The sequence below is a fragment of the Echeneis naucrates genome, chromosome 9, assembly GCF_900963305.1.
Source record: "Echeneis naucrates chromosome 9, fEcheNa1.1, whole genome shotgun sequence".
In the NCBI taxonomy this organism is placed as follows: Eukaryota; Metazoa; Chordata; class Actinopteri; order Carangiformes; family Echeneidae; genus Echeneis; species Echeneis naucrates.
The window spans coordinates 2,408,127-2,471,770 of record NC_042519.1 but is presented as its reverse complement, the minus strand read 5'-3'; the positions used below and the strand labels follow the sequence as shown (position 1 = coordinate 2,471,770).

General features: G+C 40.0%; 4 protein-coding genes across 5 annotated transcripts; all 4 read left to right on the top strand.

The window, feature by feature from the left end:
* Positions 1 to 8,045: 8,045 nt before the first annotated feature.
* On the top strand, positions 8,046 to 12,533 carry fgf17 (fibroblast growth factor 17). 2 transcript variants are annotated; one of them, XM_029510880.1, is made up of 5 exons: positions 8,046 to 8,164; positions 8,253 to 8,289; positions 8,609 to 8,753; positions 10,059 to 10,165; positions 11,787 to 12,533. In XM_029510880.1, exons 1-5 carry the CDS (start codon positions 8,133 to 8,135, stop codon positions 12,075 to 12,077), a joined length of 612 nt encoding a protein of 203 aa, XP_029366740.1. In that variant the 5' UTR covers positions 8,046 to 8,132; the 3' UTR covers positions 12,078 to 12,533. The 2 variants fall into 2 exon arrangements, with proteins under 2 accessions (XP_029366740.1, XP_029366739.1); XM_029510879.1 differs by having other exon boundaries at positions 8,576 to 8,753.
* A 1,938-nt stretch (positions 12,534 to 14,471) lies between these two features.
* On the top strand, positions 14,472 to 35,229 carry fkbp15b (FKBP prolyl isomerase family member 15b). Its single transcript, XM_029511324.1, has 29 exons — positions 14,472 to 14,637; positions 16,782 to 16,885; positions 16,980 to 17,055; positions 17,266 to 17,335; positions 17,423 to 17,497; positions 19,639 to 19,737; positions 19,961 to 20,110; positions 20,533 to 20,601; positions 21,492 to 21,635; positions 21,823 to 21,977; positions 22,066 to 22,114; positions 22,205 to 22,321; positions 23,007 to 23,088; positions 23,717 to 23,805; positions 23,893 to 23,980; positions 24,229 to 24,338; positions 24,470 to 24,568; positions 24,719 to 24,813; positions 25,426 to 25,528; positions 27,500 to 27,671; positions 28,339 to 28,475; positions 29,009 to 29,164; positions 29,335 to 29,487; positions 30,046 to 30,138; positions 30,280 to 30,393; positions 31,118 to 31,225; positions 32,633 to 33,234; positions 34,209 to 34,317; positions 34,500 to 35,229. The coding sequence occupies exons 1-29, from the start codon at positions 14,588 to 14,590 to the stop codon at positions 34,575 to 34,577; spliced, it is 3,546 nt and encodes a 1,181-aa protein (XP_029367184.1). The 5' UTR covers positions 14,472 to 14,587; the 3' UTR covers positions 34,578 to 35,229.
* A 9,274-nt stretch (positions 35,230 to 44,503) lies between these two features.
* ccn1l2 (cellular communication network factor 1, like 2) lies at positions 44,504 to 49,579 on the top strand. The gene is made up of 5 exons (XM_029510612.1): positions 44,504 to 44,782; positions 44,952 to 45,168; positions 45,943 to 46,299; positions 47,484 to 47,689; positions 47,932 to 49,579. Exons 1-5 carry the CDS (start codon positions 44,714 to 44,716, stop codon positions 48,232 to 48,234), a joined length of 1,152 nt encoding a protein of 383 aa, XP_029366472.1. The 5' UTR covers positions 44,504 to 44,713; the 3' UTR covers positions 48,235 to 49,579.
* A 6,309-nt stretch (positions 49,580 to 55,888) lies between these two features.
* Positions 55,889 to 59,532, top strand: LOC115048785 (LIM domain transcription factor LMO4). Its single transcript, XM_029510537.1, has 5 exons — positions 55,889 to 56,243; positions 57,000 to 57,242; positions 57,357 to 57,453; positions 57,728 to 57,886; positions 58,721 to 59,532. The coding sequence occupies exons 2-5, from the start codon at positions 57,016 to 57,018 to the stop codon at positions 58,727 to 58,729; spliced, it is 492 nt and encodes a 163-aa protein (XP_029366397.1). The 5' UTR covers positions 55,889 to 56,243; positions 57,000 to 57,015; the 3' UTR covers positions 58,730 to 59,532.
* Positions 59,533 to 63,644: the final 4,112 nt, after the last annotated feature.

Sequence of the window (63,644 nt, the reverse complement as noted above, 5' to 3'; positions counted from 1 at the left end):
GCTGGCTTGTGTTAAGATACAAGGTGGATGGGCCAAATAGGAAAAAGGTAATGAAAGTACATACAACAAGTAACTGGACCTGGTGGAACACTGTGAGCTTTGCATGATGCTCTCTCCTCAAATAATTAACATGCTGTTCATCATTAAAGCTGCTAAATGGATAAAATACATACATAAATACATGAAAACCAGCGAGAGGGAGAGAAACCAGACTGTATTTAAGTCTACGTGAAGATGTCTCTACTTCTCACTTGATTTATTACCTCTCTAAATATTTTCCTAGTGAATTTATGGTCTCCACCTATAGCAAGTCTTATTCAACAAAGCATGATATAAATGTTTCAATTATGGTAAAAAATGGAAAATAGGCCACAAAACAGGGTATATATTACCTATTGGGGAGGACACTTAAGCTATTGTCATGGTAATGACACCACTTTTAGATGACTTTCCCTTTGTAACATGAAATACTGTCCTGCAGGAAGTAGCGATCAGAAGATAAAATAATGCACATCAATGTTTTTGGTCTTAGCTGACAGGAGTGGAGCCTGATGTGGTCGTCTACCATTACAGCTCATTCCTATTGTTGTGCACATTGAAGGCTTTCTGCTCACCAGAAAGTTTGAGAGACAGGATAAGGGGGTAATCTGAGTTATGAGTTACACAAACCGTTTTGTCAGTGGTTTTTCCACATTCCTCATTGGGTGGCTTTTGTTTCTTGTTTCATTCTGAGAAAAACTCCAGAGACTACTGTGTGCGAGAATCCGGGATCTTAAATCAAAGTAACTAAGATCATATTTCTCCTCATTCTGATGTAGAACTTAAGTTAATAATACATTTAATACATCACACTGCTACCATGTCATGCTTGGATAAATAATAAAAATTTGGGATTATTACAAATCCAAAATATCAATTATTAAAATTAATTCAACCTTCCGTAAATGCTCCTGCTTCACAATCTTCAATTAATAGTGTTTCATACATTTGAAAATGTTGCATAGGTTGTTAGTCTAGTCCCAGATGATTATCATTATTGTTGTGCTGTTGACACAGACTTTGCTCCAGGCTGTAGTGGGAGACATTTATTTTGAAAGGATTCCTCTGAGGAATTCTTTGGGGGGTCTGAGACATGTTTTGACTGCGAGGCCCAGCGACATCAGTGACATATGTCTATAGTTTTGTTGTCACCTGATGACAGAATAAATCTTCAAAATGGTTATCACTGAGTCCTTGAAATCCCAAACCAGTCAAATATAATGGTCTGATGTGTCCTTTGGGACCAGGGGGTCACATGTTTCTCCATCCATAACTAATTTCAAATAAATGGCCAGCTCCCAACACCAGTTTTCAGAGGTCAAATTGTTTGCATGCTTTTTATTCTCTGGTCACAGCTTCTCGGAGTAAGCAGCTAATATGTCATAATCAGCACAGTAAAAACAAGTCCTTTGATATCGATAGCCAGTGTGCAGTGTGGTAATTCCTGCCCAAATAAATTCTGTAATAGTAGCAGTCAAATGAAGTGGAAATTCATTAAAAAGTACCGTCTTATCATTGAAAAGGGGCTGTTTTAAGTTCATTTAAAAAGCACATGGGGGACTCTCTGGTACGAATGGAGACATTCAAGAGTCATCTAGATCTGCTGAATGTGTGTACTCATCTAACCTTAAACCATGAAGCCTTAGATAATAGATTAACTCAAATAAAATATGTGACTAAAACTGACATCATCATCTTGTCAGGGAATCATGTCTGTAAACCTGACAGTGTAATCTCATCTGCTGTAGGCTAAAATAGTTCTGTGACTAACTGGCTCCATCTTCTATAATCAAGTAACACCAATATTAGTCAGACACTACACTAATTCACAGGTGTACTGTTAATCCATCCATTTACAAAAGCAAGTTTTGAAATGCTAAAGTTTCTTTTTTTTTTTTTTTTTTTTTACTCTTTGGCAACAACTTTTGTGAAGTAAATGTTTCCATACACTGAGCAGAGCAGATCCTAACTGTACACAATATGCTTTATGCTTTTACGGTGAGGATTTGTTGAATGACACTCAGGAATGTGGGGAAGCTAACATCACAGAAGAGAAAGGTTTGGGATAAAAATGAGGCTGACTCAACTGCACTCCTGGAGCCAATCCACCAATCTGCAGTTTAAAACCCTGATCATGTCAGAAATCCTCTTCCTACTCAGTATGTAAATGGTCATACATGGAAGGAACAAATGGATGTATAAATAAATATAAATGTAATAAAAATTGAATGATGGCAGCATAGTGGTTAGCGCTGTTGCCTCAAAACAAGAAGGTCGCAGGTTCGGTTTACAGTTTGCATGTTCTCCCCGTGCCTGCATTTCCTCCGGGTACTCCGGTTTCCTCCCACCATCCAAAGACAATATGTTTGGGTTAATTGGTGACTCTAAATTTTCCATATGTGTGAGTGGTTGTTGGGCTCTCTCTCTGTGTGTTGGCTCTGCGATGGACTGGCGACCTGTTCAGGGTGCACCCTGCCCTCACCCAGTGTGAGCTGGGATCGGATCCAAAAGACCCCTGTAACCCAGAAACCGATAAGCAGACGAAGATGAGTAAATAAAATGAATGAATGAATGAATTAAATTAATATAAAAGTGATCATATACCTCACCTCTTTGATGACTCATGGGATATATCAAGTGAGGTTTTTGCCGTCCTATCCTCTTCTCCATTGCCAAATATGGCATCAGGGAATATCCTCCAGTAGCGTTTATAGTCTTGGAGAATGGAGGACCAGGAGTAGTAAAGCTGCTCTGGTGGCATGATGGAGACCTGTTTTTCACGGTCTGTTTGTAGAGAGTAAAGTGGTAGGAATAAATATGTGAACTATTGGTTGGCTATTTCCATCATAAATTGATTTGTTCTTGATGTAAGCTAAGTATTGTTAAACAGATGTGCTTAAGCTAATACCACACAAACAAAGTGTTTAAATTATTCACCCCCATTAGACTTTCACAGCGGAGGTGGAGAATGTCAATAAACTTTGGACTGAATAGCTGAGCCTCCATCAGCTGCAATGTCCTCACACAAGCTCTTCTAGTGGATGCTGACCAGAGCCGAACAATGTTCGGTGGATTTTAGATTTTTTTCTGGTTTAAAGAACTACTTCAGCTCAGACATATCCTTTATATGCCTGGTGTTGACAGCACTTGTGAGTATGGGTTATGGTCTCGGCATTCATTACCCTAGATTGGTTAGCTGTCCAGGCCTTGAGGCAGCAAAGCAGCCCAACTCACGATGCTTCATCAACTGTGCTTCAGTTTATGTTTTCATTGTGGTATATGGCAACCATTTTACTCCATATGTACTGCTGTTTAAACAACAGCTGATTATCCACAAGTATACAAGCACACTCAATTAAAACCTGAGAATGATTTTTTCTTAATTGATGACTTCAGCGCATCAGCATCTGTGTCATGACCATTTACCAAAGTAGCTGTCCTTAGATGGGATCTGACTTTGGCTTCACCTTGAATATAACCCCTGTTAGATATGCGCCTTGAGCATGTTCATTGCTCAGTGACATTTTGCTCCTTAAAAATAACACAGATGCTGGGCCATGTCTGACTCTGTAGTCTCCGTGTAACTGGACAGTGTCCGGCTATTTTCATTACCGCCACCTCTTGTAACCCCCTCCACCCCCACGCCCAACCCTTTCAGTGTCCGCGCCCCTCAGAAGGGCAGTGAGTCACTTTATTAGTTTTAAAGTCTGACATGTTCCCACCTTCTTGGCCTGTATATGAAGCGGTCACAGCCTGTCTGCAACTGGGGAGTGTTAATCATGGATCAGCAACTTGGGTTTCACCTGTTGGACATCCCAGTGCTCAGGGACTCTAGGGATTTACACAGTCTGGTCACCCTGATAATGATGTCTGTCCTCTGTTTGTCTGTCATCAACAATATTACATTTTCAGTCACTGTTACACATTTCAACATTTATACAGATTACTATTTGCAGATCACTCATGACATTTTATTATATATTAAAACTTTATCCCATACTTATCACATTCAGATTTCTGTATGTGTGTATGAGTGTGTTTGTATCTGTGTGTTCAAAGGCTTTGCAGGCCGACAGTCATTATGGATAAAGGGGGTGGGGAACTAGTTCAAATTTATTGCCTGTGTCAGCTGTGTCAAATTTGGCAAGCTCAAATGGTCAGCTTGCAAATGGCAGGGCGATACCTTAGGGTCAACTGCCTTTGTAATAAGCACAGGGTTGTACATTTTCACATCTTCACATATAACAATGTTTGTCAACCCAAAAAAAGTGACAGCAACACATTTTGAGTGCGCATTCTAAGGAGTCAAATCAGAGCAGAGATTGTGGACATAAAAGAAATAAAGACCTGCCAATGCTACAGTGCTTCTCATCCACATCAATCCCACATCCGTTTTTACTTTTTTCTTTTACTTTTCTCGTCTTTTGATCATTCATAAATGGGACCACCCACTTTTTGAACCCTTGTTGCTATTTTCGCAGGGTCAGAAAGAGTGGCCAGTTGCTCTTTATGGTGGAGATTTTTACGATGTGGTCAGAGCTGTTTGGAGACCACCAGTTCTCCTTTCACTTGTCACTGGAAAAACAGTAGCTGCATGGAAAACCCGAGCTGTGTTGGACATGGAGTTACTGTTTTGAAGTCTTTGAAAATTTGGCATCTGCTCAAATGTCTATTTCATCCTTGTATTTGGAAGATGACAACATTTCCTTTTTTTGTATGATTCATGGAAATGAATTTTATTAACAGACATAATTATTGTAATTGTTTGAAATATATGATTATTTCAGATCACAAGGAATTGTGACCCAAACAATGCACAATTTGAACACATCCCATCCATAATGTTCTCTTTGAAAAAAGTTGCTATAGAAAAATTTTTGGTATATCTGTCACATACCACATCCTGCAAATGAGAGTGGACTACAGTTCATACAAAAAAGAAGGAGAAGTTTGTCCATTTTACGTTGGGTACATCATGGCCGATAGTATGAACAGCTGTTTACTTCCCAGTCATAAAAAAGAGCTTTAGCCATTGTGGCATCATCAGTGTAAGAGATTATAATTCTTAGAGCAGACTCTACATTACTGTTGAGATTTTCTGGTTTGGCCGGAGCTATCTAGCAAGCATTCTGACATCAGTCTAAGAAAAATGGATAGAAATGATGCCAAAATACAGGACTTGCTCTCCTCTTCCAGAGACAACTCTTGGCAAATGATGAGATGAAATTTAATGGTGAACACAAAATGCCTCATCCATACAGGTTGAAAAGTAATTTGGTTTATGGGGATTTAGTCACAGAACACATTCTTTGAAAAATTTATAAATTTTGATTTGACAGACTCACCAGGGATTAAACAAAGCTTTACAAAATGTTTCCTGATGGATGGAACCTGTGTAGATGTTGAATGGGTGAAAAAAAAACAAACATCTGAACTAAATTCATGACATAAGTACATCTGATAATTATCACTGAAACCATCAATTGCCAAGTTCCTGAGGACTAAAGGCAGACTAATACCAATGCCAGTAGGATTCATCACCATAATTATTGGCATCAAAACTCAGTCTGACGGGTGTATAAATAGCTGAGGTTAAGTGAAAATGGTGGGCCGACCAGGAGAAAGACAATACCTTCCCTTAAGTTGTGTTGCTAGCAATGCCAAAAACCTCACCTGTTCTGCGTGCATTTCTGTCATTATATCAGTCTTCTATTCCAGCCTGAGTGGCTGCCACAGAGACACACATAAATATGATCAGGTTACATGTCTCTGTATCCCTTCACTGACGTCCATGAGAGTCATTCTGTACTGCACCCAATTTTCCCTTAAGCCACATCCCATTTCTAAATCTGTCTGCTTTGTCAGTACACAAACAAAAATCATTTACTGTACATCTGTAACGATTCTGTGGATGAAGAATGTGGAACCTGGAACTGACTCATCATTGTGTGCAGTCAGATGGATATGATATTGACCTATCTAGTGAAGAAAGAGCTGAGCCTGAAGTCACTAGATCTATCATCATAGAAAAGACATGTAAAGTAGTGGCTGTCATGACACCATACAATGCAACGAGGAAGCATTGATATAAACCCAGGAAGAATACAAAAACTGTGCTGTGACTTGAGATACTTGTAATATAATTGCTCAGGGAGCGCATCAGCTGCTGTGAGGTCAGCATAGAGAGAAATGTCCAATACCGACCACTTCTGATGAAAGTGATGAAAGTTTTTCCTAACAGTTGCTATAGTTATACAAAACTGAGATTTTTTTTAAGTAAGTGAGTGAGCATCATTACTAATTATACAGTTTAATCACTCACATGGCATTAGGCTGATCAATCTTGTAACACAGTCAAGGCAGGGAGGTTAATCAGATGTGTCTTGTTTGCACTGTACCGTTCAATTGTCCTGAGAACAGCAGCACCCCCAAACTCCCAGGCATCATTTATGCAGGCTTGAGAATGACACACATTACTACGACACACACAACCTTTTTCCTTTACGAATTGTGCTGATACAAAAAACATTCGAAAAGTGGCAAAAGTAACTTAACTGTTGTGCAATCTGGGTATGTGCTATAGGCTAACTCGGACAGTTAGAATTCGACCTTTGTAAATGGAATTGGTATGCTTTTCAAAGTACATTCATTCATATGTTACATACTAATGACAAAAAACAGCAATGGTGAAAAGATTTACAACATTAAATCCATTTCCAAACATGAGCATTTGTTTCTGTACACTACATTAATTATAATTTATCTTAACAAAAAGTCTTGATTTAAAGTTGACTGATCATCATTAAATTGGCAGACAAATGTCATGACTTACTTATAACATGCTTGGCATCTTTTCTTTGGTCATCTTAAAACTAAGAATCTGCTGGTGGAACTTTGTAAACTAACATCCAGCTGTGTGGATGTCTTTATGATGCAGATAAGATTCCACACAAAACTCTCTTTAGGTTTTCTGACAGCAATGGAACTGACTGTGGCAAAATGTGAGGAGCTGGAGCTGATGAGACTGATGGAGCCTTACAGTATGAAGCGATACCAAGTGGAAACAAACTGCTGCTGCCTCCTGTCAGCCAGAGTCAGACAAATCTCACTGCTGCATTTTACCACTTTAGTGGCCTAGACAGGGGCGATGGGGGTCAAGAGAACGTGAGAAGGGCAAGATGTGGAGGCTGAGGCACTTGAAGTTTCATGTTACATTGTTGTCCACACAAAAAAAAAAAAACTGTGACTCAAAATATATGCTACAGCACACACAATAATACTATCAAGCACTAATTAATTAGCTGTACATTAACTCTGAGTGAGCTGATGGGCAGCCTCTAATCCTTGATGTTGATTGCTCACTATGTGACGATGAAACTGGCTTTTTGTTTAAATGATTTGTTTCGGCTCCTTTTACATGGGCTGGTAAAATTGGGGAGGCAATGCTTTTCTTGAACACCTAATTGCCACACCCATAAGGTACGATTAGTCGAGTCACTTTTAAATACAATGCTACAGCAATGATCTAAATTATAGGCATTCAGGAATCGTGAACACAACTTGGAGCTAAAATCGGTTTTGTTTTGACTGGAAGTTACAATGTAAAGAACGTGGATAATCTCTTCTCCCTGCGCATCTGTGGTCCTCTATTAAAGCATCTCAGGGGGGTCCTGTAGATGTGCCCACCCACAGCAGGAAAACTCAGGGAGGGACTTTGCCTTTCAACATTTAACCAGTGACCAGTCTGATCCCAGTGAGACAGAGGGCTTTTCAAAATCTGGAATTAACCGAAGCACACCTCCACAGACCCGGGATCCGTCCCATGTAACCTTTAGTGATGTCAAGTTTCGAAAACGACAATGGATGTATTTGGGCTTGATGCGCGGCGCGGATCTGTTGAAGACCTCCACACGCTTCAGGCTGCTTCATCGGGGTTTTGAAAACCTAACTGCTCCGGGAATAACTGCTCGGCATTTCTTTTAATCAGACACTCAGTCGGTGTGGATGGACAGGTCAAAGAAGCACATTCAACACTGTGGAAGCACCGTTGGATTGATTAACCGCCTCCAGAGTCTGATGAGATAAACAGGAGAATGTATGGAATCAACCAGCGCTGTATTTACATGTAAGACGACGGTTTGGATCGTAATTTACGATCACAAATTTCCACCCAGTGACCTGTTATGATAACAGCTCTTCTTTTCTTTTTGCAGATCATTTCATTTCTTCGTGTTGTGGTGCCATGCTCAGGTAAAGACACACTGGAAGCTGTTTTCAGACATAGTAAATTATGTTTTATAGCCTTGGTAGACCAAACTGTTTTATTATTATTATTATTCACCTTTCAATATCACAATCACACGTGGGAATATTGGATTCTATGAACTACTTGGCCTAAGGTTCCGGTACCAAGGGTCCAGTAGTTGTAAGGGAAAATTTCGACCTGTTGTGGTGATTGTAAAATTGGCTACACCTTTCTTCATCACAGACTAGAAAGAAAAAATTACGTATTTTATTTTTCCCTTTGCATAAAAAGGGGGAGAATCACCCGTCTCCTAATTTTAACCAGTATGTGAGGACGCAGGGCGCAGTGACGGACCAGCTCAGCCGCAGACAGATCAGAGTGTACCAGCTCTACAGCCGCACCAGCGGGAAGCACGTCCAGATTCAGGGCAAAAGAGTCACCGCCACCGCCGAGGATGGAAATGTGTACGGTAAGAAGTGACCCTAGGCCTGGTGTTCAACATGTGGCAGGGCTTTGTGTCGACAAAGTTCCCCTACTAACTTGTATTAGGTGCATAGACTGATGCAAAGTTTACCGCCAGAGGTTCGCACTAACCAAAATCCTCTGAATGAAAACTGGATGTTTTATTATTACCCATGACGTTTCTGCCACACAGCCAAGTTAACATTTTCTTAAAATAAAATAACCCCTCAAGGTGTTTTAGAACGTTTGGTGTTGAATTCATTTCCACAATCATCAAAAAACTCTGTAATTAACCAAGTTTTTCCAATTAAATTCTCACCTCCTCATTTCCATCTCTGACTTTTACCTGGATTATAATATATATATATTTACCCTTCAACCTGTTTTAGTTGTGATCATAATTAGTTTAACAGTGTTGCTCATATTAGTTGAGATTTTGCCCACACATCAGCTCTTGGTGAACACAGCAACAAAATGTTTCTGGAGATTCTCAAGAAACAATCAAATTACACTTTTTTTTTTTTTTTTTTTTGGGGGGGGGGTGTCTCACTGATGGCTCAAAACACTCCATAGGTGATTGATGTCCTAAAGCACAACCTGTTTCTACTCCAACTGCTTGCCCCTCTGTGAGGTGTCTTAGGCCTATATGTAAATTCAGCCTCCCTGCTGTATTCCATGAATCTATCGTCTGGCAAATTAGTGGCTGATTAGGGCAAGTCTTTTGTCTGTGTAGCCCTAATACACAAGGCTGTTGTAATGCCCAATGACCATAATTAACTGCAGGATAAATTCAGCTGTGGATGTTTATTCTGCTTTGGATACAGCTCTTCAATGCTTGGCCTTTCAGAGACATTTATTTAATCACTTAGAGATAGAGATGATTTCCAGAGGTTTACCTGTGCCCCAGGCCCCTTTCTGGCTGAGCAGCTGATTGGTATAATAGAATTTAATGGTCTAACTGTCTTAATAGTCTAATGAAAAAATAAACATCCACATGTAACAATTTCTTCAAAACAAATGACTACATTAACAGTAACACAACAAACTGCATTATCTACTGACATATGGAAAGCTTCTTTTCTGCTTATGTCTGACACATCTGTGCAGCAAAATAGATATTGCACTTCCTTGTATTTGTGCATCAACAACACAACAAGAGTGTAAATTACTATTATTTGCTAATTGTAATTTTTGGTGATATTTTTTGTATTGGATATTATTCCAGTACTTAAAAAAACATATAAAAACTAAAGACAACATGTGTCTGTGGTTTCTGCGGGAACTGACTTTCTCCTCTGCTTTCCCACGGCAGCTCGCCTGTTTGTTGAGACAGATACCTTTGGCAGTCGAGTCAGGATAAGAGGAGCAGAAAGCGGGCGCTACCTCTGTATGAACCGGAAGGGTAAACTTGTTGGAAAGGTACGATATACATCCATTTTAATATCTTACACCTGGTTACAGGTATTTCAACATTTTAGTTTGGAAAATATTTGAATTGAAACTATGACCAAATGAGATAACAAAAACAAAAAACAGACGTTTCTGTTAAAAGGGTACTCAAGTGCTGTAGCTCCTGTACCATAGCTTAAGTCCTTTGACAATGTCAGTAACCCCAGGACATGATGTGCTGGAAAAAAGAAATCCTCAGAGGACTGATGGACATCGCTCAGTCTTACCAGCCACAGCTGACAGTGCTGAGGATGTACCGTCCCATCATGCACTGCCTGTGTGTTTGGTCATAAGTCAACTGTCCACTTCCTTCATGGAAATGGAAAAGACACATATCTGGCTGACATAACAAGCCACTAATCTATTTCTCATCATGGTTTAGAAGTGTTGAAGGTGTGGCTGCTCTAAAATCTTTTATAGACACTTAGGGAAACGCTCATGCTGCAAAATTTACACAAAACATTCCAGAAAAACAATAACATAAGCACTGATGAGCATTTATTTTGACGGTCACAACTTCAAATGACTGAAATATGCAGCTGTCAGGCTCTTTGCGCTTCAAATATTTTTAATTTAGACGTAGGCTGCTAGTGTGTAATTAACAATCATTCACCTCTGTGCTGGACGCTTCAGTGGGTGATTATGCTGGGCTGCATGATGTTGAGCAGGTGGCAGATGTGTTTTCACTGTGCATTGTCATGCCACAGCATGGAAGATGGGTGAAAACTAATCATCTGGGATGTTTACCTGACTGCTAATTGAAGAAGGACTCAGTAAATGACTGTGACTGCAGAGTTTTTTTTGACCAAGGTGTGATGTCAGTGGCTCTTTTGGCCAGTGTCATAATATATCTGTTTTCATTACATGACATGCCTTACCTGACATCAGAAATGATTATTATTTTAGAGGGGAAAATACACTAAATTACTTTCTGGCCAAAGGTTAGATTAGAGGACTGACACCAGCGTCTTTTACACAGACTGTTCAGCAATGCTTGAATTTTATTCTGTCTTGCTAAGGTACGATCATGGAGTGGCAGAACATAGTTGCTCTGCCCCTGTTGTGTTACATATCACACCTCTGGTACCAGCTTAGTTTGGTTCAATATAAGTAAACAAAGTTGATTTAGGGGTTATCTCAACACCAGTAAAACAGGATCGCTTCAGTGGTTTGTGGTAATGATGAAGCTATAGCCAACTGCAAATGAAGTATTGTCTGTTGTATTGCTTATGCTGCATTTAAAAACTTGAAACAAAGAAAATGTTAACTGAAAATTTAAACCATGTGACCTTGTAAAAACAGTGCTTCATGGTAACTGCTAAATATCCATTATAATATATAATATTATAATATCGAGTTTGCTACCACTAGCCAACATTTGCCAACATAACCTACCAGTCAAATGATGCCAAGTAATCCTTTAAAAGGATTTTGATTTAAAGAATTTTTAATTTGTCATTTGTTAATTTGTTAATTTGATAATATGGCCGTTTACCTTTCAGATCCAGTCATCAATTTTTCAACTATGAAAATTTAACATGCAATTTGACACTGTGTTAACATGAGAAACCTGTTTTGTCTCCTCACGCAGCCCAATGGCCGGAGCAGGGATTGTATCTTCACAGAGATAGTGTTGGAGAACAATTACACAGCTTTCCAGAATGCCAAGTATGAGGGCTGGTATGTGGCTTTCACCAGGAAAGGGAGGCCCATCAAAGCTTCCAGGACAAGGGAGAATCAGAGAGAGGTCCATTTCATCAAGAGGCTACACACAGGTCCGCCTCCCTTCCCCAACACAGACCAAAGCAAACACTTTGAGTTCATTCAATTTCCGTCCACACGTCGAGCAAAGCGGAACAGGAAATCGCGCACCTCTTCCTAAAACCCAGCAAAAGGAATAGACTGATCCCGGCTGTAAAACAGGAAGAAACAGATGCAATTTTATTTTTGTATAATTTTGATAGGTAAACAATGATTAAATGCCATAAATCTAAAGTAATATTGCTGTAAAATGATCATGTGTAAATACTGAAGAGAGTAAAGCAGATGGATTATATTTAATTGTCCTATGTGCATGTGTTGACTGGTGGGGAGCTGTGAAGCATGAAGGGACATGACGACTTAAGTGGTTCATAACTGCAGTTGAACTCATAATAAGATCAGGTTGTTTCTGTCATGTGGGGATAATATATTCTGAAGGTTAAACAACTGCAGCAGGGATTAATCCTCCTGTAAACTGTAAGCCTGGCATTCAGTATGAAAACTGAACCACATTAATGGACAAAACTGTTGTGTTTTACAACAGTTTGACATCATATTTTGTCTTCTGCTATGCAGATTTTAAGTAAAAAGCACCTATCATTCACATTGTTTCATGCAGGAAAAAATAAAATAAGAATCATATGGAAACATCTGAAGTGGCTGAGCAGTTAAATATTTGCATGTAGTAGCTGATAATATATTGGATAATATGTTTTTAGCTATAACCTCAAATCTGTCACCCAAGTGACGTTGAATGAAAAAAAAAGCCTGACAGAAGTGAGATCGCCTGAGCTTGACTTGCAAGAGGACCAACAACCAAAGATCAGCAATCAATCTGACATCAAACCTGAACTGACAACGAAGAGCAGTTGTCACACACACATTATCATTTCAATGATGATGTCATTACAATGGTCAGCTTAAAATAAGATGATACTCACTTCACCAATTAACCAAAGCGAAATTAAACTTTATAGGGTCTTGTCTGTTATAGAAAAGATGCCTGAGATAACGTATAGTCGTATTCAGAATGAACTATAATGATATTGCTTGAGAAAACATGAGAACAAATAGAATGCAGGATTAATGGTAAAGTCAGAATACAATCAGTTGGTGTTGTACTTTGACAACATGTGCAGTAGTTATGGAGTTCATTCACAAATTGCACCCAATTCTGCTGGATCAATGTGCTGCCAGGACTGTTATGACAGATCAAAATGCTATTTGGACATCTGCCATAAAATCGAAGTGTTTTAATAAACTTGGCAAAGTGCCTTGGTATGAGCCTTGGATTGAATTGGCACTGATTGCAGAAATCTGGCTGTGAATGTAATGAGATCTATTTTTAACATAACCCAAGAAAAACATTTGATAAGAGGTTGGTGGGAGCCCTGACTATCTTGTTCTATCTCACAACACGAGGCAAATATTTAATATGCGATTTTAAGTATACACCCTACAAAAACATAGCAAGTCAACAGGTAAGTACTTGTGAAATATATTATACACATTTAGTACCGTAGCAAAAAAAAAAAAAAAAGGACTCACTAAAAAGCTAATAAATATTACAAACAAATAAAGTGTACTGAAATGTGATGATAATTTTATTCCAAATAAAATGAAATAGAAAATAAATCTCATTCTATAAACATTGTAAGAAATTAGCTCCTCCTCGAAACCCTTCTGTGAGGTCAAAGGTCAGAAGACTCTGACAGTCACTGAACACTACATCAGCGGTCACCAAACTTTTTTGCGCCACGGACCTGTTTAATGTCAGACAAGATTTCCACGGGCCGGCCTTTCAGGTGTGGCGGATAAATGCAACAAAATAAAATGATACGATCGGCATAAAAACTGCTATTTTCTACATTTCATAATAAACGTGAATCCACTGTGCACTCGTACGGAACGTTATTAGCAACGTCCTCATAACATCGCGCCAACAACATAACATGAGTGACATCCTCTGTGCCCCCTAACCCCGAACCTAAATGCAGCTTTCTTTTTCATGGAAGTCGCAGGCTCTTCTGTCTCCTCACTGGGCCTTTTCCCCTTCACAAAGAATCTGTCCTTTTTTTCCGCTAGAATTTCGCTAGTTTGTGGGTTTAATTTTAGCGGTGACGTATCACGTGACCGAGACAAGCGTTTTGATCTGCGTCAAGAGTGAGTCATAGACGGATGTAACGGAGAGAATCCGGTCATGTTTCAAAATAAAACGTAGTTCAGATTCAGATAACAAATAAAACATAAATAATGTAAGTTATTTATTCTTTCTGTGCGACCCGGTTCAAAAGACCCACGGACCGGTACCAGTCCGCGGCCCTGGGGTTGGGGACCGCTACACTTTCAACTCATGATGACCTTGTGCTGTCTCCTCCCTCAGGGCTTAATCTTCTGCTCCTCTGCTTGGAGCTGAACGATAACATCCCGTAATAGTCTTTGTCGCTCTCCAGTGGTTGACAAGCGGTAGCTAATGCTGGATCAGGTGGAAAGTCAGCTGACTCCACAACAAACAGGAAGGGGAAGTCACTGTGCAAGAAGCTAGTCATGTAAAAGCAAGGAAAAGAAAAGGAAAGAAACGCTGCTGTCCGTTTGTTTTATTTAAGAAGAAGAAGGCTTCAGACTCTGAAGATGTTTGGCGGAGACGACGAGGACGGAGATTTCCTGTCTCCTTCAGGAGGGTGAGTTTGTTTTGTGTACCGGGCTAACTCTCTTAGCTTGTGAGCTAACAGGGTCACTTGCCTCTTCTGGGGGCCAGCTTTATCAGCTTCTCTTTAAATCTTGCAAATTACTGCGTTTTTTGTTATAATGACACCCCCTTTGGAGGAAAACTGTATCAATGACGCTGGAGTTCTCTTAGATGTTTCGGCATGAAGAAGATGTTTCATTTAATCGATAGATTTTTTTTATCGTGTCTACAACTATTTCCCACCAAAATATGAAAGAAAACACTGTGAACTTCTGCTGAAAGATGAGTTTTTGCACTAGTAAAGGTTAATATTGACAGAGGTCCTGCTTATTGCTGCTTAGAAGTTAACCCTCATTCAGCAGCTGGATGTATGACAAGAACAGGGGCCAGCTCTAAATTGCCTGATCCCATGACAGTTATCACCGCGTGTCCGAGTCTCCTGGTCTGTTTGGGATCTGCAACAAAACCAGGAAGTGGATCAGTTCGCTGAACCATGTTGGCCCTTATAGCAGATTAATTTGCTTTGACATCACAGCCGCCAGAGCTCTGCTCTGGTCCTTTTGCTGGTCTGAAGAACTGTCACATGACTCCATAAATCTGTTCTCTGCCAAGAAGTTTTCAGAGTGAGTCTTGTCACACTGTCTGATGCGACTGAGTCTGCTATCAAAAATAGATTTTGATACACATAGGCTATATTTCCAAAAGTATTCACTCACCTGCCTTGACTCGCATATGAACTTGTTGGACAAGAAGGCCTGGCTCTCAGTCTCAGCTTTAATTCATCCCAAAGGTGTTCTATCGGGTTGAGGTCTGGACTCTGTGTAGGCCAGTCAAGTTCCTCCACACCAAACTCTCAATTCATCATCAATCCATGTCTTCATGGACTTTGCTGTTGGAACAGGAAGGGGCCATCCCCGAACTGTTCTAACATCGTTGGATGCATGGAATTGTCCAAAATGACTTGATATTCCACCATACCATATATCATATGGTAAAAAAACAGGTTTGCTCCTACTTGTGCGGTATTCATATGCAGCGCTGTTTTACTTTCTGGTATTCCACAAGTGTGTATGAGTTGGTGGACTAAGCTGTCTGTGCAGGGCTTTGGCTGGGGAGGGGAGTGGTCTCTCAGTTAATTCTTCTCACATGCTACATGTGGGAAGAGTAAGGTGAAGGCTTCTGCCACAGCCCATCTTTGTTCAGTGGATACCAAGTACTAAGTCGGAGCGCCGCGCTTTCCTTTGCTATGCTGTTGAATCTACCATGGTGGTGTGACTGTGCTGGAAGGACAAGAGATTAGGGTCACATATGCAAACAGGAAGCCACTCCTCACCCCAGTTCCTTACCACTGGTGATGAAGGTCTCAAGGCGTTCAACATGTCCATTCTGGGAGACACCAGTGATTACCTGTGGAAGGAGTTTCAGGGGTCAGTACCAGGTTGCTGTGCAGTTCTCATCTTGTTTATAAGCCACAAATTTTTCAGAAGTGTTGGTCTAGTCTTTGTGTGTTTGATCCTAGCTGTTGGAAATAATGAGTCTGGTGCCTATGACTGAGGTAGTAGCTGTGATGATGTTCGAGCATATAACGGGGTTGTCGTATGACAACATTTGTTACATATTTGTTGCTTGTCGCAATTTTATATCAGTAATATAAATAATGAGTTTGGAATTAGAGGTTTAACTACGTTATGTGTGGACAATTAGAGTTAACTTTGGAGCATCCAACTCCCATATTCACTGTTTCTCTTCAGTAGATATCATTCCTCATTTGCTGAAAGAATCTAATGAAAAAAATGAGATCATAAAAGTTTAGCATCTTTTGTTCAGAGAAAAGTAGTAATGTGAACAATGTAGAATTAGTTTCTGAAATTTTATAGACTGAATGATTTTTTGGCCATTAATCAACATATTAAATTAAAAATGGAAATAATTGTTAGCTCAAGTTACAGTTGTTTGTTCTGACATTTTGCTCAGTGCACATCGAAAGTGCTTTTAGTGGCTGCTAAAGCGCTGTGGGCAGCTAGAGTAACTAACTGGAGTAAAAACTTATTTTTATTATATTTTTTATCTAATTGCTCACAAATTCCAAGGGCAACACAAACATATCTTAATGATCTTACTTTTTTCCCTTTGAAGGGCCAAACTGGCCTCCCTGTTTGGCCTTGACCAGGAAGCCAGTCAGGGGAATGAATCATTTCAATACACAGCCCCCAAACAGCCCAGGAAGAGCTCCAATCCAGGTAAAAGCACCCCAGCAGAGACAAAAATGAATGAAGCTTTATATACAACAATGATGAATGAATATGTCTGAATATGTCTTTTGTCTCTTCACAGCACCACCCAACCAGAAAGCTCAACCACCTGGAGCTCCAGCAGTGTTATATGCCACAGCAGTCCAAGCCTTCAGATAGTGAGGACCATGTTTTTACTAAATTAAAGACTTTTTATTGTATAGATTAAACTTTTCACATTTTCTAAATGTTATAAATCAGTGGGTTGCAAAATGTTTTCTGCAAAGCTGAAAAACATGAAGCAAATTTGTATGACTCAAGTCACAAATCCACCAAATCATCTTATAGTCAAGTCAAATGAAAAGCTGCACTGCTTTTGTCTCACACAGTATTAACGGCCAGTATGTGAAGCAGGGAAAGCTGGGAGCAGCCGCGCTTGGCAATCACGCATCAAAAGAGGTTGGAACTTTGTGAGCTGGTCACTTGTTTGAGATTACTTGTTTGACTTTTTATTTTGATGAATAACGCACTTCTTGTCCTCTGCAGTACAAAATACTTCTGTACTTGAGCCAACAGAAACAAGTGACAGCTGCAAGGATTCATACAGGCTTTGTTTTCACAGTGAGTAGAGATGTTAAGAACAATGAATACAGATGGATAATTGTCAGCCAAATGGTCTTTTATATACAATGGATACAGAAAGTTTTCAGATTCCCTTCAATTTCTCATTCTTTGTTACATTGCAGCCATTTGCTGAAATAATTTAAATTTAAGTTGATTTTTTTTCCCCTTGTTGTGCACACAGCACGCCATTTTGACAGTGGCTCACCTTGTTAAAATGTGTAATTGCAATAGTAGTGGAACATGCAGTTACAAAATAGAGCATGTGAAAAAGCTTTTCTCAATTAAGAAGCACATTCAGACCTGGAAATTGGGGAAAAAGTGCTTCTATACCTTGTTAAATTTCTCAATCGCAGTGGGTACCGAAAGTATTCAGACCCCCTTAAATTTTCCACTCTTTATTACATTGCAACCATTTGCTAAAATCATTTGTTGATTTTTTTTTTCGCCCCTCAATATATACACAGTACCCTATTTTGACAGAAAAACACAGACATTTCAACATTTTTGCAAATTTACTAAAGAACAAAAACTGAAATATCACATGGCCATAAGTATCCATACCCTTTTCTGTGACATTTGTATATTTAAATCATGTGCTGTCCATTTCTTCTGAGATGGTTCTACGGCTTCATTGGTGTCCAGCTGTGCTTAATTAAATTGATTGGCCTTGATTAGGAAAGCCACACACCTGTCTATAAGACCTTACAACTCACAGTCATTATGAGGTCAAAGGAAGTGCACGAAGAGCTCAGAGACAGAATTGTGGTAAGGCACAGATCTGGTCAAGGTTACAAAAGAATTTCTCCTGCACTTAAGGTTCCTAAGAGGAGAGTGGTCTGGGACGACCAGAGCTCTTCCTAGAGCTGGCCGTCTGGCCAAACTGAGCAATTGGGGGAGAAGAGCCCAGAGATGCAGTGGGGAGATGGAAGAAAGTTCTAAAAAGTCAAACATCATTCCACCAATCAGGGCTTTCTCTATGAGAAATAAGATTCTCTGGTCTGATGAGACCAAGATAGAACTCTTTGGCCCTACTTCTAAGCAATACGTGTGGTGAAAACCTGGCACTGTCATCACCTGCCCAATCCAAACAGTGAAGTGTGGTGGCAGCATCATGCTGTGGGGGGGGGATTTCAGCTGCAGGGGCGGAATGACTGGTTGGGAAAGGAAAGATGAATGTGGTCAGGTACAGAGGTATCGTGGACAAAAACCTTTTCCAGTGCGCTCAGGACCTCAGGCTGGGCTGAAGGTTCACCTTCCAACAAGACAATGACCCTAAGCCCACAGTAAAAATATCAGCATGCCTTCGGAACATCTCTGACTGTTCTTAAGTTCTTGACTTAAGCCCAACTGAGCATCTCTGGAGAGAAATGAAAATTTCTCACTTTCTCACTTTCTGGTGTGGTCCATTAAGAGTCCAGATATGAATACAGTAGAAATGCTGTGAATTCAGTAGGTAACATCTGAACTGAAGCAGCTCCCTGAGAAGTATGGTGTAGACTTCCTTCTAAAGAGTGAGAATGTCTGAGCAGCAGCGACTGAAGAGCTGGCTTCAGGTCGTTTGAGTTAAAGGAGCTTCTACTAGTTGTTGAACTCGAGGGTTCCCTTCCTTTCTCTTCTAGCTGTCTGAGTATTTAATGGTTGTTTTAAATAGAAAGAGATCAAATTACATAATTAGCAGTTAATGAAGAAAGCCAGGCCATTTTTAACTTCCCTACATTCTTCTTATCACTGCTAAAGATCTATCTGTCAGTAAACAAAGGAGGGATCTTAGTCATGTCCATACTATTGCGTGCACCATGTTGTATTTTGTACATAAAGAAAAAGGCAAGAAAACCTTCTCAAACTTCATCATTGTAAAGGTTATGGAAGTTTTCTTCCAGTCTCTTAAAGTCTCTTTCATTGACTGTGAATATATCTGGTCAAATAAATGTGCACACACTACACTCAGAACACCTCATGTTCCTCTGTTCCATTTGTTGTGAACACTACAGCAGGAACAATATCTCAAAGGTTTTGATGGCAAAGAGACAAAAACCTGTAGATTTTAGAGTAAGTTTCCATGAATTTTAGCAGTCCACTGAGTAGAAATGACTGACCACGAGTCATTGAGTCTGTGCTCCTGACTGTCTCTACTGCAGGTCCAACCAAACAACTACTGCACTTTTTATGATGACCAGAGGCAGAATTGGTCCCTGATGTTTGAATCAGAAAAAGCTTCTTCAGACTTCTGCAAAGAGGTGAGTGAAACCAACAGCTGAGACATTTGATTGTCGTGTGGCCACTTGAGCAAGGTGCTAAGCAAACAGGCTTTGTACTCTTAAGCGCAAAGTCCACAAGTGTCAGAATTTATTGCCAAAAACCTCTCAATCAGTCTGACCTACAGTGGATTTAAGGTTTCATTAGATATGGTGAATTTTGCTGCTCATCAGATGACAATTTCTTTCCTTTTGTGTGCATCAGGTGTCTTTGGCAAAAGCAAACAGCGCAACCTGCTTAGACACTGTGGTGGTTCAGGATTTGAGTCTTGGTGAGGGCCAGGGGGTAGAGAACGGAGACTCCCTGGAGGTGTTGTACACAGGCTGGCTCCTGCAGAACCACACCATTGGACAGGTCACTCCCATACAGAGTTTATTAATTTTATCATTATGTGTAACCTGGAAACCAGATTAATCAGCAAGTTATGTTCATGTGCTCTAGTCAGGTTTCTCTCCCTGTCAAACAGGTGTTCATTTTGCTTACAGCTTCCTCTCGTGATGAATTTATAATAAATCAGACTTGTCTTTTGACAACAGAGAACTGTTTTATTGGAAACATATTTCACCATGATCTTCATAAATATTACAGCATTTCTATTATTTAGTATGTAACCTTATTTATTAAATAAGCTGGCAAAAGTTATATCAATCACCAATTACTCACTAAAAAATGTGCATTGGTCTGGTGACTGGACTACATGTTGTGTCCAGCTCCTGTGATAATTTTTTTAATACATGTTTGGCACACAAGTCATTGAATCTCAACTATCCTTTCAGATGTTTGACTCCAACCACAACAAAGAAAAGCTGCTGCGACTGAAAATTGGGGCTGGAAAAGTTATCAAAGTGAGTTTTACTTTTTATTTCTGGTACTAATTTTTTTCCTTATTGCATCTTTGCCATTTATATCAAATTCTATATATAGTTCAATAGAGCTCAATAGCACCACACACAACATCTTCCAAAATGTTCGTAAAGGTTATCAGTTAAAAAAATAAGAATTTATCGCTTAAAGGTTTCTGCTCCACATCAGAAGATGATTTTTTTTTTTTTTTTTTAATCTTAGGTACTTGTGGCATGTAGGTGGGTAGGTTAACTAAAATAAGTTAGAAAAATCACTTATGTTGATTTGATGATTGGCAGTTTTTGAGTAAACTCTAAACATCACTTCAACTGCATTGAATAACAATATGATGAGAATCCCACTTGATACTCTAATGTTGGGAAATTAATTTTACATTAATCTGCCATTAGTAGCTGCCTAGTTTTTCTTTAGCTGGCTCACACTGAACTGGATAGATCACCTTGGTAACCAGTGCTGCATGGCTAACCTGCTCTGATGAAAAGTCAGCTTCACAGGAACTAATCAGATCAGCACTTTAAAGTAGGGCTGAACCAATGATTGGTTAAAATTAAGGTTAAAACCCAGTCACAGGAAATGATTTGATGATAAAGATGAAGTATATCACATCAGATGAATTGTTGTGATTGTACAGAGGGGTTTCAGCATAGCAATGATATTTTCCAAATAGAAGTAAGTTAAATAGTTTGGTACAAAATTCACAAACGGGATATCCCATCTCAAATTCTAACTTGAATGGAAAATTTCCAGCCACTATATAAAATGTGACTTATTTTGCACATAGTTTGGTTTTACTCTAATGTAATATGTCAGTCGTCATCGTATTATCATGTTTTTTAGCTTGCTGTCACCGTGTTTTTCTCTGTGTAAGCAGGGTTGGGAGGAAGGGATGCTGGGAATGAAGAAAGCTGGCCGCCGTCTCATTATCATCCCACCCAATCTTGGTTATGGATCCAAGGGAGTCCCCGGCTGTATCCCATCGAATAGCACCCTTATTTTCGAAACTGAGCTTCGGCGTGTAAGTATCGCCGTTCTTCACCTTCCCATATATACTTCGGCTCCTCTAACACAACAGGTCATTCCAATGTGACATAATTACGGCTTAATTTACATATTTATGTGAGATACTGCACACTCTTTTCTTTCTTTGCTGGAGTGTTGTGAAGGTGTGAACTGAAGGTCATTCTGCTGGTTTTGTAATTCAGGTAAAGTTTTCCAAGGACAGCAGCTCTGATCGGGCCAGTGCCAGCTCCAGAGATTCCGCTGCTCCCTCTCCTGCTCCTTCCTCAGTCCCCAGTGTGGATAATGTGACCCCAGAGCCGCCAGTGCAGTTGGCCACCCCAGGCCCTAGCAGACCAGGGTAAGGTTTAACAACTAGGAAATATTCATTAGATTTTTTTCTCAAGTTTTTTTGTCACTTAACCTGAGTTTTCTCTTACCTTATTTAGGGATCCACCACTCCATGCAAAGTCAAACTCTATCAGTGAACAGCTGGCAGTAAGGCCCCTACCTGCTTCTTTTCTTCTTAATGAAGCATTTTCTGAATAATTTTATCACACATAATCTTGTTCACATGTTCACCCTCAGAATCCAGATGCCAGCAAAGCCAAGCTGATTTCCCGCATGGCAAAGATGGGCCAGCCCATGTTGCCCTTCCTGACAGGCATGACATCCCAGCCTGAGTCTAGTGACTCTGAGCTTGAGGTGGGACCCTTGTGAAAAAGTTTTCTAACTGTAGATTATAGAGCGAAAAGGAATTCCTTTTGGCAACAAATATCATGAGAGGGTCTGAAGCTCTAGAATCACAACAAAGTTTATCCTAATCCTTTCTTGACTTCTCCTTCTTCACCTTAACCATTTTCAAACAGGAGCATGTTTGCCTTAGTGACAAAACCCTGATGTTACAAATCACGTAGTAAGCATGATAGACCTTGTACATTCAAAAGAATCACACAGCTGTATCCTAAGACTCTTGGCTCACCATCAATTTAACCACAATCACGCCTGAAACTGAATATGAAACTCTTTACACAAGTACTTTGGCTGATTCTGTGAAAGAACATGATTGTGTGGCATTGACAGTGAAATAGGCCTATCTTGTTTTTTGTAAAGAAAATTACTTAAATCTACTCATGATGGTTCTATTCTATGTTTAATAGAGCATAATTATGAGTTTGTACATATTTTGTTTATTTTATAGGTATTTTAATAGCCAATTCAACAAAAACAAGTGAAACCTCTGAAATAGTGTTCTAATAACTTTGGGCACGAGTTATGTATTATGTTTCACAATATGCTAAATAGCTTCAACCAATGCGTCTTCTTTATCCACGCTTTATCCGCCACTTCTGTCATTACTGAGTTTCTGCTTCTATGGATTGATCTTCAGGACACTAGTAGCAGTAAAGTGAAGGATCGGCCTGTAGCTTCATCTCCAGTGCAGATCTCCACTGCTGCTCCAGCTGCACAGAGTGAGCTTCTTCTACCCTTTCACATATCCTGAAGAAAAATATTTTGGATTTTCTTGAAATAAAAGATATAAGATTTTTTTCCAAACACACCTCTTAAATTCTGTTCACAAATGTGTTTAAATCTTTGTCAGTTTTCAGCCATCAACGTGACAGCTGGTGCATATCCAGATGTTGATTGTTGGTCACAGTAAATAGTCACTTAAAATTGTTTTGAAAAAGCCTCTATGGGCAACTGAGTTATAATTTTCCAGGATTAGAGTTCAGCTCCATGAATTCCTCACAAAGATGTTTCCTTTTTCAAAACACATTTTAAAGTATCATTTCAGTGCGATCAGCCTGCAGCAGAACTGCAATAATCATGCTGTGTAATCAGCATGTATCAGGTGGATGAATGACATTGGCAAATTTTCACTAACACAGACTGAAACACATTCATGTACTGGATTTGGGAGAAAAACACTTTAAGTGTGCTTTGAAGTCTTATATATTTTAACTTTGAAGAAAAAACAAAAATGCCGCATTTACTTTGTAGCATATGTGTCCTGCAGCTCAGGATTGCCAGCAACTTTGTTCTGATAATGTATCATATGGTTGTACTTGATTGACCTATTCAGTCCTGTGCTTGCAGTACATCCTCATCCTCATGCTGCACCTTCTGCCTTACTACCTGTTATGAGTGCTGTTGCCCCACAGCCTGACAGCAGCCGCTCCTTTCAGGTGACATTTTGCTCCAGTCTTTATTAAGGTATCATTTATGAGCATAACACCAGAAAGGAAATCACCTGATATCATATTGCTTTCTAGCCTTACCCCTATGCACAGACTTCTATGGTGCAATCTCAACTTCAGTCTATTGGCCAAGTCTGCGCTACACAAACTGTCCCATACATGGGTAAGAGCATTTACTGTTGCTATTCACTTCATAAAAAGCTTTTAGTATCAAACTAGAGGGTCGTTTTGAGCTGTTTGCAATTGTAGCTTGAGAACACAGCTGGTGGCTGACATGTGTTGAGGGTCAATTTTATCATTTTTTGATCGTTCAATTGTTCATAATATTAAACAGCTGAAAGAGTATTTTTTGTCTTCAACCACTATAACTGTTGCAACTTGATGTAGTAGTGATTTTGCTGTTTTCCTCAGGCTCCAGTGATCTGACAGCCTTCCTGATGACTGAGGCGCGCCAATACAACACAGAGGTCCGGTTAGCTGTTGGAAAAGTAGCTGATAAAGTGGATCAACTGACCGCCAAGGTAAAAAAACAAAACAACAAAAAAAAAATTTTAACAACATTTAAAAAATACTTTGTTTAAAATGTTCATAAAGCAATTTTAGCAGGAAAGACAAACAAACTGGTGGTTCTTGTTTTATTTCACTCTAACAGATGGATGACCTTCAAAGGCAAGGGAACCTGTCCATGGCTGTGTCTAGTATGTCGATGGAGACCTCAATGATTATGCACAACATCCAAAGAATTGTGCAGGTTGCAAAACATACAATGTCTCCAATGTACAATACAATGTTTGTGCTTCTTTCTTTACCTGTTTTAGAAAAAACATATTTATAGCTTTATTGAGTCTTGCAGTGTTGTAGGACTTTTCAGGCATCAAACTGGGTTCTTTATTGTTTTAAGGAAAATGAATGCTTAAAGAAAGAAGTGTTTGAGAAAAGCTCTCGCATTGAGGAGCAGAACTGTAAGATCGGGGAGCTCATCAACCAGAACCAGAGGTGAGTCAGTAACATTGTGTCCTATCACTGTTGGCGAAGTGTGTATGAGCTCTATCTTGTGACAATGTAGAGCTGTTTTTTCTTGTTGTTATTGTTGTGGTTACTATGGTTTAAGGGTGATGGCTTACCTGGCAGAGTGCATATCATTAAGGTTTAGTCCTGACTACAGTGGGCCCAGGTTTAATCCATTCCCCTTGCTTCCTGATCTTCTTGTTCTTTTCTCTGTATCCAAAAAGGACAGAAATGGCAAAAAAATATATAAGGTTATGAAATAAATGTCTTAATACAAAATGTGTTCTATCTGTACAATGTTTTCCTCAGTTTCCTTTGAAAAACTTTTATATCCTGCAAGAGCGTGAAATTGAAATTAGTGGACCAAGACTGGTGTTAAGTAAAAACTAATTAGTCATCTTTATTTACTCTCTGTACCTAGAGTTTTTGAGCAGGCCACAACGTAATGTAACACATCACTGTAACACATAATATAGCACAGTGTGAATATGTCAGATTCTGTTTTGATCTCAACAGACTAAACAGACTGAAACAAAAAAGCATGAGGGACGTATTCAGTCTAAATGTGTTTATGGTAGCTGTAATATTCTCATACTGTAGGTACATGGAACAGAGCCACCTGCTGTTGGAACAAAGGAACGACTCCCTCAAATCATCCAGTGAGCAGAACCAGGCCCGGCTCCTGCAGGCTGAGAAGGACAAGGTGAGGGTTTGGCTTTAGTGGACACATGTAAACTGCACATTCATGCTGACAATTTACCACATTATAAAAGATACATACTGGATACAGGTTTGGAGACTGAAGCATTCCGTGTCATAATGAAATCACAAGGCACAAAGGGATAGGTCTATAATTGTTAACCAGTCACTCTGTCATGGGCAATTTTGACTTCTTATCCATTTGCAGTAGGCATGATTGGTAGCAGTGAGGGATGAAAAGAAGAGAATAAAGCAGGAGAGTGAAAGGAATATCTGTCCATGCCAGTGTTGCAGATGTTCGCACAAACTTGGAATTCAGGATGAAACAATCAAAGTGATATATCGATGTGACCTCACAAAATATCTTGTCAGGCATAGTGCCAGAATTCATGTTACTAAAGACACAAGTTAAACGTAGACAATTTAAAAAAAAAAAAAAAAAACAACAACAAAAAAAAACAAAACAAGTAGACTTGCACTCTGCATCTGTAAAGTGTAGGCAATGCTATCTAAAGCCTATGTAATGACCATTAGGGGCCAGCTCCACTGGTAGCAAAAAGAAGTCACACAAAGTCAATAAAACATGATGCAATTTTATTTATTTATTTATTTTTACGTTGGTCATGTTAATAGGAAAATAGACTGGACTGCATTAGTATGAGGCTACCATGACAGATTGTACCACACATGGTAATATCCCTGACAATCAGCACAGTGCCAAGCTCCAATATGGTTTCTTCTGGTAAAAAAAAACAAAAAAACAAAAGCAAAATCAAACAAACAAACAAAAAAAACAAGATGGTGATGGTCAAATTTAAAAACTGGAGGCATCAAAGGTAATATAATAGTAGTTATAATAATATATAATAAGTAGTTTTGTTTTTATTCAAACCATCTAAATTTCACATGAAATTTTTGCAACACGCTCTGATGCACCTTTATTTATTTCCTGCTGACACTGGAGACTGGTTTTGTATTTTGCTCAGAATGTACTGTTTCTAGTTGTTAATTGCTGCTAATACTGAATGCTCCACTCTTTGCCCATTGGTCTCTCACTGGTTGTCTGTGCTGCTCTGAAGAAAATCTAGCATTTACTGCTCTCTCCTCTCAGCATGCTCTTCCTCAGGACCTGTGCTCTGGCCAGGTGAGCTTGCATTTTCTGTGTACTGCTGTGAACTACCATATTGGGGTCAAAAAGAATCTGCAAAATAAGAAAAGAATTTAAAAAGACAAATTGTATAAGCTCTCTTAGCAGCAGATTCTGTTTTGAGCAACAAGAAAAAAACAAAACTCATGAACCCTCTTTATCTGCCTAAAATTGTTGTAACAACAATAAATAGTATAATTTGTCTATAAAATTGTTATTAGTACACCTCTGCATAACATTGTGTTCTTAGCACCATTAAAGAAAACAAAGAAAAAAAAAAGAAAGAAATATAGATCAACTTACAACAAAGAATAACTTTATAAACATTGTCCTTTAGTCTGTAACAGTTAATAGAAACCCTACTTACACTCCCTGCACACACTCTTTCATAAATGCTAGTGCTAATATTTCTTTTATCTCTTAACATAATGCAAAGTGAACGAACAGAAGTTCATAAGTCAAAGGACACAGTTTAAACACTCTTTGCAAATTATTTTGAATTAACTTTGCAATTCTGGTAATAAGTGGCTGAAAAAATCATGTGAAACTGCAATTTGACCCAGATTTACCTGCTTTTACTGGAATAACTACACTTCACTGATATTTAACTAACCCTTCTCTCTTCATTTTCATGTCTGTCTCCTTTTCCATCAATCATCATTCCCTTTTGTTTTTTCCACAGGGTCACACTGCCCACACCACTCATCACCAGTAGCTACTCATCTGGGCTGTCACTCTGTTATACTGTCTGTGGCCTGGGCTTTAATGAAATATGCATAGTCTGCAGAACGTCTCCTCCTCTGACCCATCCCTCTGTCCTTTCATCAGGTCCGTCTAACAGAGGATCTCGCTTCGTCCACAGCTCGGCTGTCTCAGCTGCAGCTTGAAGTTACATCTCAGCAGCAGAAGGCTGTGGAGCTGCAGAGTAAACTGAGCTCAGTGCTGCAGGACAGTGAGAACCACTGCCAATGCATTGCTGCCCTGGAAACACAACAGAAAGGTTTGTTTCAATGAAGATTTTAACTTCACCAAATCTGAATTGAAATGCTGAAACCATCAGACCATATGGCAGATTTATATTGTAATGAATTCACCCATCCATATGCATGTCTCTTAGTAAAGCATAATATCAATAGCATATAAAGCCTCCTAAGTGAACATTAAATTAAATTACTGTAACTTCTGTCCAAAAATGTTTTGTTAACAAATTAACAAAATCAGTAAACTGGAAGTTAGGATTATTTGGTTATACTGCTGCTGTAGTCATCCTCCTCTTCATATGTGGTTTGTCTTGATAACTAAACGCAAAAAATACACACCTGGGCAAATAACATAACAAAGAAAAGGACTACTTACTGTAAATGAAGTGTGTCTGTCTCTCTGTCTGTCTGGTAGTTGTCAGTCATTTTGGTTGAAATAAAGTGGACAAAAGTCAAAACGCTGATTAGCACTCATTTTCACATTATTTTATTTTAGTGTCACTGAATCGGGATGAAGTGTAGGGCTTACCTTGAAATTTGATCTACATGTTTTTTAATGACTTGAACATGGTGCTTTAATAGCAGGACCGCATTATCAACAATCATATCAAGGTAAACCTGTAACCAACTGAACTGCTGAAAGTAAACAAACATAAGAGAAACATTGGTGTAACAAATTTGTTCCAGAGCTGAAGGAAACAGCAGAGAGGGCTCAGGCCCAGTACCGCTCAGAGAAGCAACTACGCAAAGACCTGGAGCTGAGAGTAAACAACTTGGAGGAGGAAGTGCAGGACCTGAGGACTGATAAAGAAAGTCTAGAAAGAGTAAGTGCATGTGATGTTTCTGTTCCTCTCTCAGGAGCAGTTCTTCACTGACTTTGTTGCACTTTGTATTTATTTTATTTGTTTGTTTTTGTTTTATTTATTTAATTTTATATATGTGAGCAGAGTCCGCCCATGGCAAACTGAGTTGAAAGTTGTGTGTAATTTAGATGGATGCACTGTGTCCATCCTGCATGTTAGGGCATTAGGGCCAATCTTTCTTGGGGCAGAAAGATTGACCGCGGCAGAAGAAAGAAAAAAAGGTCCCTAGTGATCCAGAAATAAACCTCACAGAACATCTGTGAAGGAGCCTGATGTTGGTTCACAGACAATTCAAATCTGATCCAAAATCTGATGAGTCAGGGAGAATGAGATCATCTGGCCAATTTCAGATTGCAATGCAATAGAGAAGTCTTACTGGAGTATAAATGGGCTTCCACAAAGCACTGAATAAAAGGTTTGGATACTGTGAAGTGGATATTTTTGTAAATGAGTAAATTCTTGATTTTTAATTTTCTGTAAATCCTTCCATTAAGGCGCTGGTGGACAGAAAGAAGAAGTGGCAGGCAGAGCGCCAACGGCGGGAGGAGGAGGTAGAGGAGCTCCGCAAGAGCAACCAGCAAGAATTCGACAACCTCCGAGCTCAACTTCGAAAGGCCAGGACCAGCACTGACAGTGCTGTTTCTGAGCAGGTTGTATCCAATAAGTGGGCTGAATTTGAATGATATTAATCATGTACAATTAGTCACCTTTTTGAAGTCTCTGCTATATCTTCTAGATCAGTTAATGAAACACATTTGGGGAGGTTGGGAGTGTGATTGCTTTCATTCCATTGGCCCTCTAACAGCCTCTTTTGTTTCAGTTGTCTCAGTTGCAGACAGAGCTTGATGAAGACTGGAAGCGCAAGTGTGAGCAGATGTTGGCCTCTGCTAAAGACCAGCATAGTACAGAATTGGCTGATGTGACAGAGCAGAGGGACGCTCTGCAGGACAAGTTAACCCAGCTGGAGGAAAAGGTAAGATACAGCCCCCATAACGTCCACAATAGTCATCACATTTGTCAACATGGGCCCCTGAAAATGCTAGACACCCACCCATCCCACGCCTCTGCAATGTGCTTTGTAGTGTGTCACAGGAAGCCCTTACCTGGTGAATTTGTTTTCATATTTTCTTTAACGCCTCTCATTACAAAACGCAATGTTGAACTCCTGTGGGCAGCCTCAGTCCCGCCTTTTTTTTTATTTTGGATCACCTGCTGTGCTCTATCTTACTAGTAATACATGATACATTTAATACATTTAATACATAATACATTTCCTTGTAACCTTAGTCTGTTTTTTTAAGAAGTAATTTTCTTTCTGATCTCTCATGAGGTTTTTCTCTTATATGGGGCCATTTTGTCAGCATTGAATGAAAGTGAATTTTCTTTGTTAAACACAAGCCTTAATTTGCACGAAAATTTTACTATATATGATCCCATGCAATATATATTTATGAAGGGACATGGAGGTTCTTCTTTAGAAATCTGTTGGGGTGTAACATGTATGAAACATGTTGCTCCTTGGCCTCTACAGTTTATGCTTCTGAAGCAGTCAAGAGATTCAGAGGAGCAGCGGTTTCAACAGCAGCATGGACAGACTGAAGAGCTGCAGGCCCTGCAGGAGAAAGTAAGAAGAATGATGAGTCATTATCAGGTCATATGTGTAATTTGTATCAATGATCGTCATTGTCAGGGAATGTCACAGAAGAATTCTAAACGTGTGTCAAATAACATTTTATCCCAGTCGCCATGTGTGATTGTGTTTCAGTATGCAGCCTTGGATAAACAAGGAGTAGCTGTGAAAGAGAAACTTGAAAGAAGAATAACTGAACTGAAGGAGAAACTGGCAGAGCAGCAAAGTTCAGGAAATACTGTGGCAGAGGTGAGGTGTCTCACTTACACATACACACACGCATAAACAAGCCTGGCACTCACAGAAGGAGCACATGAGGGGGCTTATTCCTGGAAGTCGCAAAATATTATGGAGCACACAGTATCAGAGATGCAGAGTAATACTCACCAATTCATGAATCCACAATCATAAAGTCCCATGGAATTATTATAACCACAGTCCCTTTTGCGTGTCTCCTCACGTTGGCTGTTGGGTGAGTTGTCAAGATACCAAACAGATGGAGCCGAAGAGATAACTTCAGTGTGCTGCAGCAATTCACCAATTCGCCACAGTTCACTGGCTTTCACAGTGTTTACTTCCCAGCTTGCATTTCACTCACCACAAACAGGAAACAATATGCGTGAATCCTAATCCAACTCAGCAAAATGCAGTAAAACCTAAACTTGGGCTTGAATGTGTTCATTTATAGCTGTGCTGTTGGATTTTGAGTCAACTCATTTGTCATTTACATGGCTGTAGTTTGCAGTACTATTTAGATTTTTTTTTTTTTTCAGTGTTGTCCTTGTATTGATGTTATAATATAAACTTAGATGTCTCTTCCAGTGGAAGATGCAAGACACATATTGAGTCAAAGATAAGAGCCTTTTCATGCCATGAAGCCAAACACCTTCATGTATTTGCAGAAGATCATCTGTGTATCAGTGAATATATTCATGTGAGCAATGAAGGTGAGGCCAGCTGTCTGTACTTGCAGGTGAAGCGAGTGATGAATGGAGTGTTTCATTCTCTGCGGGGGGAGTTTGACCTGAGTGAATCCTACACTGGTCAAGCTGTGCTGGCAGTGATTGTCACCACTATTAAAGTAAGTTCAGCATCAACAGCCTCTGGCTAACTAGAAGAGAAACTCTACCAGATTAATTACATGTTTGTTTGTTTTTTTTTTTGGATGAAATTATAGAGATCCATCATACCATTCACGGAGAACTAATGAGATATTTGCAGACAGTGCTGGTCAGTCCTGCCACTTTTAGTGCTGACAGTGTTTCCCAAACATAGATTTTTGGTGGCAGAATATTAACACTGATCACCACATATTGATTTTCTATTTAGTTTCAGTGTTTGTTCAGAGCCTCTCTCCTTCTGTGACCCTGTTCATACCCGGTATTAACATCCATAATAAACTGTACATGCATCCAGGACTCATTTGAAATATGATCACCCAGACCTCATTTTGAGATCTTCACCATATTCTTGTAACGGTATGAACATGGATCCATCTGGAGCCACATACCTCTGCTACATCTAATTGCACCCCAACATGAACTGAAAATAGTTTTGTATTTTATCCATCTGTCCATTGTCTAATGCTTATCAATGTGGGGGTCTTGAGTCAATCCCTTCTACCACTGTTTAAGGGCAGGGTACATTCTGGGCAGGTTGCCAGTAAAAAGACAAATAAGCAAAAGACAACCACTCACACTCATTCCTACGATAGAAGTATTTAGAGACACCGCTTAACTTAATGTGCATGTCTTTGGACTGTGGCAGGAAACTGCAGTTCCCAAAGACAACCTACATATGTACAAGGAGAGTGATGCTAAATGACACAGAAAGCGGTGTCCAACCACTGTAGCACCTTGTCATCCAGTTAATTATTTCAAAATGAGTGTAGTGCAGCTTATTAACACTGCATATTAACTGCTCAACCCCACCAAACCACTCTCTGCCTCACTCTTACACTCACACATTTACACATGCACACAAACATGTTAACAGACCCATCTGCTGCAATGGTTAAAAGCAACACAATATACCTGTGTATTTGCATATAAAGCAAGGTAGTGAGATCTGATCACATGCTGTTAGTGAGACACATGCAGCAAAGCATTTTTTTTTAAAAAGTGTTAAGAACATGTGCCTCTTATACACTTTTGTAACACTTTCTTATGCTACACTTGTTTAATAGCTGTCACTCTGCTGCACTAAAACTTTGTTGACGTTCCACCTTGCAAGTCACTTTAGATAAAATAATGTGCAAAATAAGTAAAATGTAATGAATCACAAAGGAGGCACATTAATGCAAGGTCTGAATTGGGCTCTTGTTCCATAAATGCACTAAAACCATACCAGCCACATCACCTGACCTCATTTAGTGAGGGGTCAGGCAGACACAAATAAAGTCCAGTTTGACACCAAGTGAAACTAAATATTGTTGTCTACTATTTGATTTTATACAACGAAACACCCAATCTTTAATTTTTTTTCCAAGAATGTAACTCTACAACTACTCAGTGGCACAGGCAGCCAACCCACTGTCCATATGAAGAAAGAGGAAGCAGAAGAACATGAGGACGAAGAAAGTGATGATGTAGCACAAAGAGAGGAAAAAGTTCATCAGAATGAATATGTGAATGGAGAGAGACATGTCAAAGAGGAAGAAAAGGAGGAAGAACATGTGGCTGAGTTGAGTTCTCAGGAACTCTGTGAGATCCGGATGAACCAGGAAGTAGCAGCAGAGAAGGAGGTGGAGACAGCAGAGTCAAAGATACAAAGCCAGACAAAAGATTTACAGGACACTGATCTGCATCCAGTTCCATCCACTGAGGCGAGACATCATGAGTCTGAAGTACAACAGGAACCAAGAGAAATCCCAACAGAGGAAAAAAGTTCCCAGTTTGCAGACCCAGATAACAAACTTGATGAGAGTTCACCGCATGAGGATGGACAGAGACCTGTGCTAGACAAAAATGACGCTGATGTACCCAATGAGGTGGACAATGTAGAGCACGTAGGAGGGAAAGCTTTTGGACCTCCAGCCAACCCACCCCCACCACCAAAAGCCCAGCAGGACAGCACAGGGGAGGAAACATGGTGAGTTGTCACAGTGATGTGGAATGAAGGTGATGTTATAGCCCAATGATGTCCAACAGGGAAGAAAGTCAATGTCTCAACTTTTTTATGTTAGATTAATTAGTTAACGCACAATGTGACAAAAAAATAAAAGGCACAGCTCCCCACAGACACTTAAACAGAAATACTAATCCATACATATATGGAGGACATCAGTCTGGCCACCAACATAAAAGTATAAAATAAACAAAAGCATTAAATAAAAGACAAACTGCAATGATGAGCCTGGAAAAAGGACCAATGAAAATGGCTTCAAATGGGAAATGGAACTGCAAAAATAAACAGTAGCTTTCATGTCTAAGAAAACATCAGCTGACAGGTGATGAACCTCATGCTGAAGACCGTTTCAAACTCTTTTCTCTGTTACTTGGTTTGCTGGGAACAGATAATAGAATAACCCAACGTGCAACAGCACGAAGGGGCTTGGGCTTTTTGATCATTACCAAACATTTTATGTTCTCCAGATTAATTTTGCATCAATATGAACCTCATGATGTTCGTATGAGCAATTCATTTGATTTCATTGCTGATTTATGATGAAAACATTCCCTTTCATTTAGTTTGATATTAAGCTTTGGCTTATTAAAATCAGAGCAGCTGATACAAGATCATTCACACTGTTTACTGTGAGACCCCCAGTACCTATTTGTTTAATGTGATCAGATGATAAATTGTATCTCTTGTCAGAAAGCATTCTGACAAGCAGATGTGGTCACGGTCAATGTCGCTTCATGTCTGTTAACTAGATGTATTTTAATATGAACATGACAGCCCGCCTCTACTGACATAAACACGTATTCCTGCAAACTAACTATCTAAACTGTGTCTCACTTGCTTCATTCCCATTTCTCTTTTGTCTTTTGTCTTCATTGTGTTTGTTTGTACCCCCCATCCCATCCCATCCCATCCCAACTCGCTTTCTGCTATCATCTCAGTATGACCGGGGTCATTGGTGAGAAAAATGGAAGGGAGCCATTTTCCCAGGTCACAAATCCTACCAATTTCCCAACAGCCAACAGCGAGGAGGACGAGGAGGATGAGATGGTGAGGAAGGATCTGCAGAGTTCAATCAAAGCTCTCAGATTTGATTTAATGTTTACCTCACACTGACAACGCCCCCCCCAGTGTTTTTGTAGATTATATTCTCTTCTGTATGTTAACTGAATCCATAAACACAATGCTAGTTGGACAGTTTTCATTTCTTCATATGTCTTGCTTGTGTTCAGAGCCTGAAGGGGCATCCACCGCCTGCCCCTCTGTTTGGTGATGATGAAGATGAAAATGATCTGGACTGGCTGAACTAATATGGAATAAGAATATAGTAATTCTGCCCCAACATTTTAAATACAAAAAACGGCAAGGTGCTCCTCTGCTGTTTCCACGTCTTGGATCCATGAGGATGATGACAGAAGATTCTGCTGATAAGAATTTGTGGACAGAGCTGCTGACTCCTGCCACCACAGCATCCTGGACAACAAACCCACAATTTGAAGCTCTGAGTCTGGTTGAGACAACAGGTCTGTAATTCACAGAAGAGGTCAAACAAATGCAACAATAATTATGTGATATCTGTTGGTGATGTCATTTCATACCAAATTTTTACGTGGCTCTGTAGCAGATTAACTTGTTGAATTAGCAATGATTGTGTTGGTTATTAATTATTAGCTTGCTGCTTTATCAACAGGACTTTTACACAGTTTTGCTAACTTGAAATTCTATTCAGAAAATAAATGAGATAGAAAAATTGACCTTCATCTTGTCATTGTCATGTTGTTGTGGCTGGGATCAGTTGAAGCAGCTGCTTATTCACTGAATCTCAGACATTACAGGTACTTTTTAAATGAACAAGTTCAAAATTGTCTTTTAATACTGTATGTTGAATTGTATATCTGTTTTTTGACTGTTAACAAGTTTTATTCACCAATAAACCATAGTGTCTTGATGTGGGGGCATCAGGGCGACATAGTGGTTAGTGCTGTTGCTCCAAAAGAAGGTCCTGGGATCGGTTCCCGGGCCTGGGGCCTTTCTGTGCAGAGTTGCTCTCCCAGTGCTTTTGTGGGTTTCCTCCTACCATCCAAAGACATCATGTTAGAGTTAACTGGTGATGACATTGTCTGAGTGTTAGTGGTTGTCTCTGTATGTTGGCCCTGTAATGGACTGGGGACCTGTCCAGGGTGACCCCGCCCTTACTCAGTGTGAGCTGGGATTGGCTCCAGCACCTCCCCACAACCCAGAAATGGATAAGCAATATAGTAGAAGATGAATGATATTGATGTGGGAATGTCCTCCAGGCACCAGCAGGGGATGCAAGGACAGTTAGACTTACTCAGCAACAGGAGTTTTAAATGTGACAAATTTAGCTAACCAGAACAGCACTCAAACATTTCCTGTCTCATAATCCTGAGGGAGGTGTCAGGTGAAACACACCTTCATAATCTTTATACTACCAGTACCAGCAGCTACCCTTGTTCACTTTGTCACGTCCCGTCTGGCCTTTGTTCCCCCCTGGATTCACTGTAGTGTAGCACTTCCCTCCTTACTCACAAAGGTTATTTCACTCAAAGATCAACACGCTAGTTTCCAAAGAAGAATAGTGATAACAGACAAACTGAAACAATAAAATGTTTAGCTTCAAGATGAAAAGTGCATCAATCACATGCAAAGTCAACGCTCTTTGCAGACAAAGAAACGGTGACTGTGCTGGCCTAAACCGCACCTGGATTCCATTCTCTATCTAGAGGGTCCAATTTTCCTGTTTGGGTGTTTCAAATTTATTTGTGGGATTAGATGAGTTGGTTGTAATCCTGATACTGTACCTCTCCTCCTTCACCCTTCCTCCTGGAGTCTCCTGCTCTTTGATTTGCAACTCATCCATGGTGACATCATCACCAAGAGACTAGTTTACGTCACACAACAGCATTAATGTTTGTATGCTGATTTTGAGAATCCCTGTTGCTAATGCATGATACACATTTCTTGTGGATATTTTATGTCATTTGGGGAAAGAAAGTGGTAGAACATTATAGTGGTGTGCTGCAGCACTTTTACACCTATAGTATAAAGGTGTAAAATGATCTGTTCCTTTCAGTTTTTACGTCTTTGTCTTTTTTAATTTGGCTTTTCAGCAATAAATGAGCTGCTGCTTTGAGGCCTCCTGATGGAGGAAAAGAGAAGACCTCAGTCTCCTCTCTCTCTGGAGTTCACCCTTTAGGATGGAAGGTCACCAACTTGCGCCTCATCCTCGATTTAACCAACTATGATGCTCACTTGCTTTTCCACATTTTGTTCTATGCGCTTCAAAATGCTGCTCCTGCCTTCCTGCATTGTGTTCTCGACAAATTTCCACATACTGCTTGGTAGGCTTCCTCGCCTGCTGTTCCTGATGCTGCTTCTGGTTTGTCAGATGAGGAATCTGACATTCATGTTGTTGGTCTGGTCTTGCCACTGTGTTTTCCTCAACTTCTGGTCTTGGCTCTTCCTAAAGTCTTGAAGAAGTCGAGGTGTTCAAAGAGCAACTCGGCTTCAGACCCTACTGGACTTGCATATGATGTGGAAATATATAGTGTCACTAAATCCTCTTCAACTTTTCCAGACCACAGCTATCTAAGACTCGACTGCATGAACACATCAGTAGAGACAAAGGAAGTCAGGCTACCCCTTTAGGGCGTGTTGACATCCCAGATAGCATCTTGGTTATTGGGCATCTGTTCAACTCTTTTTAATCCTGAGGGCTTGCCTATATGTCTGACCGTGCAAGCAAACCTACATGTAGCAGTATGTAAGTAAGTAAGTAGTATTTTTGGCCCTGGGCTTTTTTGTCTGTTTATTTGAACTTTTAGACATTTTGGGTTGATCACCCTTTTTTTCCTCTTTGGGGCTGGCAATGCTCTCTATGCCCCAGGATGCCATTGTATCTTGCACAGTAACATTTGCTTTGTCATATATTTCCAATTTCACAGTAAAAATGACAATTTTCCTTTTCACAGCAACAGTGAATCCAACAGGGAGGGTTGTAGTCCACCACCCATGTACTCAAAGTAAAGCATATCTACGATGCAAGGAAATAATTGAGTCATGGAGGGAGCATATGGCTTTCTGCACTCCTCCCCAGTTCAATGCTAAAGCACCAAACTGCGCTGCAGAGAAAATAAAATCACAAGGACACTTTACTGTCTCAGCACTTCCAGGTGTCAAAACCTACAGATACTTTCATCTGAAGGATAGAAAGTGCTAACTTGCATTAAATGTTCTTAATTTTATAGATTTTAGTGCGAGGAATAGCTGTGAAAGTAGATTATCTACAGATGTCTCCAAGAAGGAGCTTGGCAGAACAGAATTGTTCCAGCCTTGAATCTGCATTCTATCCAATGACCATTAGGGGGCATCACTAAATGTAAAAAGAAATGATTGTATTAGTGTGGATGTAGAAAAGGTTTCCTATTAGGTTTGTGGTCTCACACTTGTTTCAGGTCTCTTTCATTCCAGTAAATTTCATTTTTAAAGTTCATTTTTTAAATGTTGGTCCCATTTAGAGGTGAGTTGATCAGAAAGCAGGGTTTGCATGAGTGCAGTAGTCCACAAACCAGTGGGTGACGTAATGGTGGGTTGACACTTGTGACTTGTTAATACAAATCCACTATTTAAGATGAGCTAAAAGAACACTACTATCCATAGTGTTAAAGGTGTTCAATTTAGATGGCATTTTAACCAATAAAACGACAATGTGCTGTGCATGCCATGAAGATAGATGAAGATTATTGTTCTTCAGGATTCAACTTGGAGATTTAAACCTTTATGGCAAGACAAGGTTGTTTCCTCTATGTTACAATTAATATCTATAGCACTGTTATCATTTATTGCATTTAGTAAATTTTCATGGTTGAACTTTCAGCTTGTCAACTTTGATATCAAACCCTGTTGGTACAGCATTGCATGGCTGTAACATCACAGGACGTTGTAATACAACACAACAAGGGAATGACATATTGCAACAACATGATGCCATGCAACTCAATCTATATAGAATAAATACATTAAATAGCATTAAATTCTACATAATGTAACTTGGTATAACTGTGACTCTTGCTGTCTCACGTTACAGTTAAATCAGAGTTAAGACAGAGGATCAGGCTTAAGGGACTTAGAGATAACATTGGGTTGGGTTGTTATGTTTGTAGAGCAGTAGGTGTCACCACAGACTCACTGGACTCATGAGAATTCTATTAGGAACTGACAATCTCAGTACTAAGGGCCTACTGTCCTCCATACTAAATATATAAACAGCATTATAAAATCTTTAAAAAATGTGAGTGTAAAACGTATTATTCATTCAAACTCAGCATTATGAAAAAAGTTAAAATGTTGTATATTAAATCGGAGCTTGGAGCTTTTGGTGGTTTGGTTGTGAAATAGGCTTTCTTTTACTGTCGAAATTTGTGTGAAGGACCCACAGCAAAAATCTAAAGGACTGTGGATGGAAAACTTGGAAGTCTAGAAGACCAAAACTGCAAATATAATTGCATGTGATTCAATAGTGTTGTAGAGTTGTATATCACTTCTCAGTATGGGCTTGTAGCCATCAGTCACCATAAAACACTGTGTTCAAGATGAGGGCTCCAGCAACAGGGGCAGGCATCATATATTTCTGCATCCCTTTTCTGTGAGGGAATTCGTGTCAGCTGCTGCTATAGGTAGCGTTTTCCAGGCTGCTTAAACTAACAGGAAGAATTTTTTCACTCCAAATCTTGAAGAGGTTTCAAAGAGCCCTTTGAATAAATGACCTCAATTCATCCAAATATCAGCACAAACACTCTCGTCTAATTTTAGATGCCAATAACACTGAATGTTTGTCATCGAGGTATTAGTGCATGCTGCTAGCTGCTGAGCAAACAAATGATCTCGCAGGTTTGCCTAAAGAAACGTCAAATGAAGGAAAAAGGCCGGCTTTTGCCAGGCCTGTTTTTATTCACAGATACAATACCTCGTGCTGACACATCCAGATCAAAAACAAGTTCATTTCCATTTACTGTATCCTGGTTTTCCATCAACCTCAGACACAGTGAGCTTTATGTGTTTGTGTCCCAGTTCCCTTGGGGGAGCCCTGGAACGTTTTCTGTTTACGGCTTTACTGTGATAACATTTTCCCTTCTGAATCACAGGCAGCTCTGTGTAGCAGTGCCACCTTTCCCCTGCCCACTAACAGGACACTCTCTGTCAGTTGGCTACACCACCAGCTCCCACACTAAAGGCCCTTTGAAATACCAGTTTGTTTATTCTAGTCTGCTAAATGTGTAGTGTGCAGTTTAAGACGCCTCAGATTCACTTGAGGGAAAGGCAGCATCTGAATTGATGGCTCTGGCCTCTGTCATTTTTCGTGAAGTCCAGCTTTTTCTTAGTCTGTGCTGAGTCTGTGTTTTCATAGTGTCAGTAGAGGGTCACTCGACCTTGTGTTTTACTTGTCTACCTGCCTTTCGGTATCTTTATTTTAAGTCTGGAGGTGCGAGTTGGTTCTTAAAATTGTAAGGATTGAATTGGCTCCTTTTACACTACCAGCAGTTTGCAAATGCACACACACAGACCCTACACACGCGGATGCAGGAGAAAAACAATGAGCTGCGAGCTGTTGTGCTAAGCTCCCATCCCTGGCTTGGTCATGTCAGAATCTGAGTGAAATGTTTCGATCTGTTATTGTGGTTTTGTTGTTTTTTTTTATAATCTTATTAAAAGCAGTCTCCAGCTCAGTCTTGCTGTGGCGTTCCCAGCGTAACAGCACTGAGAGACAGATTGTTTACAGTGCAGAGGAATTTACACAGCAAAGGGATTTACATATTCACCTGGATCTTGTGTTCACGTCAGTGCTGATCAGACCTGTGGCTGATAAATACCCAAGACTACTGCAGTATGAGTTGTAGCCCTTTCCATTGCTGACAGCAGCGTGTTGGAAATGTTTGTTGGAATTTACATGTTTTTTTGAGGGAATTCCTCAACATAAAACATGTCACGTTCAAATGTTAAAATAAAGGCAGAGTTACTGATTTAAAAGCACTTTGTTAGAGACCCCACCTCTCTGTGGAAGGGTGTCAGTCAGCACCTGCAGCACACCTGCTCATGCCAGACACACAATGGCCAGGTTATTGCTAGCATTGCTGGTACTATGGCCAGTTATTGCTACTCTGTGCTCCCTGCTGTCATCACTCCTATTAGATGCTGTGGAGGAATGTTCAGGCCAAGCTTCCCTCTGCCCCGCTGCCTGCAGCTGCCAGCTCAAGCCATGGCTGCCGGACAGCCACACCTGCAGCCACTACATGCAACATGAGCACACATTTTCATTAACTTTTACTTTAAGAGTTTGTGGAACTTCCATCCACCTGCTAATGAAAACCCGTCGACCCAACCCCTTGTTAAAAGAAGCGAATAGAACATCTGAACCGATTCAGCTGAATGAGTGCTTTTTATTTTCTCTTATGTTCTTGTTTCTTTTAAAGGACGTTTTTCCTTGCCACTGTCGCCAAGTGCTTGCTCATGGAGGGATCTGTTGGGTCTCTTTCAATCATTTTATAAAGAGTTTGGTCTAGACCTGCTCTATAAGTGCCTTGATGTAGCTTTGTTATGATTTGGTGCTATACAAATAAATCAGATTTGATTTGATCTTTTCTCTTTTTCGCACACTGCGCTTTTAGTTGCAGTACATTAAGTAAAGTCAGCCCCCAACTTCTAGACTGATCAGCTGGATTAATTAGCTTCCAGGTATTTCTTGTTATGCATAGAGTCCAAGATATAGAAAAATATTGCTCCTATTATACCCTTATATCATGTAGAAAACCGGACAAATGGCTGTCAGTTAGATTTAGATGTTTTATGGCACCTTTAATAACTATACCATTCTAAGTGTTTTTATATTTTATATTTATTTTATAATTCAATTAGGGTTTAAATATGGCCACTTCAACAACACCATTAGTAAACAACAAACAAAAACTAACTTTTAGAGGTTCCTCATATTTGGCGCATGTTCATAGCGTAAATCCCTATTTCAGTAAAACCTTCACATCAAAAGACATAAACAGAATTCAACTAAATTGATGCAATCATACTCTGTTCCCAAACGTTTCATGTTTAATGTTGAGTACCAACATGTTGGGAAGTAATGAATGTATAGAATATGAGGATGACCTTTTTTCCTGTAGACACCAGAGAGCTGAGTGCGAATGCCTGCTTCCAGCCCCAACATGGGCATCAATTCACTATAACCCATTGCATAATATACTCACACTCATCTATGAAATCTAATACTCAGCTGATGATCAGCACTGACTTCTCCATATCGGAGTGACAGCATGGAAAGTATGTGTTTGGAGGAAAATTTATGGGAACAATGGGATGAGTTATGAGCTACTGGGAGCTTTTTATGGAGACTAGTATGAGGAATGCAGCAGGCATGTAACCGGTAGAGGCAGTGTTGTGAGTCAGGCTTGGGTGCAGCACTCACATACATGCTGTACTGTATACAATAATTATGCATTTATTGCTGATGTATGTGCAACGTGTTCAGGTGATTTTGTATTTGTTCACCTAACGTGCCGGATGATACAGACAAAAAACCGACTTTCTTGCCACTAGTGGTGAAATAAAAATGTAAAGCAGTTCATCATTTCTGACCCAGCAAAGGTAATGACAATCTGTCTATCAGACTGTCTAAATATCTGCTGAGTCTGATCCATTTTCAAGCTATCATTGCAGTTATTTTCCTGCACTTCGGGAGTTAACTGTTGTTCCAAAGGCTTTTCCTTTTGAAGGCAAATAAAGTGGTGAAAATAGTTCAAATGAAGCTGATTATTGCTGATATTTTTTCACGTGAGGATTTTTAAAGTAGCTGAAATGTGTTTTACCTATCCACAACAGCTCGTCACTCAGCACCTGCGTTAGTCCTTCTTCTATAAACTGATGCCTTGAAGTAATAAACTAACTACAATAACTCACACAACTACGCGTCAAGCATGAACTATCACTTTAATATAAAACAAAATCTAAATTAATTTTGCATATTCATCATATGAAGTTGTCACGGTTGATTTCAGGCCATCTGTGGTTACTGTGGTAACAGCAACTGCAGATCAATACTACAAGTCCCAGAATTCATAGTAGTCGCGTAGCTGTTTACGGAATAGCCAAACAGTTTGGCCTGTGGGTTTTTCAGACGTTTTGGTCCTTTTTTGACGGCAGATGACAACTAACAGTCTCACTGAGCGCGTGTGTGGAAACGGTATGATAAAACACGGAAAGGATGTCTATAAGAGTTGGTTTGCAAAAGCTGGTTTCTAAATGTTTTCAATGAACGTTCATTAGAACTCCTCAAGAAAGATTTGGAGCGCAGCAGACTCTTGACCCCCATGTATTTGGAAATGTTTGCTTGGCTGACAAACAATGGTTGGCTCATAGCCAGACAGGAGGCTACCAACTGCCCCCCCCACCCCACCAGTGTCTTACGCAGTGTGGCCAGTACACACATCCTGCCATTGTGAGCCAGGAATGCTAAGAATTCAGACTCCTGCCCTCCTCCCTACTGCTGCCCAACAAGGTGTACTCACCCCACCTTCGCCTCATACCCCATCTCACCCCAGTGACCCCCACTCCATCTTCCCACTGGTTCACAGGCCAACCGACTGGGTGTCTGGGTGGCTGCTTTCGTAAGTCTGTGCACTGTGTGTGGTTTGAAGAAGTTCTCTTTGCACACAATAACATCACTACTTGGCCCAAAAGCAACAACACTGGTTCTGGGGAAGAGAGTGAGTGTATTGAGACAAACCTTCACCAGTTTGCAGAAAATCCAGGTTTGATTAGGTTTCCAGGGTGGGCTGCGGGGGGTGGAACTGAGATTAGTACTTAGTACCATTAGAACTCCTATGGAGCAAAGTTGTATTGGCACGGAGACACCAAAGGACCTTCATGGAAGTGCTATCGACCAATCCACTCAGCAACAGTAGGTGGCAGTAAGGTACCAGGAATCATAGCAAACCAAAGACAAATTAGAGGGCTGTTAACCATAACAGATAAGGATGGAAACCATGCATTTTTTTAAATTTCTGAAACATTGCTTTAATTAGAAAATTAAATTCACCATCTCCATTTGACCTCAGTGCTACTGTACTTTGGTGTGAACCACTAAATGTACACACACAAAACTATGACCTAGTCTTATTTCTCTCAGGACCTTTTAGACTAAGATTGGGAAGGAAATGGTTTTAATAAAAAACGTATTTTCGATATTTCCACTTTAAAGTGCATTCCATAGCTAACAGCGCTCAGAACATCTATGCCACACCTGTCAAGCCACTAACACAGATTTAAGAACATTCATGACCCTGATATCAGAGAAAGATAAAATAATATTTCAACTCATCCAAAATAGCAGCAAAACATGTTGCAATCAATGTATTACATTCCTGTGAAACACATTTTCCGTTGTTATTTGTAATCAGTATGGCTTGTTCTTCTCAGCAAAACATGTGCAGTGTATTTCGAAGGAGACCTTGATCAGCTGTATCAGATGTAACAGAGTACATTTCCTATGTTTCATGGCAGTGCGGGCCAAAACTTAATGCGAGGACTTTCCTGCTCCCCAGCAAAACACTTTTTATGTGGCCCCGGGATGACAATGGGAATACAGAAGTTTTCCAATCATGGGAACCTGCAGATTAGTCTGTGTTTCCTGGAATGAAGCCCATTAGGAAAGAGATGGAAGGAACACAGGATGTCCTGATCATAGTCTCACAGATCTATGCAGTGGAAAGGACTGAGCCCAGCAGGTTGGTGGAAGAGCTGTTCACAGGGATTTTCTCCAAATCACCACTTCCCCTCTTGTAGACTCTACCAATATGGAGTGGGATTCCCTGCTCAGCTTTTCCATGACACCTGTCTTTGCTTTCCCTTCTCTTTCAGATATCTGCCAACTATAATGAGACTTTTGTAATACTTCTGGGTACGTGTGGCCTAATGTGTAACATATAAATATAAATTATTGTTTGCTTGGATATACGATCATTAAACTTTTGTCTTTTGCACACATGTTGACACCTTGCCACTATTTCACACCAGTTTACCTGCCACTTCCTCCATCTGGATACCCTCCAACTGTCTGGAGTGGAGAGTCAATGATATCACTGTGGGGGCGGAGGCATGTGTGTCTATAAGTACAAGCCCTGCAGGGAGACCTCTGTGAAGTTGAGCTGAGCTGTGCTGACTCCAAGATACACTAGATGAGTGAATGTGTTTAGATGGACCTCTCAGTGTGTGGATTCTGAACTTTGGATACATTTTAATCCTGGATCTGACGGTTAATACATTTTTTTCTCTCAGGACTCTGTAAAAGTTCATCTAAACATCTTTCTTCAAAACTTCCTAATTCCTGTTGAAGGTTTTTCTTTTATCTGCTGCAATCAGGATGCTTAACCTAGTTACTTCACAGCAGATAATCTGTACCCTGTTTGTCCTCAGTGGTGCTGCAGTGATGGTGAGTTGCTGTGATCTACTGGTATTAAAACTATTTTGTATCCATGTGTGTGAGGTATCATATTGTTTAGTGATTATGGTCAATGCTAAAGGAGCTGTCGTCTTAGTCTTCTTTAAAATCATACCAACCGCTGCCACTCATTCAAACCTAACCTCTGACCCTGATACAGTCTGCAGAGCCCGAGTGTCCAACTGAGTGCTCCTGTAGCCCCTCACCTCTGCCGTGTCCACTGGGCGTCAGCTGGGTGACGGACCACTGCGGCTGCTGTAAAGTTTGTGCAAGACAATTCAATGAGGACTGCAGTGCCACTGAGCCTTGTGATCACATCAAGGGACTACGCTGCCATCTTGGGGCTGGAGGAGATCCTAAGAGGGGGCTGTGTCGAGGTCAGGAAGACAAATAGGCTGGGTAGAAGTACATTTCTAACCTGAATTAACTGAACTTTACCAACAGTCCTTGAGTAATTACACAATTACAATTTGTGTTCTATATTGGGGAAATAACACACACACACACTGTATTTGTATTATTAGTTATATTTTATTATATTATTATATATTGTTAAAATTTAAAAATATATTGTATTTAATACATTTTATCTGGTAGGTGGGAAGGTAAAGTCTACCGGACACAATAGAAATGGCTATAATTAACAATGATTCATCAATTAAAGGTGTGCTTATTTTCTCTGGAGAAAATTGTATAATGTCTTCAGCAGCCCTGGAGGGGAAAATAGTCTGTGTGATGACGTCAGGGTTATTTTGGAGAATGCAAATTCTAACCAGAATACATATGTCGTAAAGTGGAGGTGTGCAATTTCAAAATGAGGGAATGGAGAATCTGTTAAATATGGAAATTGTTATCACAGTGATACATGGGTAATAGGATCTGAAACACAGGACAGTATCTTCCTGTCTCATTGATTTCTTTTGTGATGGAATTGCAAAACAAATAAAGGTGATATCCCTTTAAAACTACCCCGTGAAATAATTAAATATTTCCGTCTATAAAATGTATTTATTTCCCAAGTTCGGTCCTACAGGCTATAAAGTATCGGCTGCATTTGTCCATATACAAAGGTTTCCTACAGTGCCAGTCTCTGAGGTTCAAAGTGCTGTCCTCACAGTTCTGTTTCCTGTTTTGTGTGAATGTGTTGACAGCGGAGGCCCAGGGTTTGCCCTGTGAGTTCAGTGGGCGGGTGTACCAGCATGGCGAGGACTTTCAGCCCAATTGCCAGCACCAGTGTACTTGCATAGACGGTGTGGTGGGCTGCATGCCCCTCTGCCCCCACAAAGTGCCCCTACCCAACTGGCATTGCTTGAGTCCACGACTGGCCCGACCTGAGGACGCCTGTTGTGAGAAATGGGTTTGTGATGATGACAACCACATCAGTGAGGTACCAGACGAGCCAACACACACCTCTCTACTGGACAGCCAGCAGCTTCCCAACCACATCAGTGCTCATGTGCAGGCCCAGCCTCGGCCCCCACTACTTACCAGCGGGGGCACGTTCAGAGGTAAACATTGCTGCATACACCAGCCTTACATTTCCTTTCTGATGCCCAACACTAAAAGTGATCTGAACAATGTTTTCATGTTATTGAACAACTGTGGCAACCTGAGCATCAAAATCGTGGAAGACAAATTTTAGACAATACTGTAGGATAGTTTATGTTTGTGTGCATGCTTAAAAAAAAAAAAAAACTCCTCAAACTGGGGGGTTTTTAACACACTGGGGGTGCTCTAATACCATTATTCTTCATAGGATTGTATGCAGTTCAGATTGTAATACTCAAGTAGCTTCTACTTTTCTGAAGTCAAATTAAGTTTATTTGTACAGTGCTAATTCATAGTAATATTTATCTCAAGATACTTTTCACATTGAGCAGGTCTTGACATTACTCTTAAAACAAAATTATATTTAGCCTAATTTTAAACCTAATTTAAAATTTTAAACAGCATGTTTTTGTGTCTCTATTTTTAAGATTAAAAACATTATGGAGTGTTTTTTAAATTGGATAAATACTGTCTACAGGATGTATCACTTCATAAGTACAATTTCAGTGTTAATGGTTTATATTGTTCACTAGTGTTTTCCAAATTAATCTATACTCAAACTAACAAAGATGTTCTTGGCCCACCCACAGCAAGATGTTGCCACCACCAAGCTTCTCCATAGGGGTGGTACTGTACCAGTTTGTATCCCTCAAAGGTGTTAGAGCTGGAAGAGAGAAAATGCTCTCAGGAGGGCCACTAAAGATTCTTGAAGCTCCTGCTTGGAGAGCATCTGACAAGTTGTTCCACCACTGGGGAACTCCAAACAGACTGGACAGCACTTTTGCCCAGGAACAGTGCTGCTGATAAAAAAGTACACGGTGTAGACCAAAAAATCATATTCCAGCCAGTTACAGTTGTCAGTTTAACTGTCTAACCTCAGTGGATCATGAATGCACTCAGTACATATAACTGCAATCTTTAAAATATATTTGTAAAACAACAAAATATTCATAATTCAACTTAGAAGGGGCCACAAATGTGTTTTGGATATCATTTGACCAACTCACATCTCTATTACAAGCTTCCTCTAGTTCAGAGAAAAATAGCATCACATAAAAAATGACCAAAGGTGTAAATATATGTATTTATTTATTTATTTATATGTAAATGTTTTTAACACACTGCCTTTTTTTCTGTTTGACAGAGACAATGTCCCCATTCCCCATGTCTGAGTTGTTACTCAAATCCTGGTGCTTCCCACAAACCACGACGTGGACGGAGTGTTCCACCACGTGTGGGATGGGCATTTCAAGCCGGATCACCAATAACAACCAAGACTGCCGGCTGGTCAGAGAAACCAGACTTTGCCAGGTCCAACAATGTGAGCCACAGCTTCCTGTCGCAAGCAAGGTATGGTATGAATCATGGCTATCAGCAAATGAAAGAATAATGAAGATTATCATCGTAGAATTTAAGGAATATTAATTTACACCAAATTTTTAACGATCCAGTGGCATTGAACTGCTTTTGTGATGATTGTATTTGTAAATTAAAGTCCTATGAGTTAGTCTAATTTTCACTTATGTAAGACGATTAACTAAATCAGTTAACACTAAGTCTCCCCTTGATGAAAATTCTGTTCCTATCATCAGAAGGGGAAGAAGTGTCAAAGAACCATCAGACCACCACAACCAGTCAGTATCACCTTTGCTGGATGCTCAACAGCATCACGGTACCGCCCTCGCACCTGTGGAGCTTGCACTGATGGCCGCTGCTGCAGACCTTCCCTTTCTCACACTGTGCGTCTACATTTCCACTGCCCCGATGGGGAGAGTTTTGACAGAAATGTCATGTGGATACAGCGCTGCAGTTGCAGTGCAAGTTGTCGTTCACGCATTGGGCCCTCCAGCCCTTCAGTCAGTCTCCACAATGATATCCACACCTTCAGGCACTGAGGCTGACTCCTCATGCTCAGCCCTAACCTGGCACTCTGGGCGTAGACTCCGCACCTACCATATTCCCTACCTCCCTGTAAGTCATTTGGGAGGGAACCTCTGAGTTCCTTCCGTCCCCTCCCCAACCAAAAAACACAATTTCTAGCACTTTAAGCTTCCTGCTACAACTGTCAGTTTGCCCACACTAGAGGTGCGTGACCGCGTTAGCAGCAGGGCAGCACTGAAGACGATATAAAGTATATTTTTGTGTAAGACTGATGGCAGAGAGCTTTTACTTTTATTTATTTGTAACTTTGTGCTATTGCCACGATGGCAACATTACATGTGTCATAAAGAAATTATTATTATTCCGACTAGAAAAAGGGAACAGTGCTTATTCATTCATATTTCATCTAATGCAGTTTGACTTAGATATGATATAAGCAGTGGTTATAAGGACGGTATCTTCATTTCAATCTGTCCTTTCTCATACACTCACACGGTGTTTCATTTATGTTGATTTGTGTGTGTGTGGACGTGGATGAAAGTGTGAGAAGGAATGGGAAACTTTAACATTTCTCCATTATCCTCAAACATTATATACATTAAAACATTCAGTGCATATAGGCTTCACTGTCACATGTGGAGTAGTAATTGGATGGATCACCTCATTTTACGGGGTTTGATTTTATTTTAGTTGATTGTCATGAGGTGGATCCAGAGATAATTTGACCAGTTAAGGTGAAAGCTATTATCAACCCACCATGCTGTCACCCATTGGTTTGTGAACTGCTGTTTTGAATCCTTCACCTTGTAACTTGGATTTTGCCATTTTATTAGTGCAGAGAGGTTAATGAGACACCAGACTGTTGATGTATTTGTTGAATTTTTACCACACTGATTGAACTGAATTTGCACCTCAATCTCAGATTCAATGATATAAAGAGCTTCAGTGATAAAATCAACAGTCAGTTGCAGGTAAGAAGATGACACACATAATCTCCATTAACCTCTAGGTTGGCCTATTTTTGTCTGGGTCCCAGTCTCAACTCTCTAAGTTATGTATGTGTGCCCTTCAGATTGTATATACAATGCTTTATTTTATTTACTTGTGGATGCTTTTGTCTGTAAACTGTAAATTCAATACAAGCATAACAACCTATTATGTGTCCAACTTTTCACTAATGTGTGTGAAGAGCTTTGTATTTGTCCTTCAAATCTACCACCAAGTATCAGATTAAGAGAATCAGTATCCGACTCAATGAACACCTTGTGTGCTAACTGAGTCTGCTTAAGAATTTTTTGTGTTTCTACTCTCTGTTATTGTGCTTTCATATACTCACATGACAATTCTAACATATGTATTAGATTCATTGAAACTGTGGCCTGATGATAATGTTGAACTAAAGCTCACAATAGTCATTGAAATTCATGTTGTGGGACTCAGTGACATGGTGACGAAACAAGAACCTCTCTCACACACAACACACACAATCTCCATGTTGAGCTGTTCCTCAAATGAGCTGTGTTAGTCCTGCAAACATAGTCCCAAATGTCTGTAGTTTATTCAAGATTTTGGATATTAGTCTAATTAGCTTGCTACACCTGCCTCTTAATGCATATTTACTTTCCACAGACATCTGTCATATAATCACTGATCCCAGGAATAAGAGAAGCTGAGTCTAGGACAGCTTTATGAGAACTATCTCTAATCTCTCGCCAAAGATCCCAAGGATATCCAATAAACAGGCTAGTTTTCGGGCTAGCTTTCATAGTCAATACCACTCTGCATCCACAGGTGAGTGGTAAATGCACTCCACGATAAATGCTTACAGGTAGCAGGCCCTTTCTGTCACAGAACACTGTTATGATAAGAGGATCTTAATGATAGATATCTTGTCTTCCCTGATATTGCCTAATTGGTGGCTATTTTTAGCCTTAACTAGACAAGCATTGCGTCACTGCAGTTACTTGATTGATTACATGATGTGATTTTTCACCACCACAATTTGAGAGTCTTGAACACGTTCCCTTGATCTTCCTTGATCCTTTCTTACTCATCACATATCATACTGTAAACTTAGAGATGCACCGAAAGCATGGCCAGCAGGTAAGGAACTTAAAACCCAAGCAACACCTCAGGAGGAACTTCCAGTGGCTATGCCTTTCAACAGGATCCCTGGCCATTGTGTTGGGTGTGAACTAATAGCGTCCACTTAGCTATGGCTTTGTGAGGGACAGTTTTTTACCTGTTGATGGGCATGGTTGATGTTCAATTTGTTTATTTTATTCCACATTGAATCTACTCTCTCAGCCATGATACTTGCTTTGTATCATTTCCATTGGTTTCTTGGCCATCATCCTCGTGTCTTTTTCAAATCTTAGCTGTGACCCTGCATTGGCAGTGCATTACCGTTACCACAGAGCTTCTCAGCACACATTTTCAGAGCTCAGTGTTCATGGTGCTGCAAGGCCTCACACAATGCTCTGGCTGCATCTGCAGCACAAACATTACAGAGGACTACTAAATTCCTCACCCTGGCCTCTGCCTCCTTCTGAGAGGAGAGATGAACACTCTGAACTCCTGTCTGCCCCAGTCAGACCACAGGCAATGGTGTGTATTGCTTCTCTGCCAAATCTTCAGTCTCCACTTATACCTAGACCAGAGATATTTAGATATTAGGATCATAATTGCTGCAAGAGGATTAACTGCTTGGTGGATACTGCATATTAAATGGGAAAAATTTATCATTCTGACCAGAGGGTGTTGGTGGAGCAAAGTACCTTTGAACTCTCATAAATCAAAGGGGTTAATTCTTTGGAGGATGTTAATCTGTTTAATTCAAATGTGTTAGTGTTGTCCTTACATTTCGGTACATTATGGAGTGTACAGGTTCACCTTTGATTTTATAGTAGTGGTAGAAAGAGGATGAGGATGATCTGTCAGCCTTCTTCATCAGTGCACCATGATGATGTGTAGCTAAAGTATATTGTTCTAAACAAATGATTTGGGTGGATGGACAGAACAATGAAGGGTTTAATGGCATTGGCATAATTTTGCCAAACCATTAAGGTTACAAAATATATAAATAACAAATTATGACTTTATCACATTAATATCGCTGGTATTGTTTGGTGTTAAATTTGAAATCACGAAATCATCCTAAAATTACAATCAAATATCTAATAAGTGAAAAGTGAAAACTGTGGAATTTCCCTGCAGAGCCCATTTTAGCCCATTCCTTCGGTTTTACATCCTAAGAAAATGTGTCATCCTCAGCCCATTACCAGATGCAGTCGGAAGATTTTTTTCATGAAATACCCTGTGAACTGACCCCTCCAACCCGGATGAAGATGGATGGATCGATATTCTATAAGAAACTTGGTGGTGGAAATAAGTGGGTAAAAAGTAAAGAGTAAGTAGAGAAGTAGGAAGAATAGTAAGAAGAATACTAAGAGTAAGAAGTAAGAAGAATACCAAAGACTGCGCTCTTATGGCTGCAATGCCTGTTGTATCTGGAAGCTTGGCTGACTGCTCGTGCTTGCATCTATAATTTTCAAGGGTGTGGCCATGTTCCATTGACAAAATGCTGTGCAGAGGGTAAAATAGCATTTTTGGATGTTTCTGCATTGAGGGTAATCCTGAAATCCATGACTGGTGACTAACATTAGTTGGCAAAAAATAAATTACGTAAATAAATCAACCTCCCGTTGATTCAGCTTCCATGTTTGAGGATTTGTTTTTTCTGAATGAGCCTAACCCCAACCATAACCTTAACCCTAACCCTAACCTGCCTACCTAAAAATGATCACAAGACACAGCTGTAAACTAATCAAACAGAAGAGACATGTTGGACAAAAACATCTTGATTTGACTTCATCATTTAAAGAATCCTGGAATGATAAATTGTAGAAAAATTATGAGAAATTATCAACTCATTGAATTTCCTTTTCTGAAATTAACCACTTGGAAACTCCATGACAACCCCAGACTTGTGGACATAAGCGACATCAAGCATTCCGGACAAATTTCTAAGCTAATACCACAAGACTGAGTTAACACTGAGGTGTTTAACCTCAAGAGAGAGAAAATAGAGAGTCAATTTGAAGGATGTCTCCACCACAAAGTGAGGGGCTTCCTAAATGTGACTGTCTTGGCAGCGTGTGGTGCTGTGATGCCCCACAGTAGTTTGCATTGGCTGGGAAACCAGACTGGAAGTTACAGGTGTTGTCCAGCCTCACACAGAGTTGTAACTTTCAGCATGGGCTTGACCTTTTTACACAGGCCATGCGCTTAAAAGAGGAACAGGAAATATGCCAGAAATCAACAGGGCCTCACAGAGCGGTAGAGCGTTGGCCTGGATTGCGACAACAACCACAACATAGGAAACTCAACCCAACTCCAGTCTTCCATGCCCTTTGAAGAAGAATGCATCAAAATAATTCCTTCTCAGCACAAGGTGGAACGATAACATTGCTTGTCATTGGTTTGACCTGAAAACAAATGTGTGGAGCATGACTCATCCTGTTTTTCTCTGCCACAGCTGACATCTTTTATGGAACTAATCCTATCTAATCCTATATTCATAGTCAACGAAACACTGGGGGATCATCACATTCAAATGAATGTGTAATTGTGTCAAATGTATCTCTAAAAAAAAAAAAAAATCAGCCACAAAAGTAGTTTCCATGCTACACAAAATGTATCATTTTATACTATGCATATTGTTTATTGTGAGTGTGCCAGTGGCCCGATGATATTAGAAGGTAGACACTCAATAGAGCTGCCCATCCTATAGTGGCTCAGTGACAACATCAACATGCTGATGTTCATCAGACTGATGAACAATTAATTTAGTTGATCATTAAAATTTTTTATCTACTACAAGCAACAATAACTAATGACTCATGACAAAAATATTCATAGCAAAACATTCAATAAGTATGGGTCAGACAGACTTCAACTGGTGTCACACAATGAGTCCTGGCTAAAACAGGTAATCTCCAAGAGCTAAGCCCAGCAGCCATAGCCCCAGTTTTCCAACAAATACCTTGTATTTGGCTGTATTTGCAATAATATTTGACCTTGCCACCTCACTAGCAACTTACATAAATCAGCTGAGATAGAAAATAGCCCTGCATAAAAAAATGAGGGTGTGCAGTAGTGCAGCGTACAGGTAGGAATTGGTAAACGAAAAATGATTTTCAGATCTAAAATGTCCAGTTTTAGTTATCCTCGTGTCAGAACAATGCACAGCAGATTGGTGCTTCTGAGAAGGGGTGATGGTGATCTGCACTTTACAAGAGCTTTGGTTATCATTGTTATCATTGTTAAAATCTGTTTGCAACACAATAGAATTAAAGGACAGTGATGCAACGGGCTGGGACTAACTGGCTTCAAGGTTTCAATGGATTCTCTTTTAATTTGCTGTTTTAAGAGTCTAGTCAGTGATTTCACCCATTGTCTGTTTTTGATTGTTGACACTGTTAATAACTTGTAACACTTAGTGCGGTGTTAATTCAAATCAAATTAAAATTACATAGCCCCAAATTACAACAAACTTACATCAAGGCATGTTTCACATGCTGACACGCTGATTATTTTTGATGTATATTGTAAGACATAAACTGACTGATGAAGCTAGGTGAGTAGAAGGCCTTGCTAGCATAGAACAAATCACAATGTTTACAAAGTCTAAAGTGAAATCAATATTTAAAATAACTTGCAGGCCTACATACCCATGTGTAGAGTGTGTGGTCACTCGCAGTTTGGGAAAAACTACTACTTAACACTTTAACAAATTTTTTCGCTGCCAGTGATCTGTGAGCGACCCCAGAACACAGGCCACACTTTGAGAAAAGTTATTCTGGAAAAAGCAATTTCTACATCTGCCTCCAGTTTAGGAATCAGGGTATTGTCTGGCTGTTGTTTGAAAAATATTTTTTAACAACAATAACATAATGGTCAATATTATGGCTGAAATCTACTCCTTGACTACTGAGGATCTTTACAAGATTAAGCTGTTCTAAATGTTGGAGCCCCTTAAAATATCTGTACAGTGTATGCTAAACCTAAGGACTAGCAGAATATGTGCGCCAGCTTTTGATCAGCCTTATTAAATCAAATCCTAATCTAATGGCTTTTAAGGTACATTTCTGTGTTATACATGTAGTTTTCTGTTTTGCAAAGAGATTAGTTGTTTTCCATCTTGTTGGAAATGTTGACTTTATGTTTTTATATTTTTGGAAGCACACGTGTTCACTTTACACCAGTTGTCACATTGAGGAACAGCAGTTCTATTATTTCTCACGTCTGTTATCAGTGTAGGAATAGTCCTGGCATAGTTAATATCATGAATGTAAGTGAGAAAACAACAAGACAATATATAAAATCGATGAAAACTCCTACTGCAATACTAAAATCTGAAGGATGAATATATAAATATGGTGAACTGAGTCGTAAATTCACACACAAAAAAATCTGACTGCTGACTGCTTTAGAGGAGTGGTTCCAACATTACAGGATGCTGTCCTCTACTGGAACTTAACTAGAAATACAGCTGGGGGCAGGTAAGGACTGAGGCTAAGGCTAAGGTTTGGCCTTTCTCTGAGGTGGCTGAAGGAGATTTAAAAGGTTAAACTGTGTCCTCATCATTTTACATGCATAGTACACACACATACACACACACCTTAAACCTTAAATCAACACATGATCCTTTGGCTTCACTGGTTACTTGAGATTTAAATGAAAGGCTAGACAAAAAACAAACAAACAAAAAAAAAAAAAAACAACAAAGAGGCTGATGGATAAAAGGAAGGATACAATATTAACTTAAAGCCATACATTTACATTGTTCATGTTGGCTAACAAAGTTTTGACAATGACTTTTATCTTACAATCACTATACAGTAGTTATGTAGAACGTTCTTTTTTAGGCCAGAACTTGTTCATAACGTTTTAATGTATTATAAGATTTCACATGATTTGACTTTTGCTTCTTTTACCTCCGCACTTAAATCACAGATTACGTAGAAAAAGGGAGCACAAATTTCGATGAAGCCAAAAATAAATAAATTATTAATCAATTATTATTATTATTAAAATGTAATTGAATGTGCCAAGCCTTTGTTGTGGTTTGGACTTCGGCACTCCCCCCTTTTAGTCCAAGGCATTTATTTATTTATTTATTTATTTATTTATTTATTTATTTATTTAGGGAGAAGGTTAGAGAAATATTTGATAAATACCTAACACTTTACAAATTATCTATAAAGTTACCTCTATTCACTGAATATTGAATTCATTTTTAACATTTTTATGAGGTAACGTAACGAGTGAATACGTTTAACTTGCAGTTGAATGGGACGAACATTTCGGACGAGAAAAACGCTGTTGGACATTTTCTGAATTTTGAACCAGTCCCCCTCATATGAACAGTTGTTTACAGAAATGAAAACTGGGACAAAATACCGTGGCGTAAATGCTGCTTCTCATGTCAACACCGGGTAACACCCTACGGGAAGCTTAAGGGAAGTGGACGTGCATATTAATAAGCCACTAGAAACTCATAAATCATTTTTGACTACGGCCACGCCCCCTGCCCCCCATTGGCTGCACCACGTTTTATGTGGGCTGAGTCCCATCTCGGTCATTTAAATAACCCCCTTGCGCAATTTTGGTGAAGAGTGTTGCTGTCAAAAGCGACAGGAGCGGACGAAGGCGTGTTGACAGACGGACAACTGTGACACAGAGGCGAGGGAGAGGAGCTGCGTCATGCCCGCTCTCCGCGGCCGGTCGGCCGTGTAGTTATTTATCAGCGGAGCTGGATGTCGGGGAGAGTTTGCTCAACTGTTACCGTCGCCGTGCAGTCCCGGGGCTTAATGTTGTGTTGCCTTTTTCCGAGGAGCCAATGGAGACCAGTGAAGTCTAGGTGCTGTTTTCCAACTCCGAGCGCGTCGAGGTGTGTGTGAATATATTCCTCCGTCTCATCCAAACTTGGACGCAGGAGGGAAGCCTTCGGCTCGACGAGGTAACGCGTCTCTCCTCCTTTTTCCTCTTTCGTCCCCTCCGCGCGCGCATTTTCTGAATAAAGCTTTCCTGTTTGCGAGCGCTACCTGGAAGTGAAGAGCATGTCAGCTCAGTCCGAGTCAGGGACATAATGAGTGAAGGTGGATGCTGTAAACAGAATGTAAGAAAACACTTTTACAATGCTCCTAGTATTACATCCAGTCTCATTACTGGCACTCTTTCAGAAGCCCCCCCCCCCCCTCCTCCACACACACACACACACACACACACACACACACACACACACACATACTCAAAAATCTTAATATACATGTGACATAATGGGGGGGCAGGCAGAACAAAAACATGTTGAACAAAGCAGTAAAAATTCAGAGAGATTGGTTTGGATCAGCTATTACATTGTTGCTCATCTTTTTCTGGTGTTGATCTGACTATGGTGTTGGACTCAAACTCTTAGAGGCCTTAAAATAAGTTGCAATCACTGTGAGGCTCCAGATTTGCCAGAGCAAGTGGGAAGAACTGATGTGTGTTTTGTCATCAACACAATGAATTCCCCCTTTTTATACTCCTAAAAGCTGACATGCTGTGTGCAAGTTAATATCTACAAATAAACATACAGGTCACACTATTACTATTCTCTGCTCTAGACAGACTTAGTGTTGAACAAGCACATATATTGCTGTTGCCGTAAAAAGGTGGTATAATGAAAGAAATTGGAATCTCGACTTTACACCTGCTTTACATGTCATGTGTCCAGGAGCCTCTGAGAAGATATGGTGAACAACATGGTTAACAGCCAAGCGTCAGGCATACCACCAGCCCCCAGGTCGTGTGCAGGATGCGGAGGGAAGATCGCAGACCGCTTCCTGCTCTTTTCCATGGAGCGCTACTGGCACACTCGCTGCCTTAAGTGCTCTTGCTGCCAAGCCCAGCTGGGGGACATTGGCACCACCTGCTACAGCAAAGGAGGCATGATTCTGTGTCGAAGCGACTACATCAGGTAAGAGGAAGGAAGAGCTGGAGGATGAGGAGGAGGAGGAGGAGGACAGGAAGCTGCTGGTTTTAAAATTTTGAGGCTGCACAGACAAAGCAATCTGTGTTTTTGTGTTTGCAGACTGTTTGGGCACAGCGGGGCGTGCAGTGCCTGCGGCCAGTCTATCCCAGCCAACGAGATGGTAATGAGGGCACAGGGTAATGTGTACCACCTCAAGGTAAATCTCAAGTACTCATATTAACGCGCTTTGTCTCATGCTGACAGAAAGAGAGCTCAAAGTAGGGAAGAAATGTCCCCTGAGCTTTAAATGTGTTTTCCAAAATATTCCACTGTACTCTTTAATATTATAATTAGTATTTAGCCATCCAGTTTCAGTCTCTTGGAAGAAATGTTGTTGAATTTCGAGTAAAACTGGGGGTTTTTGATGCAACTTTAATGCTTACAGCATACAAATTTAGTGGCCTCACTCTGATCTGTTTTGGCCTCTGCAGTGTTTCAGCTGTGCCACCTGTCGAAACAGACTGATGCCTGGAGATCGCTTCCATTATATCAATGGCACAATCTTCTGTGAGCACGACAGACCCGGTGCTGCCTTGCTCAACAGCCACCTGCCTTCACTTCAGAGCAACTCAGTACTGACAGACCAGAAGGTAAATGAAAGTGCTGCTGACCTGATCCTACAGAGCCATCTGTGTTTCCAACAGAGGGTGAATTATTCTTATATGAATATTTTACATGGACTCTAATGTGAAAAATAAAATCATTTGATTCCCCTCTGGAACAATGCCTGCCACAGCAGGAGATGCTATTTATGTAGAAAAAATGTACATAAAGATTTGACTAAAGAAAAATCTGCGTACCGTTGTATTACGAGAAAAGTTTTTACTTTTTATTATGCTTTTTACTTAACTTAAACTTACTCTTTTAGATGTTTATACTTTTCATACTTTTCATACTTTTTATAGTTAATTATGCAGTGCACTGATGAAACATTAAAAAAATAGTATAGGTATTTATGCATCATCAATAATAATTACGTTATCTATTATATAATTGCTTCATAATTTATTCATTATATTTATGTTGTCCCTGTGCCTTCAGTTTGAATGTAGATTTTTTTTTATCTGGTTTGGCAGTGTTACTTTGGTAAAATGAAATGTGATTTAAAAAAAAAAAAAACATTCAAGGGCACTGAACAAAGAAAAACTTTCTTTGATATTTTGCTTGCATAAGCTGCTTATACGTCACAGCTCTCAGTCACTTGTGGATTTTTATAATATACCAATTGATTTCATGTCATATTGTATTCTGTTTTTAGATTAACTCATATTCACATATATAAATATAAATATAATAAAATATAAAATATAATATAAACTTGAATTGAATATAAACACAGTACTTGAATTAGAAACAAATATATTGGTGACCATTATGTGTCTGTGGTAGTGACCCTAATGCTCCTCTTCTTTTCTGGTCTGTAGGTTTGCTGAGTGGCAGCAGCGCTGTGTGTCGCCCTCACCTTTTCTCCTGAACTTCACTTCTCCTTATTTACTCTTCTTCTCCTGCTTCTGTCGCCATTGTGGATTTTCATCAACACGTCGCTTCCCTTCCCTACATAGAGCGTGCAGCTTTTTACCAATGTGTCCCGTACAACACCATACCAGAGGCTCAATATACAGCTTACAAAAGTCACATTCATGTTGTGTTTAATATTAAAGTGGTCTGTGCACCATGCAAAGACTCAACGTGTGTGTTGACTGCGATGGCTCCTTCAGGACTAGTAGAAAGCTTGAGGGGGGAAAAATGACAATGAAAGCCAGCGCCAACTGAAAGAGGGAACAAAGGATGTTTGAATGAATGCTTAATGGACTGCTGTAAAATGACTGTGAAAGCTTTGCTTATGCCATGTGGCATTATTTTCCCTGAGTGTCAGTGTTTTTGATGAACTCTCTCTTCTACATGTTAATCTGAGATCCAATACACTGACGATTGAATGTAAAATTGTGGGGTTTTTTGCAAAATGTGGAGCATCTGAAAATGTCCAATCATAGGGAAACCTTAGAACAAGCTCAACCAGAAACTTTTTTAAGCACTCAAGGAAAGCAGAAATGTACAATTTAATATTTTACTGTTACCTGTGATTACTCATTCTCTCAGCTGCCCTGAGCAACTGAAGTGATTCATTGAAGGTTTTGCTTTTTTCTGTGGAGTTTTATTTCTTTAACCAATGCCTGTTTCAATGTGTGAAAAAAGTCCAGTTAAGAGAAAACCTATTAAAATAATTTTCCTGTAACATGTTGCAAAGTGCGCAGAGGTCCTTTTGAAGCCCCTCAGCAGCATTAGAGTGACATTGCATTGCGTGGTACCTGGCATCGGCGGTTGTGGCTAACCCTCTCATTCTCTTTTACCCTGCATGGAAAAAAACATGCCTGATTACCCCGAGGAATGGAATTAGGAGGTTTGAGCTCTGACCATTTACAGAAGCAATTAAACATGAGCCCTGTATCTTTGCTTCTGGAGCTCCTGTGGGGCTGAACTTGTGGCGTATCCCGTGGCTGACTGGCTTGGTGGCTGCCTGCCTGCCTGTCTTTAATAAAGCCTAATCTTAAAGCAGGCTAATTAAAGGGGAGTGGCCCCCTCTACATCCGAGGCACTTGAAACAATCTGATGTATTTACTCTTCACCATGTTCCAATTAAAGCCCCTACACAGCCTGGTTTGTCTCCCCTCACAGCTCTTTGTTCTCTGCCACTCTGCATGGCTTCTGAAATAATTTTCCCGAGATGCATTCAATTCGCTTTAGCTTAGTGTGCTTATTTAAATACTATGTTCAAAGTCTCCATACCATCAGAGCTTGGGAGTTAATCTTAGTGTGGTAGGAGCTGTGGAGTATGTGGTGTGCAAGAAGCAGAAGATAGCATCTGCTCCACTTTCACACCTTGCTTGGGACCATGGCAGCCATCAAACTTGCACCTTAATGCGCTTAGCTATTTCAAAAAGTCCCACTTGTCATGGTAGGTGCTGATACTGCATCAATTATTTATTCCACGTCTGATCAAGAAGCGTCACGCAAATTCATTAACGTATGCAAATGATCACAATTACAATTATCTTTGTATCGTGATGGTGAAGAAATAAAACCTCGGCACATTCCCGAGTCCCACCGCACCACAAGTTACACTTTGCATTCAAACTAATCAAGCCTCATCTGCCTTTTCTTAATTAGCCGGAACGTTTTCAGATGCCAATTAGCAGGTCTCATGAAAAGGCTCTTTGCCATGAGGTGATGTCTTTTATCAGAGCTTCTGCAGGTGTGTGGCTCACCATGTAGCCTGTGTCATAGAAAAGTGTTTATTCCTGCTAATTAATCATATTAACACATGCAGATGAGTGTAATTGCCTGAGCTCCTCCACCTCACACTGCGTGAAGACACAAGATGATGCCAGGATATTTTTACATGCTCATCATGGAGGGGAAGAAGATCATTGGAGCCTCCTTCTTGCCCAGAAACTCCTGTGATATAGATCCAACATAGCTGCCTTCCTTCAGCCCAGTTCCATTCTGATGCTAATCTGTTGCTCTGCCAGCCAGAAGCTCCCTCTGATGACATAGTCTCTCTCTATGTGTGGACAGGCCAGACCAAGTGATTGAATCCAAACAATATTCTGGCATTACATTAACTATCTCTGTGATGGTCTAGTGTCATGCGAGCACGAGAACCCAAATGTTTAGTTCCCACTAATATATATATATATATATATATATATATATATATATATATATATATATATATGTGTGTGTATGTTGAACTGGACAACAGTGGTTGTTCTCTTTATAATATGACATTACCTTAACCATTCATTGTGCCCATATTTAATGTGTCACCTCTAAAGTGGTCACCGCAGTAGACACAGAATAACAAAATATTTCCCCCATTAAGCCGTATTGTGGTTGTGTGAAATGTCAATGTTCCTTGTTTTCCATTATTATATTTTGGTGGCACACGATGAGGAAAGTAAAACACGTAAGGAGGTATTATGAGGGTTTGACTTTGATGTGTGGTGTGTGGTGCCCAGTTTGTGACAGATTACACTCTGGAGAATTGAAAAAGGAGCACATAAATGCATGTAACCATCATAAGTTTTGTATGTGTTTGAAGCTCAATATAGTCAAATGTCAAAAAAAAAAAGGCAACTGTTTTGGTATGAAAACAGCATCTGTGGATACGTAGTAATTGAGACATTGCTTTTAAATTTTTTCATGTAATTGTTACCAGCTGTGACCGTGTTTCTTAGTAGTATTGACCTTTTGAGTCTGTGTGCAGGTGTGTGTGTCATTGTGGCAAAATGTGGACCTGTCTTTGACAAGGTCACTAAAACTTTACAGGTGTGAAATTGAGATCAAAATGAAGGTCAAGTTTCAAGATAAATCTAGTTTGATCTACGAGTCCTTAATACCCATATAATAATAATAATAATAATAATAATAATAATAATAATAATAATAATAATAATAATAATAATAATAATAATAATAATAATAATAATGTAAATGACTACTGTAGTAAGGAATCAGTTGTCTCCAGTTAAAATCTGAACACAATAAAATATCATCCTAACCATCTTTTATTTTGAAATTTTGGTGACTTGATCATTCAAGATTTTGTTCCACAAATTCAGTTGACCTTTTTATAGATATGAGAACAACACAGTGATACTAATCAAGTGAATCTGATGAGGATTGATTTTATGTCCTTTCTGTGTGGTGTGTGTTTTTGCTCATGGAACTAGAAATAAAGTGCAAAGCTTCTTTCCTCAATTTTCCAAAACAGGGAATACAAAACAGGGAGTTGAGAGCAAAAGATGCCAGAGAGCGACAGTGTATGTTCTATAAATGAATGCTGATAGACAGGTCCTGTCCACCCTAAGGCATTGAGCTCAACATAAGTATGCTGTAAAACCACCATCTGGTCGTCACCAATTTCAAAATGCAAGCATATTAATGCAATGGTACTGTGTGTAGGGATATCTGTGACATTAAACTGTGCTGACAATCTTTCCGAAAGCTGCTTGGGCTGTGAGAAACCTATTTATGGTAGCTTCAAATCCCTGAGCACCAGATGATTGCCGAGAAGTAGCTACCACAACTACCACCACTCACCTAATTTGTCATAACAGTATTGTGTTAAATGTTCCAAGTCCTCTGAACTTGCTGAGGTCTCCAGTGCTGCGCTGCGTATCATGCATTGCATACAAGTGAAATATGAGACACTGCTGGAACATGTAGGAAGTGAGGCATGTTGCAGCCATAACTCACTTCCTTCGGCATGGGAGTAGAGCAATATAATGACAAAGAGAACGACTTTACAACTCCAAGCCTCATATAGGAATGTCATGGAGGGGAGATGGAGAAAAGTTCTCCTGGCCAATCGGAACGCTTTGAATAATTAAAGTGATCGGCTTAATTAGCTCAATTACGTTAATTTGACCACGGAACACGGCCATATGGTGAAAGGAAACAAAAGAGGGGGGAACTAATTAAAAGTAAAATAATGAGGATTTTAATTAACTGGCTCCCCAGACAGCAGAGCGCAGGGATCAGGAGCCTGCTACCATAATTAAAGTGCTGTAACGCTGGCAACATCTCTCCTCTCTTTCTTATATCTGTGAGGGCTCTATCCATCTAATTAAATCTGTAAATAAATTAGCAACATTGAGGGTTCCTGCTTGACTTAACACCGCCTGCAAACCACCCCCACCTTCCCAATAACACGCTCACCTTACTTTCAGCACACTGCGCCACCCATATGTAGGCAAAGGTTGAACTAAGGTCTGTCATTAACAGAGATGTGACTCGAGGTCTGTATGTTTGTATGGGTGTCTGTGTGTGTGTGTGTGTGTGTGTGTGTGTATGTGTGCATGCGTGTGGTACTCTCATGTTTTTGCAGCCTGTCGTTTCTTCTCTTCCATAAACAGATTCTGTCTGATTCTGTTTTCAAGCGCTATCTGCTGGGAACAGATCACAGGAGGCCAAAGTGAAGGTGACAGAGGCCTCACCTCCATGTGTTGCACATGTTCATGATGCTACCAGCCTCCATGCATCTTCAATAGTGCCATCTGGGCTGCTGTCGTCTGTCTCCAATACATTGTACTTCAGTGTCTCTCTGCTGTTCTTCAGCCACACCTTTCCTTCTCTCTTTCCCCTAGCCTTGTTTCTTTCTCTCCTTCACATCCATAGTCAACCTACAGAAGCCCCCGCCCAATGGAAGCAGGAGCTTTTTCATTAAAATGCTCTCAGATTGACAAGAGACTTATTTGCATATTAAATTAACAAGCACTTAAGAGTTCTGAACGAACTGTTACACTGCCAGCTCTGAGTAAATGAGGAGCGAGTGAGCATTCGACT

Coding starts and splice junctions, on each gene's coding strand:
- fgf17 (XM_029510879.1), top strand. CDS start 8,133: ATGTATGGAATCAACCAGCGCTGTATTTACAT. Junction 8,290..8,575: donor TGTTGTGGTGCCATGCTCAG/GTAAAGACACAC, acceptor TTGCATAAAAAG/GGGGAGAATCACCCGTCTCC. Junction 10,166..11,786: donor AGGGTAAACTTGTTGGAAAG/GTACGATATACA, acceptor CTCCTCACGCAG/CCCAATGGCCGGAGCAGGGA.
- fkbp15b (XM_029511324.1), top strand. CDS start 14,588: ATGTTTGGCGGAGACGACGAGGACGGAGATTTCCTGTCTCCTTCAGGA. Junction 17,056..17,265: donor GCAGTCCAAGCCTTCAGATA/GTGAGGACCATG, acceptor TGTCTCACACAG/TATTAACGGCCAGTATGTGA. Junction 29,488..30,045: donor TAACCCAGCTGGAGGAAAAG/GTAAGATACAGC, acceptor TGGCCTCTACAG/TTTATGCTTCTGAAGCAGTC.
- ccn1l2 (XM_029510612.1), top strand. CDS start 44,714: ATGCTTAACCTAGTTACTTCACAGCAGATAATCTGTACCCTGTTTGTC. Junction 46,300..47,483: donor CAGCGGGGGCACGTTCAGAG/GTAAACATTGCT, acceptor TCTGTTTGACAG/AGACAATGTCCCCATTCCCC. Junction 47,690..47,931: donor AGCTTCCTGTCGCAAGCAAG/GTATGGTATGAA, acceptor TCCTATCATCAG/AAGGGGAAGAAGTGTCAAAG.
- LOC115048785 (XM_029510537.1), top strand. CDS start 57,016: ATGGTGAACAACATGGTTAACAGCCAAGCGTCAGGCATACCACCAGCC. Junction 57,243..57,356: donor TGTCGAAGCGACTACATCAG/GTAAGAGGAAGG, acceptor TTGTGTTTGCAG/ACTGTTTGGGCACAGCGGGG. Junction 57,454..57,727: donor GTAATGTGTACCACCTCAAG/GTAAATCTCAAG, acceptor TGGCCTCTGCAG/TGTTTCAGCTGTGCCACCTG.